Here is a 72,089-nt window from a genome sequence, read left to right as displayed (position 1 = left end):
CTTCTTCAGGTAGATACATAGCAGCCCGAAGGTCACTGTAGACCCAGTTGCTCTGAACTGAAGTCCATTAAAAGCTGTTTTCCTTGCCTTAGACTTGGAGAGTCTGGGTGTGACCCCTTCCTGAAAGGGTAATTAAGAGAAGCAAGCAGATTCAGCTCCCTCCCTGGAAGAGTTCAATGGTGGCATTATCTGTGGCTCAAGAACAGTTTCCAAGTTCAGGATTAAGTGGCCTCTCTTGCTTTAGCCGAGAGTAAATGGAATCACCGGGTGTCAAACATGCACGAATCCACATGCACACTCAGGCTTTGCTCAGCCTCATTACTACACAGAAAGCTTACAGCTCCTTCATCTATCCTGCCTGGCCTCATTTTCCCCTTGTGGCATTGTGACACAGCTTCAGAAGTCTTAATGAGGCAGTGTAGGCCTGAGACTTCCTCTCTGAGTCAGCACTCAATCAACAATAGCTGTTACCATGGCCTCTTTATTCCCCATAGGTAGAGGAAAGCAAGGTAGGTGCTTAACAACAGACTGTTTGAACATGTAGCTCTGTCTCTGCAGGAAAGACAGAGCATCTTTCAGGCTGAGTTGAGAGCTGGCTTCCTTTCATCTGGAGAATCTAACCGAAGTTTTACCTTTCTTGCAATGTACTTTCCCTGCATGGAGAGAGTCACTTATTTCAGTAGCTATAGTCCAGCAAGACATTCTTTCAGAAGTTCTAGATTCATGTGAGTCCTACAGATGCAGCCCAACTCCAGATGTAGTAATCTTGAGAACAGAGACCCCAAAACCCCCAGAAGCTGGACAGTTAGCCTCAGAAGATGAACTTAAAAGCATGTACTAGCCACTTTCCACCAAAAAATATAATCAATAACACAGACAGATGATTGATTGGCTAATTGATATGTAGTGGATGATAGATTAATACATAGAAATAGAGGTACATGGATGATACCTAGATAATAGAAGATAGATGATAGATGAAAGATGATAGATAGATAGATAGATAGATAGATAGATAGATAGATAGATAGATAGATAGATGATAGAAAGATAATACAAAGATTTGTAGGTAGATGATAGAAAATTATAGATAGAATACATAGAAAGATAGATGTTGACACAAAGATACATAGCTTACTAGACAACAGATGATAGATTCAGAGACATAAATATGTGGTTAGTAGATAATACATAGAGACAGCTGATCGATAGATATGGATGATACATAGATTACACAGAGAGGTGACACAGATACATAGATAACTAAATGATAAGTAACAAAATACATAGATAAATATATGATTAATAGATAATATAAATAGATGATTGATAGATGGATAAATGATAGATAGCTAATAGATGATGGTGCAAAAGAAATACAATAGATAGATAGATAGATAGATAGATAGATAGATAGATAGACAGATAGATCAAAAGTCTTCTCATAGGAGCTGACTTGTACAATGACAGAGAAGGTCAAGTTTCACAACATGCCACATGCAATCTATGGGACCAAAGAAGTTGGAGCTGTGAGTTCTTAAGAACCACCAGGAACTCAGATGTCCCAAGGCAGAAGGTGGCTATCTCAGCTCAGGAAGAGAGAAAGAGTCTTCCTCCCACTTTCTGTTCTATCTAGGCTTTCCATACATGGGCTGGGGGCCACCCATATCAGGAAAGATAATCCCCTTTACTTTACCAACTCATCTAAATCCTTATTTCTTTTGGACATATCATCAAGAACACAGCCAGACTGTATCTTGCCTGAGCATCCCTGCACCCAAATCTACAACCCAGAAACCATGAGAAGAGGGACTGTGCAAAGACAAGAGAGTGAGGTTTGTGGCTACGTTAGGTGATTCTGCATTGGCTGAGGCTCTGATGCCTGGGACCCAGGGCTTCTGGCTGCCGTGTCTAAATAGGGGTGAAATTCCACTTTGAATCTGTTTTCCTCACTTGGGCACATTTACTCCCATAACACTGTCCCATGTACTTCAAAACATTATTTGATAATCACACAAGACAAAAGACATCACAAAAATGTATTTTGGCAATATAAACATTCGTTGCTTCCTCCGAATATAATCTTGAAAAATATTCAAGACATGCACCTCTCAGCCTCCATGGGGATCTTGGGCTTAGATAGTTGATCTGGAAAATGTGAGTTAGAGCTCCTCTTCTCTAGATCACTGTGAGACATGAAGATGTAAACACAGACATCTTCTACAAGGTCCAACATCAACTTAGCTAAATGGTTCTCCCAAGAAAATGCCTCATGTCTGAGACACATTGAAAGAGCCAGGTTCTTCCTATGATGCACAAAGGCAGAGATGGCGTTGCTGTTACTAAGCCCTTACCAGGCCGCATTGGTGCTAACAGATATGACCAAAGAATGAATCAGTTAAGACGCTGGAGGGACATCAGATTTCAAATCTGTTTTTGTTTGTTTGTTTGTTTTGTCTTGTCTTGTTTAAGATTTATTTATTTAATGTATGTGAGTACATTGTCGCTCCCCTCAGACACACCAGAAGAGGGCGTTGCATCCCACTACAGATGGTTTTGAGCCACTTTGTGGTTGCTGGGAATAGAACTCAGAACCTCTGGAAGAGCAGTCTTAACCTCTGAGCCGTCTCTCCAGCCCCATACAAGTATGTTTTTTTTAATATCACATTTTAACTAAAAAATGTAAACATGCAAACAATCTACTACGATCATGTTCATCCTCTTAACGCCTCCACGATCCACCCACTCCTCCTCACAACTTCATGTCCTCTTTTTGGTTGTTTTATAATCCTGTGTCCAATCTGTGCTTTTCATAAGCCCCAAGTGTGGGGCTACCCACTCGGGCATGGTACACTTTTCAAGGACCACACTGACCCCATCCTTAGAAACCATCAACTGTCAATGGTTCTCAACTAGAGGTGGGCACCTGTGAGCCCTGCCCCCTGCCCCAACAGCACCAGAAGGTCCATTGGCTTGATCTTGTGTAGGCCACAACAGATGGTATAAGGTCATGAGCACAGATGGTCGTGTCCTGTTCATAAGACCTGGCTTCACTCCATTCTTTCAGACCTCTTTCTGCCTCCTCTTCCTTGATGGTTCCTGAGTCTTGTCGGGATGGTGTGTGATGTCAAAGTCCAATCTGTGCCTGAGCATTTCCCAGATACACTCTCTGCGCCTTGACCTAGTGTGGGTTGCTGCATTAACCACCGTCCACTACACAGAGACACTTCTCCGACGAGTCTAAGAGTTGCACTCACCTACAAGAAGAGAGATGGGAATTTAAACAGAAATTTGATGTTCCTCCCATTGAGAAAACAATAGCAGTAGGTTCACTGCTAGGGCTTATGAATTCTCCTACTGTTCTAGTTTGCTGTCTGTCGTTGTGACAAAGCACCCCTAGTCAAAAGCAACTTAGGGAGGAGAGGGCTTATACATATTATACTTCCAGGTCTCTATTCACCATTGAGGGAAGTCAGGGTAGCAAGGCAAGGCAGGAGCTTGGAGCAGAAACAAGGTGGAGCACTGTTTCTTTGCACTTGCTTTGTGCCTTATGCTCAGATAGCTTTCTTAGAGCATCCCAGGCTCACCCATTTAAGGAATGTGATTCAGGAAGCTTAGCCCTCCCTCACTGACAATCATCAGTCAAGACACGTCCACAGACCAATATGATCTGGTCAAACCTTCACCCGACACTCCTTCAGATGGCTCTAAGTTCTGTCAAGTTGACAGATGAAGCCAACTGAGACATGAACCATGGGTTCTCAGCCAGTTTCACCACATCCGGTATGCATGTCTGCTTATGGGTTGAACCTTAAATCGAATTGCAAATTGATTGGCCATCCCTATAGCATGGTAGTACATTGGCTACCCATGGGCGTATCACAGGCAGTCTTACTGTAGCTCAGCATTCACAGCTGGATAAGACTACTGATACCCTTTCTATCCCAGCATCTAGGTAGCACTTGGCCAGCAGGGAAAAAGGCCTCTAGTCTGTACCAATTTTATTTCTTCATGTCCTTTGGCCAAAGTATGTAGTATCCTCAGCAACAGTCTTACCACTGTTTCTTCTAAATGAATATTATTTTAATAGCTCATATCATTTTATAATGGTAATTTGGGTTATTTCATAGTGCTTGATTTTGTTAAAGAGATTACCACTTTCAAATTGTGTGGGTTTTTTGATGTATTTGTATACATTGCCAAGCCCAGGTGATTGGCTACTCATTCTATACATAAGAAACAGAAGCATGGGGATGGAGAGATGGCTCAGCAGTTAAGAGCACTTGCTGTTTTTCCAGAGGACCAGAAATCAGTACTCAGCACCCACATGGGGCATCAACTGCAGCCTCTATCCCACTGCTGAGCTGTAGAGGATCTGACACCCTCTCCTGGCCTCCCCAAGCATCATACTCATATGAGGATGTGCACAAACATATAAACAATCTCTCAATCTCTCTCTCTCTCTCTCTCTCTCTCTCTCTCTCTCTCTCTCTCTCTCTCTAAAAACTAAACTGGGGCATAATAGAGCACAGAGCAGTAAGACAGAGCAAAGCACCCCTAGCCACAATCCATTAGATAAGAAAAGGGTCCCAGGAACCATTGCCTGGTGACAAAGGTCCCAGAGACAGCGCAGAGACACTCCTTTTGTGATCTTGGAGCACATTCTCTGTGTGTGTCATCTCTGCTAATTACAGAAGGTCAATGCTCATGGGTTGACAAGGACACAGTGTAAATAAAATCGAGAGACTGGCATGATAATTGCAATTTGAAACTGCAAGGCATTAGGTAGCTCTATTCTTTTTTTTTTTTTTCTTTTCAGCCTCTCAAGTTGAATTTGCTATTGATGCAGGTGTCCAATGAGCACGTAAATTTGAAATGTATGTACATATCATATTCAAAGTCTTTGTTCCTCACCAATCGAAGTATCTCAAATTAGAACAACAGAAAAAGAAGGCGTGTATGTGACAGAGACAGAAATACGGAGGGGGGATAACTGAGAAAGTCTGACGAGCTCTTACACGTAAATCCCAATAGAGAACAGCTTGAGATGCTGTGATTTCCCTTCACTTAACAGCCAGGGAGCATCAGGCATGAGCAGAGTGAGGGTCTGCAACCCTACGTCTGACAGCGCTCTAAGCTGATAGGGGAAAACAGAATATTAGCCAATTTTTACTTTTATTATGCTTACTATTTGGGAAACCCAGTACATTGTAGCAGTTTGAGAACCAGTTAACATTTTGCTAACTATATTTTCCAGATAGCTTCCTATGAAAATAAATGATAATCCACTCTGAGGGCTCTGCTGGGCTCTCGGGACAAAATGAATACTTGACAGAATTGAACTGGCAAATTGAAATGACATCAGTGGATTTCAGGGTTCCAGATTTTTTCAGGTCCTCAAATTCACTCTTTCAAGTTTTTTTTTTCCTAATTTTTCAAGTGGATGTACATCTTCCTGCATGGACTTATGTGCACCACATGCACACAGGTACCCACAGGGGCTAAAGAGCATCAGATCCCCAGGAACTGAAGTTACAGGGTTATTATGATGCCTGATGTGGGTGCTGGGAACTGAACCAGGGTCTTGTGCAAGAATAGTAAACTTTCTAAACTGATAAACTGTAACTTCAAGTTTTCCAAACCTTATTTTTAATGATGGTTCTTAAATGTTTTAACCTCCCTTCTAGCCCACCACCCACCAGGGGTCGTAGAAAACAAAGGATACAGGGAAGTAGACCTGTTTAGAAATAGTTCTTTGGAGCAGATTCCATCTGTCAGGCATAGGTCAGCAGTGGCAGCTCGATCCAGTAGCAAACACTTCACAGATATACCAGCAGTCCAGTTAAGTAGAGTCAGAATAGCAGCAGGTGGCACAACCTAGCAGGAACAGCCAAGCAAGAGGGATTTGGACCAGCAGGGACATCAGGAGCAGTTCTTGGCTGTACCTCTCTTGATGGAGCAAAGATCAGTGAAGATGTGAGACCAACAAGCATTGTACAGCAAGCCAAGCTCAGCTCCCCTCTCTGCCCTCCATCAGTGTTTGTCAAATCCTTTATATGCTGCCTCCAAACATCACATGTCCTCTACTGGTCTTGCCTTAGCATGTGAGTCTGTCTCAGCAGACATCTCTCTACCAATCAGCCCAAATCGGTACAAGTGTCTAGAAACTGCAGCATATCAGCAGAAGTTTTCTGGCACATTTCTCTCCATGGAGTCCTGACAAATGAAGCTCAACTACATAATGTAAGTCAGACCAACACATGTGAGTCATTAGCAAAGAATCCTTCATCACATGTCCTTTCATGTGTTTGCTTTAGCAGAACATCCTCCCTCCTGTGTCTGCTTCAGCGAAATATTCCTTCATGAGTCTGCCTTAGCCTTTCCCTTGTGTCTGCTCCAATGAAACATTCCTTCACCTGTTTGCCCCAACAAAACACCATCCAACACAACTGACTTTTCCAAAGAACCCTAAAGTTTCCACTTCAGTAAACCATTTCACCAGTCCCACAAATGGTTAGCTCTTGAAATAAGCTCCACTGAGGCCTCCTATTCTTATAGAATTTTTAATGATGATAGGTTTGTAAAAATGGAAAATATTTTAACAATATATGTAAGTATGGATATATTCCATGATAAAAACAAAAATAATAAACATATCTAGCAGCAAATATTTGTGAATACAATTAACTCATTTTCTTGATTTTTATATGGTGTGATATCACACATCTAAATTATAATCTACAGATCTGCTTCCTGGTAGGGAGCAGTATGTCCTTAGCCCTGCCACCTATTATACCATGTACATATTATTCATTAGCACTAATGGACACCATGTGCACAAAAACCCTCTCATTAACCTGAAAATTATTCCCCCTGGGTATATATGTAAATTGTACCCCCAAGCTATAGAAATACTCATTTTTATCTTTGAATTTTCATTTTGGTGCTTGTTCAATACACACAACTGGGCTGTTCTAAAATATCTTTCAATGTAGAAAGAGTTGGCTGTGCTGAGAACAATTTGATGTTCAGAAGCCTGTCCTTCAGCTGATCACAAATACCTGAGGTTATATCCTATGGCTAGAAAGCAGCTGTGTTTTGTGGGACTATAAAAGGAAAGTGTCCCCTATTCATCAGGAAAACTCTAAGTCTCAGGGGATAGCTGTCTCAAACACAAAGCTCCATCCTAGACTGTCTGGTTTGCTCTATGTGGTAAGGAATGCCTCATAGGTTGGAACTCAGTTTGCCTCGGGTGTAAGATCTGATAACAAGGGGACCAATTCCATCCAGCTATGGAGATGATCACATAGGACAACTGACATGAATTTTGCTTGTCACAGGATCTTCCATGTCTGGAAAATTTGAGCAGATGAAAAGATCCACCTTGCACTGAACAGGTAAGCCATGATGGTGAGACCCTCCGGTGTTTCAGTGGCTTTCCCAAATGCCAGCTCACCTTAACTCAAACCCCCTTCTCAGTCTTCTAAGTCACCGAAGTTCCTAGTGTGTGAGCAGAACAACTGTCACAGTTTATAGGACTCTAGCTGAGAGATGGTAGTCAGTTCTGCAGTCACACGGAACATCCTTCAAGGATTCTGCATCCTTGATGTCTGGAATCTTACTCTGATTATAACTAAAACATAAAGACACGAGTGGAGAACTTCTTGTCATAGAGAAATATCCAAAGCCCATAAGTATATAGTATCTACTTCTGTAGCTCCGTAGAGAATTTTTAAAGGTAATAGTTTTCTAGAGATGGAGACTATTTTAAGAACACATACAGTATGGACAATTTTTTATGATAGGAATGAACATGCCAAAAGTCTTTTTTTAATCTTTTTATCTTTATTTATTTATTGTATGTATCTGTGCATTATGTAATGACTTGCTGGACTCAATTCTCTCCCTCCCACCATGTGGGTCCAGGGAATGGAACTCAGGTCATCAGACTTGGTAGCCAGTTCCTTTATCCACTGTGCCATCTTACCAGCTAAACATTTTAGCATCCAAAAGAGTAAATTTGAAAACTTGAAAGTTATCCCAACTTTCTGAAAGTTATCAGATTTACCCTTTTTTTCACAGGTGGAGGAAATTCTATTCATGTGTCAAAATTTCTAGTAAAACTGTGCCACGGGGTGTTCTTAATTTTCAAAAAAGAAGTAAAGAAAACAATGGCTTTATAGTAACTACAGAAGCACGGATATTTCCACTCACATTTCTACAGATTTTTATGATGTTTATCCCTAACATTGTTAGTGTTTGAAAAGACTTGTCTAGTATAAAAATGGTTTTCAAATTGTAAAAAAATGTTTTAAATAAATAAGAGGCTCCGAGAACCATCTAACATTTACAACATTGTTAAGTACTGATTGAAGTGTCATTTAGAATGCTTCTAAAATCTCCTGCATAAGCGAGTGCCCTTATATGTCGATATAAACAGCTCCTTGGCTGCAAATGGTATGTGTTCTCAGTTCTAAACAAAGGCGTAATTCTCCAACAAAGGACAGGCACTAATGCATCTCCAACCAATCGTAGAAATTTTCTAGAACTTTCTTGTTTTCTTATATCTTTGCATAATCTACATTTGGACCCGAGGAAATAATGTATCATTTTCCATGGCCAAAAGTACCAATTTCATTGCAAGTTTGAGAGATTTTTTTTCCCACACCCGCCCTGCCATTCTTCTTATCTCAACTTAAGGGTTTCTTAAATTAAAATATTCTAACTAAAATATACAGAAGCTATTAATGCTATTTTCTTTCCCTCGCAGATTCAATGCATATAGTCTTTGACCTGTAAGTTTGAGCATTTGTCACCATTTGGTAGACCTAAGATTCTAAACTGCTGGCATTCAAAAGCATCACCATTAAGATAGTTGTTACATATTTAATTTCATGCTCCACTCAGCATAAAGCAGTTGAGGGACCACAGACCAAAGCAAATTAAGTGACTTCTTAGATAATTTCCTGCTTAATTGAAAGCAGGTAGCTTAAAAAAAAAAAATTGGCTTTGTTTCAAATAATGGCAAGGTTATTCCCTTTTTTTCTTTCTTTCTTATCTTTCTTTAAAAAAAAATACATGATTATAGAATAACTTTCTACTTGGCCAAATGGTGGGTTGCAAATGTCCTACTGAGTCTAAGGGACATGAATCTGACTTAGTGCCATTGACAATGAACAGGACATTTCATGAAAGAGGAACGTAGGAACAGGGGGAAGTGAGTGTGAAAAGAGCCTGCTTATTGGAATTGGCATGTACATACAGACGTGAGAGTATGTACAGACAGATACACAGCCAGTGCTGATAATGACAGTAACTTAAGTAGGCAGGGTTTGTTTTGCTCACAATGGAGGTTCAGTCCACTGTGGTGGGAAGGTATGGAGGCAGGCACTTGGGGCCTCTACACACACTTCACCTACATTCAAGTAGCAGGGAACACTGACTACTGCCGCCATCTTAGCTCTCTATGATAGATTCAACCCTGGGCCAGCCCAATGAAGGTGTGTCTTCCCTCCTCAGTTATACACTCCCAGACACATGCATAAGTATGTCACTAAGGTGATTCAAAATCTAAATAAGTCAAAAATGAAGGTTAACTACCACATACACCTATATCTGTGGGTTCTCCCTCCATGGATTCCACAAAACAGGAATTGAAAGCATTTAGGAAAAAATATTGTATTCATACTTAATATATTCATACTTTTCCCCCTAGGCATTATTCCCATAAATGGTATAGTAAGCAACCAATTTCATATAATTGACATTATGTTTGATTTTATAGGTCACCTAGATGTAATTTACAATATGCCAGATGAAATGCATGCATTACCTACAAACCCCATGACAATTCATATAAAGTACTTAAGCATCCTTAGGTCATTTGGAGTTTGTTACCATCGAAGGAATCCTAGATCTAATCCCCTCGAGGGACAGGTCTCTGAATGCGTGTACATGTGTGTATATGTGTGTACATGGATGTGCCATTTATACGCACATTATTCTGTATTTTGTTTCTGTCACTATCTTAGCTACTCTTTAATTACTATGAGAGAACACCATGACCGGCACAATTAATAAGAAAGTGTTTCATTCTCAGCTCATAGTTTGAGAAGGGTAGAGCCCATTACCATTATGGTAAGGAGCAGGCAGACAGAAATGGTGCTGGAGCATTGGGTGAAAGCTCACATCTATATCCACAAGCATGAAGCGAAGAAAGGTAATTGGGAATGGCATGGGCTTTGGAACTTCAAAGACTAGCCCACAATGACACACCTTCTCCAACAAGGCCACACCTCCGAATCCTTCCCAAATAGTTCTACCAACTGGGGACCAAGCATCCAAATAGTTGCACCTATGGGAGCCATTCTCATTCATACTAGCAAATTTGCTTTGCATTACCACTTAGTATTAGTCGTATGCTAGAGGCTGCTAGCTCCAGTTCATAGCTAATAGACAGTTCTTCCATATTTAAAAATGTACAAATAGATTATTTGTTGGGATGCTCTGTCCCAAGACACATTCTTAGAAATATATGAAAAGAACACTCAGCACAAAAACAAAAATACCATTTAAAATAAATGCTGTATACTGTAAGACAGGTGGCCTAGGGATCTTGTTAAGAGTCAATAATCAGACATTTGAAAAGAAACCTTTTAAATTTCAGAATAGAGAGAATTCTTCATGTTGTCTAGATTTAACAGAGTTAACAGAGAGGCAGATATGGGGAATTTTTAAACTACAAGGGAACTATACATATTGAATTTTTGCATTCATCAATTGCCATGGTGATTCACCCGACTGCAAAACTTAGCCTAAACACCCCACAGCTACGGAATAAATACTCAGAGATGTGCTTTTAGCTTGTGGAAATTCTCACTTGCCTACTGTCTTTTAAGCTTCAGATTCTATTGCCTGTATGACTTAGGATCACTGCTGTCAATCACACTGCACTTAGAGCACTTGGTATGCCTTTAGAGAGCAGCGCCGTAGAGAGCAGATTGTCATTTTCAACACTTGTACCCATTCTGTGGTACTAAATGCTTGGCTCCCAAGTTCTGTGGCATCCCCTGGCATATCTTGCAGTCATTTTTAAAAGGAAAGGGGAGGAAAAAATATAAGGAAGAAAGGAAGAAAAACAGAGAGAAGAAATGGAGAAAGATAGGAAAGGTGTAAGATAGAGTGGGAGGGATGGGGGATGCAGGGAAGGAAGAAGGAAAGTAGGAAGGCAAAAACATCAGAAACTTGAATATCACCAAAACAACCACGATGGCCGAGGAGATGGCTCAGTGTTCAAATGCTTGCTGTACAAGCATGAAGCCCAGAGTTCCAGGCCTCAGGGTTCACATGAATACCAGGGATGCATGACAACCAATCTGGACAGAGATAGGGGATGGTAGAACATAATGGCTGCTGAGAGAAGCCTGTACCCACAAGCTTGGGCTCAGCTGAGAGACCCTGCCTTGGTGAGTAAGGTGGAGAATAGTCAAGGAAGATTCCCAATGTCAACCTCAGAACACATTGAAGATGTTCAGCATCCATTCCATTTTCCACCCTGATGGCAAAGAGTAAGATCTACTTGAGTCGGCCATGCTGATGCAATGTACTTGGGTCACTGAAAGTTCTACAGGAGGAACACAACATGTCCTTGAAAGGTTGTGAAGCCAAATATTCAAATACTGTCGTTAACTGATGGTTATGCTTTGAATCTGAAGTGCTCCCTTCCCCCACCCCCAGACTTGTTTTGGACACTCACTTCACAGCTGGAAGTCATACCATAAGAGGCTATTGGACCTTTAGAAAATGGCTGAAGTAGGTCCTGGGGAAGGCCTTTCAAGGTTATCAGTTCAACCACCTGTCTATCTTTTATCTGTTTGCTAGTACACTGACAATAAAAAAAAGAAAGAAAAATAACTGCCAACACCTGTTTCCATGGACATGCCTTCTCCACCATGATGCCAAGATGGACTGAAACTATAAGCCAAAGTAAACATTCCTTGGACATTTTGGTCTTAGTGACACAAAAATAATACAGAAAACAATATGATACCCAAACCTGAGGTGACTGCTGTGGTAAACTGGACTGTGTGGTTCTTAAGCCTTTGGATGTTGTCTGCAGGAAGAATAGGGAAGAGTTTGAATACTTGAGCTGAGAAACCCTAGACTATTGTAAGCCATGCTTAGTGGGTGCTTCTGGTGAGAGTTGGAAGACCAGAATTCTAATAGAAATGTGATGGACAGACCATGTTCCCAAGGTTTCAGATGGGAACAAGGAATTGAGTAGAGGCCAGTCACGTACAGCCTGGCAAAAAGGCTGTCTGTGTTTTGCTTATGTCCTGACAGTATAGCTGTGACCATATTCTTAAGTAATAATTTATTTGTCAGAGTAAATCTCAAGATGGCATAGCCTCAGGCTATAGCATGGTTATTGCTAGCTGTGTTTGGCCAGGTTTATAACAGGAACTGGCAGTAGAAAGATGGGAAAACAAACAATGCTGTTTTGGAGCACAGCTGTTGTAGATTTAATTTATAATCCCAAACCTGGGTTTCTACCTTTATCATTGAGTTCTCAGATAAAAGACATACTACTTTTATTATTTACAATAAGCCTTAAACAGCACAAGAGCTGGGCAGTTATCTATCCTCCATATTATTAGAATCTACGTTCCTATTGGTAAACCCTAGTAATTACTTATTATGTTACATCTGGGCTGCTCTTAACTCCAATTGGCCAGCCCTCAGGGCCCTGGGTTTTGGTTTTTGGTTTTTGGGGTTTTTTTTTTTGATTTTTGTTTTGGGGGTTTGGGGGATGCTGGGTTTTTTTGTTTGTTTGTTTGGTTTGGGGTTTTGGGGTTTTTTTGTTGTTGTTGTTTTTTGTTGTTTTTGTTTTTGTTTTTTGAGACAGGGTTTCTCTGTGTAGTCCTGGCTGTCCTGGAACTCACTCTGTAGACCAGGCTGGCCTCAAACTCAGAAATCCGCCTGCCTCTGCCTCCCAAGTGCTGGGATTAAAGGTGTGTGCCACCATTGCCTGGCCAGGGCCATGTTTTCTTGACTCACCTAACCCATAGTGGCTTCTCCTGCATTCATCTTCTTCCTCCTCTTATTCTCCTGTGACCCACTCCAAGCCCTGGAACTCTAAAACCCACCTATGTCTCTTCTGTCCAGCCATTGGCTGTCAGCATCTTTATTCACCAATCAGAAATAATTTGAGGACAAGGTCACATAGTGTCACTTGGCTTTATATGTAGACTCTCACATCTCTGCGGTAACCAGGTCTTGAGGAACCACTGTTAGCATTAGGAAGCAAGCAGCATCAGGCCAACCCAATGCACCCAGCTATTAAAGTTAGTGAAAAATTAAGTTTGGATGAAATAGCTATAGTTGTTAAATACTGAATCAAATACCTGCAGAGTACTTAGCTTCCATAATCAACCTTCATGTGATCTATGAAACTTAAGAAAAAAAAACCTAATATTTAAGCATATATTATTTCTTAGTTATTTGATATGATTTTTGTTTTACATTAACATTTTCCTTTGACAGTGCCATGAATTAATTTTTATAAACCTTTTCAAAAGTTAAAATGGTTGGTTGCTTCAAGAGCTTACTATAAGAAGGATATTTCGCTTCAGAAGTTCTTGTTCACCACACTTGGATTTTCCTGCTCCAAAATATTATCACTATTAGGTAAAAAGAAGCCCATCTATGCTAAAAAAGACCAATTGAAGTAGAAACTGGGAGTCATCTCGTAAAGAGGGGGAGAGACTATGTTCTTCCCGTGTCAGACAGAGAGCACAGGTGAGATAGAGACTCTTGTCTGACTTTAGAAGCCTGCTGGCCCCATGCGTTGTTTATGTGTATGGTGAGGTATGGCCTCATGAAAGGAGTGCGGGGTAGAGTAGCTGCTCACTTCATGGTTGCCAGAGAGCTGTGTCAGACAGACAGACAGCACAGGTGCCAGAAACTGTAAATATGTAGAAAGAATAAACACAAGCCTGAAGGCAATAGACAGAGAGAAATCAGCCAGGGGACTGAGTCTCATGATGATCTCTTCAAGTGGGAATGGTTTGGTTTTGTTCTGCTTTGTTTTGTTTTGTTTTGTTGAGACAGGATCTCACTATGCATCCCTGGCGAGCCTGGAACTCACTCTGTAGAGCAGGCTGGCCTGGAACTCACAGAGCTCCACCTGATTCTGCTTCCCAAGTGCTGGGATTACTGGTGTGCACTACTCCCACTCCAAGGCTTGGGTCCCATGGTGCCTTAAATATTCCAGAGTAGGTGCTATAGACTCCTGCAGTGCAGAGATCCTAGGAAATAGTGATGGTCAGAATAGGGAGATACCTTGACAGTCATCAAAAGCCTACTCCTCTAAATAGAGGAAAGGAAATAGCAGCCTAGCCAGGCAGAAAAATACAGAGACAATAGCAGATAGATACATATGTCTTCAGTCAAACTCTATGGGTAAAATCTGTTGCCTTATCCCAACCCTACCCTAGGCAAAACCAGACAAACAAACTAACAAACAAAACCAAGTAGAATGTTTGTCAGGTAACTTACACATCCACCTATGTGGTGTCAGAAAGGGAAAGTAGACAGCCAGGATTTCATATCAATCTAGGATGCCTCACTCACTCTGGAGCCATATGGAGAGCTCAGACAAACACACACACACACACACACACACACACACACACACACACACACAAAGAGTATAAAAGGCATTTCTCCTTCCTCACTGGAGTGGTGGCAGAGCTAGCTTTGTGGAAAGTCAAGAATGTCACTACTGTACAGAAATGACAATGCTGTTCCAAATTGCACAATATCAGGAGCAACCTCACCAGGAACAGCAATGACCCTTGCAGTTGTGTCCAGTGAAGGTCAGCCCTCTCACCCTGTCCAGCAGGTGTGGTCCCTTCCCCTTGCTCCATTCTTACTGAAGAATGCATTCCCACCCATGTCTGTCAGCAACAAGGCAGTAGCATTGTGAAAGCATCTTAGAAAGCAGTTATAGCCACATCTGAAGTCAATGGAAATTAGAAGACCTAACAAAGAAAGCTACAATATAATAATAATGATGATGATAATAATACCTAAGGGAACTGTTAAACTGGAAAATACAATAACCTAAATTTAAGATCTCTATACATGAACCCAGCAGAACAATAGAGGAGACAAAAGGAAGTCACCAAACTTCAAGGCAACAGTAGACATTACTCTGTCTGCAAGCTAGAAAGAAAACAGAATATTTAAGAACAAGCAGAGCCTCAAGGATCATCAAGACTAAAACTGTGATTCAGAAGATGCCTGGAAAGGTTTGTGTGTTGGAGGCTTGGTCTCTGTCTATGGCACTACTGAGGGGGCAGAACTGTTAGCAAGGAAGGCTTAGTGGAAGAGATCTCAGTGGGGGATGCTTCTGACATAGAGCCCCAGCCCATTCCTGTTTCTTTCAGTTTTCTGCCAACCATGTAGTGAGCAGCTTCTCTACCCTGCACTCCTGCCATGATACCATGCCCCCGTACACACTCAAGCCATGGATGGGACCAGCAGGCTTCTAAACCCAGAACAAAACCCACCCCTATCTCCACACAGGTGGATTTTGTCTCCAGCATCTTGCTTTAGGGATACAAACAGAATAACACAGACCACAGTGGACATCCAGTACCATGTCTTCTTCCTGTGCCAGAGGGAGAAGGATGGAGAAGTAAAAAAGAAAAGCGCTAGAAACTATGATGGCTGAAAATTCTCCAACTACAGCAAAAGTCCTAAACGAACAAAGTCACAGAACTGTGAGCAAAGGCCAAGCAAGACAAACAGGAACACTTCCACGGTAGGTCAGCTCACAGCACAGGAATTTATTTCCTCACTCTTATTTCTTATTATAACTGAAGCCACAGTTTATAAATGCCAGAAAAGGAAATCTTTAGGCCAGCCTAGTTTTGAAATTCATTAGAATTCTATCGAGCGTTTATGAAAAAATTAATACTGACTCTGTATAAAAAATCTCCCCCCCCACCACCCAAATAAAAGGGATGGGGACATTTTAAATTAATTTTAACAAATCAAAATTATTTCATATCATCAATACCAGACAAAGCATAAAAGTGAGAGAGAAACTAGACCAATGTCCCTCATGAATATAAACATAACAATCCTTAACAAATATTAGCAAATAGATTTCAGCACTGGATCGGCTCAGAATTATATACCATGACCTAGTGGTGTTTATTCCTAGGATAAAAAGCTGGTTCCACATTCAAAAATCAATCAATATAATCCACCATATTAACTGGCTAAATTTTAAAAATCGCGTAATCCTATTAGCTGATGCGGAAAAGTCACTTGACAGAATGGAAAATATATTCGTAATAAAAAAAAAGTTAGAAAATCAAGAATAAGGTGAACTTCCTCAAATGAATAGAGTAAAAGCATATATATAATATATTTTACATTATATATGATGCTTGGTTGTAGAGTAGCTCAATGCCTTTCTCCTAAGACCAGGAGCAAAGCAGAAACACCCTCTCCGACCACTCCACTGAGCAATGCCCTGGTAGCCAGGCAGTATGCTGCACCCTAAACTTCCCATTGCTCAGGGGATGGAAACAGGAAGAAAACTTGAAATCAGATGTTCAAGAGCAACCTGAGTAAGGTAGAGAGACCCCAACAGAAACAAACAAGCAAGCAAACAAATTTCAAAATGCCATACTCTAAAACATACTCTAGAAGGTTATAGCCATTACAAGGCAGTTGAAATAAGAGCGAGGAAATAAATTCCTTTCTTCCAGATAACATGAATCTCTATGTAATAATCCTCACTCACCAACACTACAAAAGCCAAAATGAAAAAAAAAATAAGAACAACAAACTCTCAAAATCCTAAGAGAAGATCCAGCAAAGTCCAGGATAAAAGATCAACCAAGAAAATTCACTCGTGAATTACATATTCCAAGACACACTGGAGGATGACTCCATGATTCCGGGCTGCTCAGACCTTGACAGAGCATGTACCACAACGATGCAGATGCAGAATTAGTCCCACCCCACAGGGAGCTCCCTCATCTCATCATCGGGTCCTTACCCTGGTGACCCATCCAGTTCTTCCTTGTTTCTCTAATTTTGTCATTTGGATAATATTATATTTTATTGTATTTTATTGGGCTCTCGGCTATTCTAGTGTATTCTATTCTACCTGAGACAACTTTCACCTAGGTAGTCCTGGCTGCCCTAGAACTATACAGTCCAGGCTAGACTCATACCTGCAACAGATGATCCTCCTGCCTCTGTATCCCAAATGCTGAAATTAAATAGCTGTGTGCCTCTATATCTGACTCTGAGAAATGCTTTATAGATCAATTATTACAGTTTATGACCCTCTGAGGGCCTCTCCTTCCACTTAGCATAAAGCTCTTGAAAGCTATTCAAGTTATGCCTTTGTTAATGGTAGTCTGTGCTCTGAATATTCAGAATTTTCATCTCCTCCCACCTATTGTACAGCAATAGAAAATGATGGAGGCCTCTCTAAATAATGTTCACAATTTTCTATAACTCTGTAATTCACAGCACAACATTTTATAAGATTGATGCCCAAGCCACTATCTCCCTGACCACATAAATGAAAATCTTCAGGGGAATATATATATATATATATATATATATATATATATATATACATATATATATTTTAGTAACATAATATGTCATAAAAAATTTTTAACTGCATAGTTTAAGGCCAGCAAGATGGCTGTGTGGCTGAGGACCCTTGTTATCAAAACCCAGGTCCTCACGGTCAGTAGGAGGAGAGAACTGACTCCCACAAGTTCTTTTCTGGCCTCAAATATGCATGTGCATCCATCACCACACACAAAATAAATAAATGCAAAAAAGAGTTCACAGGATAATCCTATTGTGACTAGGGTTGAGACCAGCTAGGAGTGAGTGTTAGTACTCAAAACACAGGCAAGTAGAACACAAGTAAATGTAGCTGAAGATAACACAGCAGGAAAGAAAGAAAAAAAGAAAGAAAGAGAGAGAGAGAGAGAAAGAAGAAGAGAAATCCATTTTAAGTATCTTCAGGGGTCAACTCTCAATGTGAAGGCTGACATTTAATTAAATCTAAATAGTATAGATGAGGTAATCAGTCATCTATTGTAATATATATATATATATATATATACACACACACACACACACACACATATATATATATATATGTAGAGAGAGGATATATATATATATATATATATATATATATATAATCAGCCTCAATCGATTTCTTTGAGTTTTTAAGCATTTGGGAACAATGTTATAATTTAAAGGCTTTACAGAAGGGTTAAAAATCACATCAAATATAAAGCAATGTGACTGGACTTGGTGGCTCAGGTCTGTAACCATAGCATTCTGGAGGATGAGGCAAGAGGATTGCCATAAGCTCAAGGCCAAAATGTGCTTTATGGTGAGCTCAAGACTAACCTGGGCTCATGAATCAAGAATGAGACCTTGTCTTAAAAATCAGCTAAGAATTCAAGAAAATTAATGACTTACTGAGTCCTCATCTTAGCTAGAGAGTAAGGTTAGGTGGTGGTGTTGTTCAACAAAACATTGTCACCAGCAGTAATCCTGGAAAACTTACATGAGACAAGTGTTCCTCTCCTGACCACACATTCTACCCAGCCAATGTTTATTACCTAGTTCTGTTAGGATTGAGCTGTTTGCAACACATAGGCTGACGAGAACCATCATTTTCATCAGGGAACCCTTCATCAACCCAGAGCATGGACTCAGCCAGGACAAAAAAGGCTTTGCAGGCTCATCCCCTGTCTTCAAAGGGTTTTTTAAAAATCTAAGAATAAGCCTGAGACTGGACACATAAAAATATTCACAACAAAGCAAAGAGCCAGTGTGCAGAAATGTAGACGGAAGCAGAAGCAGGCCAGCAGGCTTGTTTTCTCTAGAGTGAGATGCTGAGAAGGGAGTTTTCAACTTCTGGGCTCCTAGGACATCCAGATGAACAGCTTCAGAAATGTAGATTGATGTTCACTTAGTTCCCAGGGCCATGCACGCACACTTGACTTGATGCACACCCACACCTATGCTCCTTTTTCAGACCTGCTACAAAATCAAAGGACCCGTGTGGGGATGGAGTGAGGACAGGAGAGAAAAGCTTGCCTTGTCCCAACATCAGCTTTCTCCCTCCAAGGACAACTCTCTAACTATTAATTCCCATGCCAGAAATGTCTCAGATTTGTTTTCTGTTCTGGGAAGACTTGTCCATTTTGGAGAACTTTTTACATTCCTAACTTCAACTCCTAACTGTCTTGATGTTCAACTTAACAACAACAACAACAAAGCAAACCAGAACAAAACAAAAAAACCATGTCTTTTCTAAAGAAGGGCTAATTTAAAGATCTTTGTTCTGCGGTTGGGCAAATGACCAACACTCCGCATTCTTCCCTAAGAGTGCTGAAGGTTATCATTCCCACTGTAATGACCATGTATTTTTCCCTCTTCTGTATCTTGGCTGGAGCTTCCACTCTGCAGGTGTCATCGCTGCAAGTGCTGAATCCAACCACTAGCAAGTCTGCGGAGCCTAGTGTGGGATGGCGCCCAAATGGTATCTGAGGAACCAAGTCTGCAAGCTCCTGAAGAGCCCCAGGGAAACGGAGAAAGCACATTTCCTTGCAAGAGGCTGGGGGCGGCGGAGATGGGAGTGCACAAGTAGTAATGGAGACACTTCCTACAGTGATATGTGGATGCACAAAGCAACACATATTGCAAGAGAAGGGAGAAGGGAACCTCTTGTTGTTAGAGGCCCCAAAGGACTGAAGAGATCAGTCATCAAGCCCGCTAGTCTAACACTGAATTGTTTCAAGCCCAACTTATAATTGATGCCAGCTAAATGTACTATGGATCCATCAAAATGTGGCGTTTTGGGAGGGGTGTACTTTGGGATGGAGGGGGACAAGAGGAGAAAAAGATGGAGATGAGGAGGAGGAGGAGGAGGAGGAGGAGGAGGAGGAGGAGGAGGAGGAGGAGGAGACAAAAGGAAAGCAGGAAAGCTAAAGAGAAAGAAACCCAGCCGGAGTTCCCAAGCCTTGTGCTTGTGAGCGCGCGCGCGCGCGCGCGCGGGCTGCTCCAGCTGGAAGTCATTGTGAAGGCTAGCGTCTGCGTTGTCAGAGCGACCGCCCGGCCGGCGCCAGCGGAGGGGGGGGAGGCGGGCCGGGTGAATGGGTGACGTCACGGGGACGGCGCCAGGCAGTCTAGGCCGCCGAGCCAATGAATCAGCTGTCGGGGGAGGGAGGCTTCGAGCGAGGAGGATGCAGGAATGCAGCCCTAGCCGGCCTCCCGGGCCAGAACTCCGCTGGCTCCTCCAGCCGGTGCCGCCCGCCTGGCTCCTTGGTCCGCTGCAGCTGAGCACTGCCGCCGCCCTGGCTTCCTGCAGGGCCACGAGCTGGGGGGTCAGTCTCCGAGGTTCTGTGCCACACAGCTACTAGTTTAAATGAGGAAAATTAAGTAAACCTTGCCCTGAGTAGATTAAGATGAGCCTTCAAAGTGTGTGAGCTCTCTTGTGGCCTTGCTGGGGGCTCTGGCAATGGCCTAAGTGCTGGGCAGCATGGAAAATAAGAAAAATCAGAGTGCCCAGAAGAACTCACAGCAGAGCTGGAAAGAAAGGAGTAGAGCAGGCCAGGGGCATTCTCTTCCATTGCTGCTGGGTGTTGCTGGACAATGCCTGAAGGAATCTGGCTCAGAAGACCACTGGCACAAAGGACTAGTTTTTCAATGTCCACGAGTTTTGTTAGTCCTATATCTTTGGGGTCCATTACACAGTGTCCTCCATGAAGTGTTATCGTCATTTCAGAATCCCAAGCCTTTAATCACGTGGTAAGGACTGGAGAAAGTCTGTGGAAAGTTCACATGGCACCAGAGCAAATAGACTTTAACAGAGGTATGCATGAAAACAGAATGTCCTTGAGTTCTTGGACATCTTGTTGGGTGCTTGTTGCTTTGGGTGGTGCTCAGGGTAGTGATGCAGTGTCTCTGGGGGGTGTGGCTTACCTATTACAGACGATGACCTAAAATCTGTCTTCCAGCCACCCAGGGGACCTTTCTTTCTGTGATCATGTCCTTAAATCTGCCCTCCAGCCACCCTGAGGACCGTTCTATGATTATGAAATGAGACTTGGGAAGACGCTTCTTCAAGACTCCTCCTGAGGGTTTATGAGCCTATCTATAATTGGATAGGTTTATCATCATTTAAAACTGAGATTTGTGTTTGCTATATATGATATTCGCTCACTGCACAAACATTTTAGAGCCCCGGGCTATGTTAATAGTATACATTGGAGCTTTGAACTTGAAATTCCTCAAAAAAAAAAAAAACCTAAAATATCAAATCACCATATGCATTAGTCACTTCTCTGTTGCTGTGATAAAACACTGTGACCAAAGGAAGCTTACAAAAGGAAAAGTTTATTTGGGCATATGGTAGTAAGAGCCCATGGGGGGGGGGTCGGTTAGGGAGGGCAGCACAGCACCAAGAGCAATCATGGTGACTGGAATGATGTGTTTATAAAAAAGATAAAGAGATATAATATATGTTCTATGGGGGTGTGGTATGGGGGAAGGGGGTGTCTCAGCAGGCTCATGCCAAGGCATCTCTTCCCCCTGAGGGACCAGCCACAAGATGGTATAGTACAGAATAGAGTTTATTCAGGTCATGGGGAGGGGAGTTAAGAAGGTAGTAGAGGCAGAGAAAGGAAGAGAGAGGGAGAGAGTAGAGAAGTAGAGGCCTACCATGACCACATTAGGAGAGGTGGTAAGGGAATGGGGAGAGACGGGGAGCAAGAGGGAGAGGCAAGAAAGCAAGAGGATAGAGAGAGGTAAGAGAGGGAGGAGGGGGGAAAACAGCCCCTTTTATAGTGGGTCAGGCCTACCTGGCTATTGCCAGGTAACTGTGGGGTGGAGCTTAGACAGAATGCTAACATGAAGCAAAAAGCTGAGAGCTCGTATCTTGAACTACAAGTGTAAAGCAGAGAGAACAAACTGGAAATGGTTCAAGTCTTTAAATCCCAAAGCCCACCTCTAGTGACATAGTTCCTTCAATAATGCCACACTTCCTAAGCCTCCCCCAAACAGTGCCACCAGCTGGGGACCACATGCCCAACTACATGAGCCCTCGGAGGACATTCTTATTCTAAAGATCATACCTTATGGCCCAGCTATACACTTCCTAGATGTATATCCAAAAGAGTCAGTAAAGGGACTCTAGCCAGCCTGAGAAGGGCGACGAACACAGCTCAGGTGGGTCTTGCCCTTCTCCCCCCATTCTCTCTTGCCTGGTCAAAAACCTTAAAGTTAGCCACCAAGGTCTAGTTCCTTATTTGGCCACGTCCTCCTCCTGAGGCTGACTACCAAGATCCAGTTATCAAAATATTGAAGTCCAGCAATCAAAACCCCCCTTTGGCTCATGTAGTTAATGTCCAATTAAAATTAAACACCTCATTCTAACACAGGGTTTCCCCTTTTGCCTTTATAAACCACCATTTGCCTATGGGGCATATATGTCTCCTCTCTATCCAGAGGCAGTGCTGTGTCCCCACTGGGACAATGTCACTGCCCCTCTCCTTTGTTCCCCTCCACTTCTCTCTTGGCTTCTATCTCCTGTCTTTGTCTCTTACTTCCTGTCCTTTGTTCCTTTGGGGCAAATAACTCTTCTCTGTGCGGAGAATTGGGTCTTGAGGGTCCTGAGCCTATAGGGGGTCCTTTCAGTCAACATGCCACAGAGAGTCTTACATCATATTTACTGTTGTACTGTTAATGCTAGCTAACAAATGGAGCCAGCCTAGATGTCCACCAACAGATGAATGCCTAAGGAAACATGGTGACTATGTTCCACAGAATTTTAGTCAGCAGTAAAGAATGAATTTAGGGCATTGAATCTAGGCCTGAAGGAAAATGGGCTGGAGATTAGCATGTCAAATGAATTAACCGAGACCCAGAAGAACAAATGGTACATGTTATTTTTTAGTTTGAAGGGTCTGCACTTACGTTTGTGTTATGTATGCGTGTGTGTGCTGTGTATGCATGTGTGTGCATATGTGTGTGCATGCGTATGTAGGATATAAAAGTAGTAAGAAGACCCTAAAAGGGGAAGAATATCATAAAAGGAAGAAGAAGGAGAAAAGTGGAGATAGTAAGGAAATATATGTGACAAGAAAGCCGAGTGGGGACATTAGACAGGGGTGGGGTGGGGGGAATCCAGCAAGGGTAAGGGTAAGAGGGGGGCAGCGGAGGGCAGTGGGGGAGGGAAACAAATAAAACAAAGTTAGATGACATATATGTTGGAAAAGCCATAATAAATCCCATTGTTTTGCATACTTAATTTTAAAAAGGAGTTATGTAATATTTCTGAACATAATTTAAAGATATGCATATAAGAAATAAACTGTAAAAACGAAAACAAGTGGGGGAAAATCCTGTTCCAGTCCTGATTCCCTCAGAATTTGGAATGTGTTCAAGTTAGCGACTCACCAAGCATCTGGTTGAAATACGAAAAAAGAGCAAGTCTTGAGATTCTGCATCTCTAATGCACACTCAAGTGCCTTGGACCACTCTGCTTAAAGAGGATCCTGACATCAAAATACCAAAGAACAGGATAGACCGGAAGTGAATCCCTGTGTGGAAAGAAAGCTAGAGCGAGGTGATAGAGGCCCCAGTGGGCTGAGCCTGTGAGGGATCCAGCGGGATGAAAAAGCCCGTGGAGAAGTGGCACGTAGAACTACTCTATTTATTTTACTTTAATTATGGAATATCTGGGGGAATTACAAGAGAAGGCATTAGACATTTGCTGGTGGTAACAAGACAGTGAGCCAGAAAACTGAAGAGTTTCAGAACAGAAACGTGAAGGCTGCCTGTGCCAACAAAACTAGTGTGAATGAGAAAAATAAGCCAGCCAGCTCTTGATTTCTTTAGATAATGGCCAAGTTCAGAGTAAAAACCAAATCTGAAAGGTTTTGATTGATCCAGAAAAAACCTTCCTGCAGTTTGAAAGAGAAATACCCACAGCAGGCTCACTGTGGGAGCCCATGGACTCCAGCTGAGTGTTATTTGAAAGGCTGTGGGACCTTTAAGGGAGGAGCCTCTCCAGAGGAAGTGGATCACTAGAAGTGGGCTTTGAGTTTGTAATAGCCCCGCCTCACTTCCTGTAGCGTCTCGGCTCCTTGTCAATACCAGCAGCTCGACCAGCTGCCTCATGCTCCTGTCACTATGCCCCCCCCACCTTGATGGACTGTTTCCCCCAGAACTGTAAGCCAAAGTTAAACCCTCTTTCCCTTAAATTGCTTTTGTCAGATTATATACAATCAGAGTGATGAGAAAAATAACCACTACGCCCCTTACAGATGTTAGCCTTATGGTGTTATAATACATACCTCTGATATATTCAACTTACAAAGAGTACACATTTATTTGCCTTGCCGTTTGGAGATTTTAGCCCAATGCTACAGTCACTTCTTTGCCTTGGGGCCTGTGTTGAGGCAGCAGGCAGAGCACAGTGAAGTCCAAACTGTGGAGCCAAGATACTCATACCATGGTGGGGATAAGAAGAAAATGAAAGACCAGGGTCTCCCAATCTCCCAATTCGGGTCATGCCCCAGTGACCCAAACCTACCAGGATGCCCCACCCTTTAAAGATCAGCTGCCTTCCCAGTAATGCCACTCTGGGGATAATGCCTTTGCCATAGGCAAACATGGCAGATCCAAACGATAGCAGAACAAAAACAGAGTCCTTGATAGAAGACGGTTAGATGACCCTCATGGAGCCCCTAGTGACATCATGATGCTTTGCCATTGATTGACTTGATTTTATCTTTGTTTTAATAATCTAATTCAAACAGTCAATATTTTAGGTGTGGTGCCAGTGAAAGTATTAGGGAAAAATGAAGCAAGAGAAAGAAAGGATGAGAAGCAAACAGAAAGAAAGAATCAGGGGGGCTATAGCAAACATATAGCTATGAAGAGACCAAGCATGGAATTGGGGTATGGTCTGAGGTAGTAAAAGGATTTAGCCTGAAAAGAAAACAAATGTTATATTTGCATAAATTATAATAGCTAGCACCAGCTGACTAAAATATCATTTCTAGTAAAATAACATTAACAGCTTCTCTTCATCCCTCTTATAGCCTAGTATACTTTTTTTTTCCTTACCTGGGCTTCTGGTAGCAGCATCCCTACGTTTTTATAAACAAGAATACTGGTACTCAACCCTGCAAGCATTTCTTCAGCATCCCTGAGAGTGGAGCCCCAGCATCAGTATCTTTAGGGCTCCCTAGGTGGATATAATGTGCAGCCAATGTTGAAAGCCACTGATCTCATTCACCATCTCCAGCTCATTTCATGGCTTCATTTCTGGCCCCTGAACACACCCTCCCCTTGTTAGCTGTTATAGGAGCACTGGGCCATTAAATTCTTAGTGTGTTTTGTGTTGGATTTTGTTGGAGCCTAGCAGATTTTGTGAGATCCATATCTTCCATCCCTTATTAACTGCCATGGCTTAGTTCTGGCCACATTCAGGATACTGTTCTCTCAATCTCTCTCTCTCTCTCTCTCTCTCTCTCTCTCTCTCTCTCTCTCTCTCTCTCTGGAAGAAGAGAAACAGCAATTTGGTACATTAGTAAGTAGAAATGATAAACCCAGTTTTATGAACTTCAAGGAGCTCTCATGAGACTTCATGGTAACTTGCCATTGTTTGATTTGGTTTTTATCTCTGCTTTAATTATCTAATTCAAAGCCTCGAATGGTGGCTTACCCAGGTAGTCTCAACACTAGGAAGGCAGCAAGAGGAGAGTGGCTGAGAGTTCAAGGCCAGTCTGGGCTACAGTGAGTTCCAGCCCAGGTAACAGGAGAAGACTCTATTGCAAACATTCAAGGCAATATAGTAACAGTAACCGTGACCTATTTTGACAGCTTTCTTGGGACTGCATCTGAAGGCAGAGGCACATCCTCAAAGCAGCCGTTGGCCATCGGCATTTTTTTTCTCCTGAATCATCTTTCAGAGGTCATTAGTCGCTCGTTCCAGGAAGAATTCTGAGAGTGGATTGTACTTCTTGATCTTTTTTTAACAATTAACTTTGAAACCGTCGCTGATTTCCTTCATCCCTCCAAAAACCGATTGGATACCTACAGCATGTCAGAAACATTTTTAGATCTGGGGATGCCAATAGGGTTGAGGTAGGTTTGGGTGGGGGCAGCTCTCTTTCTGGGAGGAGGAGGAGGAGGAGACAAGTGCAGTAGAATCCAGCCATTCTGGGTTTGGAGATGTGAAAGGCACTTGGCTTTGCCCATGCTCAGCACAGATGCATTATCAGTATTGTTTTAAGATGCATTTAGAGAATGCATTTTTTAAATAACTAATGGCTTCATGTGCTACAAGATATCAAACCAATTGTCTTCTCCTTCTTCCCTTCCCTCTGCCTACTCTGGTTTCTTCCTGGATTATCTTTGTGACTTCTCAAATTCAAGTACAAATACATCCTCATTTCTTGCCTGTTTTCTTAGGCACTATTCTGTTTTCCACTTAGAAATATTGGGGGAGTGTCCTTCCTTGTTATGCGCTCTGCTTTGCTCTGTAATTAAGATTTATGGCTGCAAGCCACATCAGCTACCCATCTTATTGCCACTGAGTAACTCACTACCACGTCCACGTTTTTTTGAAAAGAGATTTTATTTATCTTATGAGAATTTTGCCTGCCTGTATTCATTTGTACCATACACGTTCATGGTGCTCACAGAGGCCAGAATAGAGTGTCAGATCCCATAGAATTGATATTAAAGGTGGTCATGAGTTACCTTGGGGGTGCTGAGAACCCAACCAGGGTCCTCTGGAAGAGCAGGCAGTGTCGTCTGAGCCATCTCTGCAGACTCTTCAAATCTTAACTTGCAAAATGACAACTTCAGTTAACTTCAGATGTGTGACTTGGCATGCACACATTAAGTTTATCCAAAGGGTAAGCATCTGTGAGTGTACTGTAGTAGTCACTGTGCCTTTTTCAGGTCTTATGATAACATTTCCAATGGTTTCCCTCAGATAGGGAATTCCTAAGTTGAACCATAGAAATAATTTAAGGTCCTTTTTGGTATTTACTGACTCATTGCTGACTAGAAAGGACCAATTTATCTTCTCACTTGCATGGTATACATAATCCATTTCACAGAAAATTATCAGTGTTGGGAAACATACCACCCTACCTTCAAATAACTGTGTTCACATTATAAGTGGGCAATAACATACCTAGTGTTATAGGTGTATTTTATAGGTGTCAGTTTGAACTTTACTGTGTATTTGTTAGAAATTATACAATTATTTCTTGTGCAATTTTGGAGAGTTTTCTTTTTTTTTTGTTTGAGCTATAATAAATTTATATACTTACAATAAGAGTGATGTGTTTGTCCTGGAACGCACTTTGTAGACCAGGCTGGCCTCAAACTCAGAAATCTGCCTGCCTCTGCCTCCTGAGTGCTGGTATTAAAGGTGTGCGCCACCACACCCAGTGAGTGAGTTCCAGGACAGCCAGGGCTATACAGAGAAACCCTGTCTCAAAAAACCAAAAACCAAAAAAAAAAAAGAAAAAAAAGAAAAAATAGTGATGTGTTTATTAAACCCTTACTTATTCCAGGTTGCTGGGCAATGCATTCTTATTAGATCCTGTGGATCACAAAACCTTTGCTTGAGTTTGGTGTATGTCTTTAATTCTAAGATCATTTCCTTAAACAAACTATAAAAAAAAACTTAAAAATTACAAAATAAAATAATACAGTCTTATTTGCTTCCAGGTACAAAAATATCTAGGTCACTCTAAAATCAGATTAGCATTCTTTTTTCTTCTCCTAGTTCCTGTAGGCATTTCTAATGTTTTTTTAAACCCCAATTAATCACTTATTATTTCTTAACAGCTACCTACAGGATGACAGTTACAAAACCATTTGGAGCTAGAGACGTAGCTCAGTCATGGAATTCTTGGTGAGTATGTATGAAGCCCTGGGTTCTGTCTCTAACATCGCAAAGAAAAAGGACGGGGGGGGGGGGGGAGACAGAGGAAGGGAAAAAGAAGGAAAATCAACTGTACTCATATGTTAAGGTGCATAGCTCAGGTTAATCTGAAACTCACGATGTAGCCCAGGCTAACCTCTAAGTTACAGCAGCCTCCCTAGTGCTAGAATTACAGGGATGAGCCACCATGTTGATTCATATCTTCATTTTTAAAACTACCTTTACTAATACAGATAACTAAGAAGAAGTGAGTGGGGGAGAATTAAGATTATACCCAAGCCCCTCGACCTGAGGTCATTCTTGCTGTTTAGAGCAAACCTGTGAGTTTGCTTTATGTAATTACATCAATCACACACAATGTTGTGAGGTTTTGTTCATTTTTGTCAAAATATCATTATTATACCATGTACATATTTTTTAACCTGCGTTTTGTTCCTTGATAGCTACATAAGGTGACTAGATATCCCTCTGGCCAGTAAACCTATCTCTTCTTCCTCATTGGTCATCCGTTAAAGGAGGAGGACTCTAGTGATGTCACTTCCGCTTCTAGTGCTGAACAGAAGTATTCCAGTAAACTGCCCCCCACCCCACACACACACACCTTCATCAGCCCAGAGTTTCCTGAGACATTGTAAGCCCAAGGTTCCTCAAAGAATCCACTTCTTGCAAGGCATCCCTGCCCATGAAGACAGGCTTGTGAGCATATCAATGCTTGCTTTACCTGCCTTAAGGAAGACTGTGCAAAAGGAACCAGAGACCACTTTCTCAGCCAGGCGTGGTTTGAAATATTCTTATGGGCCAGTTTCTTTCCAGCTTGTTTTCCAAGCTCCTGCCCTCCCTTCTATCCCATTCCCACATGCTCTGCCCTTGGCACCATTTTTTAACGTATGCCCCTTTTCATTTCTTAACAAAAATGAGAGCATGATTTGCATTCCCACAGACCTAACCTTAGATTTATTTTAGCTGCTACACAGGAAGAAACGAGTCTATCAATTATGAATGTCTTCATGCGCAAGGCGGTGGCAGAGCAGTGGTAAGCTTACCTTTTTCTGGAGTCTTATCCTGATAAATAAATAATGAGATGTTCTGTGAAATGCCTTCAGCAAAGGCAGGAGAGCATTCCTTCTAGATGTTAAGCGTAAAATCTAAACGAACTGCTCAGAACCTGTCGTAGTTTCTGAGAAACATGGGGAAACGGGCAGTACATTTCCATACTGTGTATTTGAAATAGAACACTACACTTCAACATATTAACGATGTCTTAGGATATGATGTTACAGCCCACCATCATCTATCAAATGTTATACCAAAAAGTTGTGCCAAATTTAGTGACTTCAATAAAAGCGATAAAACTGGTGGTATACTGGATCATTAAAATGTGTCATTTTCCTCTTGCTCCAGTTAACTGATATTAAATCTGCATATATTAAGCCTAGATGCTAAACCAGACAGCTCCCTGCAATCGTGGCCAGTAGCCTCCTGAGCTGTCCATTTTCTGGACCAGAGATAAGGAATCCTGTCTCCTGCCAGGGTAAAAAATGCTTTGTGGTTACCACTAGAGGGCAAATAGCCTTGTGGACTTCACTTTGGCCAAAGGGTATCTCTGCCCAGCCAGCCACTTTCCAGGTCTCAAGTGACACGCTTTTAAATCTTGCATTACCAACTCTTGATCAACCCACAAGCTTAGCAAGCAAGAGCTTTGTTTGTGTTAAGGGAAAATCCAACCATCCCCCTCTCCCCATCCCTTTTAGAAGATAGATCTCACTCCTCAGTGTAGCCACTGCAGATATTCTCAGCCTAATCCTTTCTCTTCTAGCTAGCGAGCTGCAGCAGGGCAGCCTATCCTGGCAGCTCTCAGCACTTCTAGACCTCATAGGCATCCAGGCGCCTTTCTCCCTGCTTCATTTCTGTGAACTCTGCAGGGCTTTCTGCCACTCCAAGCTCAGGCTGTGGCTTCTCTCTCAAATTGAAAACTCAGTTCAGATATGTTACCTATGGGAAGTCTAGTCTCTGCTGGTCCCTGTGGCCCACACCTTCTTCCTTTTCCAAACCAGTACACTTGATTCTTACAGCATCCCCCTCCTCTGCTTACTCTGCTCTTGCCATGCGTCCAGCCTCCTGTGGGCAGTGGCTCTAGTTAGAAATACAGGCTCAACTTCTCTGTCATTTCTTTGCCCCAGAATCACGGTGAATCCATCATCAGTTCTAGAAGTAGAATGGAATACAGATGACTCCCTCCTCCCCAGGAAGCAGTCAACTGAACTGTGTGGGTTTTAAAGACCATGTCTTTTGGCCTTTCAGAAAGGAGGCAGGGGATTTCTTTGATTAAAATATAGATTTCCTTGCAAGATAAAACAAGTGGTGTTTGTTTGTTTGTTTGTTTGTTTGTTTTATTAAAAGTGGGTATTGGAAAGATGTGCTTTTGAGGGGGAAAGTGAGGCCCAAAGATGAGCAAATAAATGGTCCTGAGTGGCATCAGGAGAACCTTGGAGAAAGGCCACCATCTAGGCACTGTTGGAGGTGGCCTCCCTGGAGGTCTCTCTGCCTCGGTTGATGTTATCAGTTCAGCTCACGTTTTGAATTCTTCAAACCAGCTAGTAGTGCTGTTTTGGTAGGTTCTGGAAGCCTTACAAGGTGGGAACCGCAAACTCCAGGAAGTAAGTCTCCAGGAACAGATCTCTGAGGGCTTCTTCCTCCCCTTACCCACTCCTCTCCCTCGTCTGCTTCCTGCTAAGGTAAAGTAAGTAGCTTCCTCCACTATGCTACTCTTCATGCTGACACTGGGGACCAAAAGCCGTGGACAAAGCCCTCGGAAACTATGAGCCAAAATGAATCCTTTCTCCTTCGTGTTCTTCCAGGCATCGCGGTTACAGCAGCGAGTTGCCCAATGAAGTGGGAATTCTGCCTCCACTTGAAAAATATCCACCAAATAAGGTTCATGGCCCATAATCAAGTTCTTTATTTCTGTTTATTTTTCAGGGAGAACCAAACTCTTTCATACTGCCAAGGGAAATGTGGAGAAGCGCATAAGGTAAGAGGAATATTAAGGAGAGATGAAGACTAAATGTAATGTGGGCTTCTGGATGGGACTCTGGGACAGAGCAAGGACATTAGGGGGAAGCTAAGGGAGTCTCACTGAGGCAGAGACTTCAGTTCCTAATAATGTTAACCCATTGATGCTAATTACATATACCACTAAAGAATGATGTTGGCAATCAGGGCCAAGTAGGTATAGAGTGTATGGAATCTCTTACCTTTCTTTTTTTTTTTTTTTTTTTTTTTTTTGGTTTTTCGAGACAGGGTTTCTCTGTGTAGCCCTGGCTATCCTGGAACTCACTTTGTAGACCAGGCTGGCCTCGAACTCAGAAATCCGCCTGCCTCTGCCTCCCAACTGCTGGGATTAAAGGCGTGCGCCACCACCGCCCGGCATCTCTTACCTTTCTAACGTCTCTGTAAATTGAAAAAGTTTCTCTTAAAAAAGAGGAGTGTAAGGGGGGAGCAAAGGAAGGAGGGAAGAAAAACGAAAAAAAAAAAAAAGAAAGAAAGAAAAAGAAAATCATGGCCTAGACAGGAAAACATCTCCTTCAAAGTCTTAAGGGTGCTGAAAGGGCTCAGGACACCTGAACCCCAAAACTTCTTCATTCAGGAATTGAGGCATTCTCACAAGCTCAGAAGCCAGAACACAAACCCTAGTTTTAAACAGTGCTCCATACATAATCATTGAATTAACAAGGGAAAAGTCAAGAGGGAGAAAAAGAATGCTTTCTTGGACTAATGATAAAAGCTGCAAAGTATTGTTTACTTAATCTGTTTAGGCAGCAAGTTTTTGGTAGGGATCTCTAATTCCATGGGGTTTGTCTTAGCATTTAAAACAAATAAACAACTAATATTCTGGGCTTGGAGCTAGATGACTTGATAACATGTCCATCTTACAAGCATGATGAGCTAAATTCAATCCCCAGCACCCATGTAAAAATGCCAGGCATGTTGGTGTGTGCTTGGAATTCCAGTACTGGGAGGAAGAGACCGGGATCCATGGGACTTGCTGGCCAGCCAGCTTATCCTAATTGGGAGGCTTCAAGGCAATGAGAGAGCCCGTCTCCAAAGAAGTGCATTGTGGTTTGAAAAATTACAAGGGAGATAGTCTTCTGGCCTTCATGTGCAAACACACACATACACATGTATGCACACACATGCACACACATGTTCTCAAACATAGACACACACACACATTTAAACTTTAGTGTTAATGCAGAAAATATCACTCAATGCCACTACAAGCTTCCCCCCCCCCCTGAAATTAACCTGGAGGCCAATCATGCTTATAAGAAATAATTGTTAAAGACAAGGCAGAAAAATACACAGAGATCAAGAATATATGATATCAGTAGTTGTAAGTAAAAAGACTCAGTTTCCTTTTCAGATGGAAAAGGGAACATATTAGACTCCTGTGGCTGCTACTGTTTGAAGAGCATAGACTAAAATCTGGAAGAGCTCGTGTATTTTGGCTGTGAAGCACTGTTCCTGAATGTTCATCTTGTGAAAGTCGCTTGGCCACGGACAGTAAACTCTCACAGGTGAGGGATATTTGGGATCCATTGGTAATATACACACTGCAACATTCAGATTTCATATCAAATCTCTTTGACATTTGTCTTCAACATGGTAAAGTCTTACAAAGGTGTAGACTTTTAAAAAGAAACCATAGAAAGAAAGGAAAAACAAAATATAAAGATAATCGGTCCAGAAGCTATCCTCTGCCAGAGCTTTCCCCTCCGAGGAGCTGGGGGAGACGTCATCTTCCTAAGGACTGGTTTTACCGAGCTGTTTTGCACACCATAAGGAAGATTATCAACCTCGTGAATATAAAGCCAGAACCCTCTCTCCTGGGAGGAGGGGAAGCAAAACCCGAACAGGTATGTTTCCTTGAACAGACAATCGGGGCTGATGCTTTACTCTTGACACCTTGTGAGGGAAGTTTTAGCCGGGTTTCCGGCACACATAGGAGATGTTCAGTCAGAAATGCTTTAAAATCCCCACAGTCCCATCTCAGGGCGGCTAATTGTATGAGATAGATTCTATTTCTCACTTAAAATTAAAAAAAAAATGTGAAACAAAGAAAAGGAGGGAGAAGAAAGAAACGTGGGTAGAGGTGACTGCGTGTCGAGTTCTTGGTGGTCAGGAGGTACTGTGGTAAGGGCACTGCCTGCTCTAGGAACTGTGTGAACTATCCTATCTGCTCTGAGGCTGCCCACTCTGGGGGTTTTGTATGTGTTCCCTAATCTTAGCAGCTTCAACAAAGCAAAATGACCCCCACTTTAGAAAAGGGGCCTGTGAAAGTCTTAAGTAACCAAACATCTATCTACACACTAACGAGCAGTTTTGGCCCCAGCCTAAACCCTCTGATGGTGTAAACCGTGGGTCAGGTGTGTAGATCCTCAGGCTCCCTGGGAAAACTGTGACCCCAGACTCCAGCTTCCTCAAAGCCAAGGTTTGTGTCCTCTGAAACTCAAGTTGAGATTTAATTCCTAATGTAATAGCGTTGAGAGGCTGGGGACAGGATGGGGGGAGGACTGCTTTTAGAGGAATTGAAGTTCTTTTTTATGGGATTGGGTTTGTTATTGTAAGATTGGGGTGCTGTAGAGCAGGGGGTGACTCTTATAGTATGCCTCCCTCAAGGGTGGCCATGAGGTTTGTGTGTGATCATGAGCTCAAAGTCCGTTGTCTTAACAAAGTCAGAAGCTTAACAGTTTTGCTAGCACAGACTGGGGTGAGGTTTGGTGCTGGCCTTGAAAACATGAAGACATGAGTTTGACATCCCAGAACCCACTTTCACAAAGCCAAGTGTGGTGCTGTGTGCTTCACACACACTCGAACGCGCGCACACACACACACACACACACACACACACACACACACACCAGCTGAGTTGGTGAAGACATGAGCTAGACAGCCAGCTGACCTTGTCGGTTTGGAAGGTGCACGTCCATAAGACCCTGTCACAAAAAATTATGTGAACGGTGCCTGAGAAACACCCTCGGACTTTTGCACTCTCACACACATACACACACACACACATACACTCACACACACATACATAAACACACACACTCATAAACCTACATATACACAGTCATAAGCACACACACACATACACACACTCCCCCATTCTCTTTCTCTTACACATGCACACACACAAACACACATACGCATGTGTCCACAGACATGTACATAAACACAAACAAACATGCACACAGAGACAGAAGCACACCTATATACAAAGTTATATAAATGTCTGAACTAAAGAAATTTCTGCTTAAATATTATAATTGGAGCAAATTACATAATTCAGCTTTTATAATACACCATGAAATACATTTGCACTCAAAAACACTTCTCTTTGGTTTTGTTTTCAGACAAGGTTTCTCTGTGTAGACCTGGCTGTCCTGGAACTTGCTCTGTAGAGTAGGCTGGCCTTGAACTCACAGAGCTCTGCCTGCCTCTACCTCCCAAGTGCTAGGAGTAAAGGTATGTGCTACCACAGCCCACTAACACTTCTCTTTGAAACTCACACATTTTCTCTGCAGTGCAGTCAAACAACTGCAATTTGTATCTGTCACATAAAGACTTAAATTTTCTACTTTAATCAAACTTCTTTTCCTTATTCACTTAATCAAATAACACACAGACTTTTGAAAAAAAATGCGTGGCAATTACAATTGGTCACTTTGGGGGGAAAGGTCAACATTGTCATGCTATCTGTGACCAGCCTGTCACTCTGATTCCCACTAGTGGACTATTGGAGCAGGTGCCCATAACTGGATGGAGATGCCAAGGTAAGTGACACACAGCCCTTAACTGAGGGGTGGGGAAAAAAAGACAGGAAGAAGCAACCTCATGCCTTCAAGCAGTTGGTATGGGCTACAACTGCTCAGTCTTATTGTCAGTAATCAAAAATTTTGGAAGGCAGCTATGCTCATCACTCTTCGACCAATCAAAACTTCTGATTTAGTAAAAAGGAGATGTGTCACTGACGGGTGGCTCAGTCGTCGTGAGCGCACACCGGAGTTCAGTTCCCATGGCATCCGAATCACAGCCTCCTTTACCGCTAGCTCTGAACGTCAGATGCCGCTCCCCTCCTGGGGCACCTGCATATATTCACACAGACATACACGGATACAGATAACTAAACATAAAATAAAATCTTCTTTAAAATGAGAGATGTTTATGTATGTAAACTATATTCTATAAAAGCAGGGTTAGGCAATAGTATCTCACTGTGACTGGGAGACAGACATGAAAACAGTCTTACAACACCCCCATGATATTGTAATTGAGTTGTGAACACAGAGCTATGGGGATAAGTGGCTGGTTGGGTGTGTCTAAGCAGGAGTTGGGAGAAGCCTGCTGAGAGGAAGACACATTTCAGCCTACTTTTAAAGGCATTCTTTGAATATTGGTAATGCAAAACATGAGAGTATATCTCTACAGGTTTTATCCTGAACCAGTGATACCCAAACGCTTGCCCCTCTTATTTCCCGAGTCACAGCTGTTCTCACGTGATCTCCTGTCCACACTCATCTTTTCTGAATGCATACGTTGTCACTCATTTTCCATCTTCTTGGTGAATCCAGATCCCTTGATCAGCATCCAAGCCATGCTCCCTCTCAGGCCGTGCTCCCTCTCAGGCCGTGCTCCCTCTCAGGCCGCCCACGCGTCTATTCCTCATCCCTGGGATGCCTCCCAGGCAGGGCATTTGCTACAGCCAGACAGGAACCCCCGTTTTATCATCACTTATCAAAGTGACATCTGCCGCCATGACTCTTGCTTCAGTGTTCCCAACCATGTGTAAGAGTTCTGTGGGTCTTTTCTTGGCAGAGAGCCTGAATTAGCAACTGCCAATTAAACCTGGTGATGGGTCAGACTGCTGCAGGCCCACAGAGCTCTTAGGCCCAGCTCATAACTGGTTCTCAGTGTTTTTGGATGAATTCATGAATAAAAGAAATACGTCAATAATTAACATGACCACAGCTCAAGGGTAACAGAATGACCTGGAGAGAGAAAAAGACCTATGAAAGAAGGTTATCTGCCTCACGCTGCTGCCAAATCTCTCGAAGATACTGCCCATGATTTGAGACTAGGAACATATCACAGTTAAAAGTTTTATCGATATAGTTTGATTAAAAAAAAAAACTTTGTCAATCTTGATAATAAAGGAAACAGTAGGATGCACTGGAAGCGGAGATGTAATTATGCAACGTGAAATGTAATTGGGGCTCTAGGTTTGGAGTTTGGGCTCCCAAGACTCTCATTTGGGATGTTTTTCATTTACTCTTCCTAGCTGTAAATCTCAGTTGATACATGGTGGCCTTTACAGACTTAACCTCTTCTTTTGTTTTTTAATCAAGAACTAAAAATCTAGAGATCATTTCCAATCCTTATTTAGAAAAATGTACCAGTCCAAAAAAATGTCTGGCCATGAGGGTGTGTGCCTATGATCTTAGCAGCTTTTGAAGCTGAGACAGGGGGATTGCTAGGAACTTCTAAGGGCAATTAACCACAACACATCTTAGTTGTGAATAACATTGGCACCTGAGCAAACAGGACAGAGGGGGAGAAAGTTGTCTCTTTGTCATTTCTCTGTACAACTAAAAATCATCTAAATAAGCCTTATCTTTTAAAGAACATTGAACAATGATTAAAAAAAAAAACTATGTTTAAAGCAAATAGATTTGCAGAAAAGTCAAATTCCCAGGTGGCCTAGCCACTGTACCCTACATGTTAACATGTTCCTTAGGCGGGAAAATGGGTGGTCCCCGTCACTCCGGCTCGGAGCTCCTCTTGGCTTTCGAGCTTACTAGGTTTTGCACTTGTGTGTATCTTACAGGAGCCGTTCAGATGAAGCTGTGGTTTACGTGCAATGTCTTTACCTAGAGCTGAGATTCTCCAGACCCCCTCATTAAGCTGGAAAGCCACCGGGAAGTCATCCATAGTCCTCCCATAACCGCACTCAACAGAGAACAGCAACATAAAAGTGGCCTCTGATATAAATTAGCATTAATATTATAATAGAATAAGCTCACAGGCTAGCAGGGCAGGCAGCATCTTTCATGGGTTTACTACAGATGAGCTAAAACATCTGACTATCCCGTGATGTGAAATATCAGATTAGCCAACGTGCCTGCATATCTATGCTGTAGTGAATCTAAACTTTATGATAAAATCCTAAAGTGCTTCGTTCTTCTCCAAGACCACCACCACCTGATAAATGAGCCACCAAGGAGAATATTGTCTCTAAGAGCATGCAAAAATATTCTTGCAAAGGAATCCAAGAGAGGAAGGACTGATGGTAGCAGCCTAAGTGGGAAGTGCTTTGCTTCGTGTGACCCTTGGAAGGAGTGACTAGACAGAGGGACAACTAGGACCCACACCCAGCTTCCAGGTGGCTGTCAGAACTATTTCCTGCTTATCAGTAGGGACTGGGTGTGTGGGGGGAGAATTCCAGGTGACCTCAGAGACCACCTGGCAAGCAGCTGAATGTTGCCTGGGTAGAGCCAAGGAGATGAAAGAGGGCAGCTGACTGGAGTTTTAAATTACAGATCTCAGGTCTCAGTGTGCAAGCTAAGGAGTGTTCCGAGCACCTAGGGCCACAAAGAGCTCTGTCAACCAAACTGGCTCACCCCGTGTGCATCTTAACCTGAGTTCTGCTAGCTTGTCCACCCATTGTCTTTACAAGGCAATCCAGGAATATTCACAAGCAAGACGAAGTGGGAGGAAGGGAGGGCTTTGTGCTTACAGACTTTGGTTTGGTGTGTGTGTGTGTAGGGGTGTTTTTGTTTTCTTTTCTGTTTCAGCTGTTGTTGATTTGGAGACAAAGTCTCACTCAGATCGTAACTCAGACAGGACTGTTACTACGTAGCCTAAACTGACCTTGAAGATCCTCCCACACGCTATGTCTGCCATCGAGCACCACCATGCTAGGCTGTACTCAAAGGCTTTTGAGATGATCTTTCCATGTGTGGCAAGCAGACACTTTGGGTCATCTGCTTTAACTCCCAGGTCACTGAAGCCAGAAAGAGTTGAAGAAATGACTGGATGTTGTTTCTGCCAGGATTGCCAGGTATCTCATCTTTATTTTGAATACATCAAATTTAAAATCTTTCTTCCCTGTACTTGCTGCTCAGAGGTATGAGCTGAGGTAGGTAATTATATGTAATTTCTGATGAGGTCTTTCCCAGAGAATGAAGCTTCTTTTGGCCTGTATCATCATCATCATCATCATCATCACCACCACCACCACCACCACAACAACAACAACAGCATCAGCTGACATGGCTGATCCACATACAACCTCTTCCCTGGACTTTCCTCCTCAGTGGCTACTCATTGACACTCCTTGGGTGTTGCTTCTTTTTCTTCCAAACCTATGGGAAGTGAAGTAATGTAGAATTCACTCCTTGGACCGGGGACCCCTTCTCTAGCTAAGGTTACGTTCAGGAACATGCTACCCAATATTTCAGTATTATACAGTGTGCCGGAATGTTTCTTGTTGCTGTAACAAAATCCTTGACAAAGTAATAAGGAAAGATTTATTTCGGCTCACAGTTGGAGGGTACAGTGTATAGTGGCAGGGACTGCACAGCAGCCAGCATGTGAGGCAGCTGGTCACATTGTGTCCACCTTCTAGAAGCAGAGAGAGAGACAGAGACAGAGACAGAGACAGAGACAGAGACAGAGACTAGCTGAGATTCCACTTGCTCACTTTCTACTTTGTATCCAGTTAAATGCGTGAGGTGCTGCCCCGCCTCCCCCTCCCTTCAAGGTGGATCTTCCTGCCTGAATAAAGTCTCTTTGAAAATGCTCTCCCCGGGCTTGTGCAGAAGTTGGTCTCCTAGGTGATCCTGAAACTTGTCATTGACAATCAAGAAGAACCACATATATATAATTCACTTGGAGATGATTGTCCCGAGCGTGTGCTTCCAGTCTAAACAGTGACGTGAACTCTGCCTGCAGGTTCCTCCCTAGTGTGACGCTTACATGCTCAGTGAGCATAAGTGTAGAACTGTTCTAGTCTGCATCCAGTGCTGTTCCTCACATGGACGTCCTCATCAGTAAATACCAATACCAATTCCAGTTGTTAAAACATTTCTACAGAATTGTCTGTGTCTCTGGTTTCTTATACCCCATATCTGTTCCATGTTCAGCCAATGGCCATATTTTGAAGTGAACCCAATGACTTTTTCTTAAATTGCTGTTATCACACACAGAGAGAGAGAGAGAGAGACAGAGACAGAGACACAGAGACAGAGACAGATAGAATGGGCATAACACATGTGTGCACACACACATAATTTTTAAAAATTATTACATTTAATTATATAGTACCTGGCCATTGAACTCAAGTTGTCAGGCTTGGTGGTAAACATCTCTCCAGCCTCCAATAACTTTCTAGGATCTCTTGACAAATCACTGCCATAGAAGTTCAATGATTGTAGTTCCTTCCTCCTTCTGTCCTTGTTTTCTATGGAATGGCCATGACAGGAGTCAAAGGGTCTGCTGTGTTCTCTCTATCTCCTCCTGGCTGCCAATCATTGGTTTGAACACTGAAAAGTGATATAAGCGATTTAAAATGGCTGTGACCTAATCTGTTCAAAATAAGACCCATTAGTCAACACATTGATTAATTCATCAGGGTTACTGACTATCAGACACAGGTAGAACCTTACAAATCAGTTAGTCCTAAGGTTCTCTTTGCCATCCTCTAGCTGACAAGAAGCCAGAAATAGAGATGCAGGAGTCTCTTCCAAGTTAGAACTGCCCCTGTAGGCAGACAAGATCTCCGTTCCTGTCACTTACCCAGAACTGGGATCTGCAAGTTTTCTTTTTCTCCCAGAAAATCTTGGAGATTTTAAGTCACACTCTCTCTCCCAAGTCAGTTTGTTTTATCCTCAGAAAGCTTATTAGTTACAGAAACTCTGTGTTAGTCTCAGACAAGGATGTATTATTTAGAACCTAGTTTGAAAATGAAGTGTCAGAGGTAACGTGGCGTTCCTGACTTATCTGTCTGTTGACTTCTAAGGTCTCTTTAGGGGGTGAGTTCATGTCGTTCTCACCATGAAACCATGGTCCAATGGAAGTCCATGCAGAGTTTCCATTGTCCAAACCAGGATTCCACTGTCACCATGGCTGGCTAGGATCAGCCACCACACCATGGCTGCTATCGTAGTTACACTGTCCCAGGAGTTCCCCAAAGAGAAGCTTAGCTGGGAAATCCCCTTTCCCTTCTAAGAGACTATATTTGGAGGGCCAATTTACCCTGCTGTCATAAGCATTTCAATATTTATTTTTAAATAATGTCTAATTTTAGGGCTGGAGAGACCGGTCACCAGTTAAGCGCACTCTTACAGAGGACATGAGTTTAGTTCCCAGCCACCACATGATGGCTCACAATCTGACTCCAGTTCTAGGGCATCTGACAACCTCTTATAGCAGCTGTGGACCCTGTGTGCACAAGGTGCCCACTCATGCATGCAGGCAAAACACCCTATACATTAAAAAAAAAATCTTAAAAAAAAAAACTGCCCAACTTGATGTTGTTGGAAAATATAGCATGTGCTTGAACATTCCCATTTAAATGAAAAGCAAGTTACACTTAGAAGAGGGTGAACACACACACACACAATTGTAGATTACATAGGTCATCTCTTTGTCTTCTCATACTTTCCAACACTTCCTTTACCAATGGTAAAATGGTAACTGATTTTCCTCTTGGGCTTTGTTCTGAGATAATCTCCCAGGATTGTCATTTATATTATATCTATATATAAGGCCACTTTCTACTGTTAATGATATAGTCAATCATAGTCTAAATTCATTGAGCCTAGTGCCATTCAATAGCCAGAAGGTAGCATGAACTGTTATCATCATCATCGTATCACCATCACCACTATCACCACTATCACCATCATTTTCTGCTCCATCACCTGACTCCACTTTGTTCCCTCTGGTCCATTCCCACACACAATATTTTTGACTTGTGAACTTCTTGCCTAAATAACTCAACAAAAAATTCTGTTGTGAATTATCCATGTTTACCTACGGTCTTAATAAAATCCCCCTGTGTACAATATTTTAAAATATTTGCTGCTAAACTTAACCATTGATTTTCTTAAATGTCATCCCGATTCACTACATCTCAATCACACGAAATGGAACAACTGGAAATGGTACCCAGATGTTTGCATTTAAAACAATTACTCGGGAGATTGTACGCAACATTTGGGGACCATTTACCCAACCCTCAACTCAGATCCTGCCATTTGTCAAGGCCATGACTTTGCCAGGGACTATTTAAGATGGTGTGAAATAATTCTATTTATTACACCATTAAAGTAACTCATGCATAGTATAATTTCTGGGATAAACGTATTTTTATTTTTTAAATTTTTTTCTCCATGCATGTAAACACACGTGAGGGGGGAGGCATGTGTGGAGGTCAGAAGACAACTTGTTGGGTGTTGTTCTTTCTTTCCATTATGTGGATCCCAGGGACCACACTGAGGCTACCAAGCTCTGAAGAGATCACCTTGCTGGCTGAGCCCTCCATCTCACCAGGCCCTTTGGACCTACTGACAAAATAAAATGTATATTTGCTATTGTTTGGATGAATCCCAGAAGCTGATGTGTTGGATACTTGAGCCTCAGCACTGTGGCAGTAGCAAGGGGCTAAACCTTTAAGGACTGTTGGAGTCAGGGGCTGTCACTCTCACACAGACTAAGTACCTAGGGAATTGATTGGCCAGTTCAGTAGTGGCTTCTTTAAGAAAGGACTAATCTTGTTCACCCCTGGGTGCTCACTTATTTTAAGCCTCTCCCTTTGCCTTTCCACCATGGGACACGACACAGATACAGCAGCAGAACCTTTGCCTGATGCTGGCACCATGATGTTGAACATTCAGAAGTGTGAGCCAGTGTCTTTTCCCTCTCAATTATTTAGCCTGTGGTATTATATTATAGTCACACAAAGCAGACCAAAGCAGCAGCAGCAACCTCCCTATTATAAAAGTTTCTGTTTCCGAGGGAAATAGAAGGATTAGGATCATGAATAATTATTCTAAGGATCCAAACCTTCTTAAGAATTAAGTACCTTAGTTGTCTGAGAAGGTACAAAATTGGCCACTGCAGTCTCTGCATTGGGGACATAATGTTCGAGGGAAGCTGCCTATTTTCCCTGATTTAATTAGAAGACTGAGTTTTGCAACACAACACCCTTGTCTATGAAGAGAGATGCAGCAGTTCCTATTTGGAACTTGGCTTCTTAGTGTCTAGTAGCTATAAAAATTAGTCAAAAATCCAGAATTCTTCTGTACAACAGGATCCTGGGGTGGGGTACAGGGGGCGGGGGGGGGACCGATTTTCTTATGGAAATCAGAATTTCTCCTTTAGAGCCATAACTCCACATTTCAAGAATGTAGTTCGCCTGGGCTTCACTGGGGTTGGTTTTAATGATGTGACTCTGGAATTTTCCCTTCTCAGACAACTGTGGAATTTATAAAAAAACATGCCGGGGCGCCACGGCAGCGATAGAATTTTGTTTTGTTTTTGCTTTTTATTTTCTCTCCTCTTTTCTTTTTCGGTTTTTTGTTTGTTTGCTTAATAGGGCATGCTGGCCATCTCTTTAATTTTATTCAAATGACTCCAGAGCCCAGAAAGAATGCTGCTCTGACTGATAAGTAACATGCAAATCTCAAAATAATATATTCATATGTGTATAACTCACATTTTTAAAACTTTGGCTGATTGTCAATTTCTGGAAAAAAAATATCTCTAGTTTATTGTGTAGTGTTGGCATCGTGTAAAAATTCACAGCCATGGTGGTCTAAGGAGTTACATTTTTTTCCCATTTGCTCATGTGTAAGTACTATATTAAATATGTCAGGTCTTAGCTGCATGAGTTTGACTACAGAAACCAACACTCCCTCAAGAAAACAAGTTGCTGCAACCACTATCTAGCGTGGTATCGATGATTCTGGCAGTAGACAGCAATGCACACAGCACAGGCATTGAGCTGGGTGCTTTAAAATAGATGCTGAATGTGTTGTAAGATGAAATATTAGTATTGCTGACAATAAACAACAAACTTTACCACCGAGGTGCCCGTGTACCTCTTGCTGCTGGTACGACAGTGATCTTAGCTACCTACGAGGACAGACAAGGGCTGGTGAGATGATCCAGTGGTTAAGAGCACCTGCTGTCTTGTAGAGGACCAGGTTTTGACTCCCAGCACCCACACGAAGACTCAGAACTGTCTGTAACCCCAATCCCAGGATCAGACAACTTCTTCTGGTTTCTGTGTGCCCTGGGATATGCATATCATATACAGACATACATGCAGGCCAAACACCCATACACAACAATACAAATCAATCTTTCAAAATTCAAACTAGAGAATCATTTTACTCCATCTAAAATTGCAAAGCCACTAAAGTCTTCAGATGAAGAAGAAGAAGAAGAAGAAGAAGAAGAAGAAGAAGAAGAAGAAGAAGAAGAAGAAGAAGAAATGTCATGCACAGTGATGTAAAAAGACGGTTAGGTCATAGCTTCCTGCATTTGAAAACGACCTAGATAATTTTCAGTCCAAACCCCCAAGCATGAATCTCTGAAGGCAGAGAGAATTCTATGTGTTCACCTAGGAAATGTTGCATGTCCTAGCAGCTGTTGTCACACTGGCTCCTTGGCTCAGATACAAATGCATTTGGCCCCTTGGGCTTGCTTTCCCAGGTATCAGCCCTGGATCCTTGCTCCAGCCACTGGCATTCCCCTCCAGTGTTATCTTTGAAAAGCTCCGGCATTTATCAGTTAGTACAGTGCACAGACACTTGAAAAACGCTAATCCAAAATTTCCTTCCTGAGCTGGAAAGTAGATCTTATTCAGAGTACATTATGGTCATTGGTAGAATGATTTTTTTACAACAAAAGTAGGAAGAAGAGAAGCTATAGCATTCTGAATCTGAGATTTCTATGCAGGATGTGGGGACAAGGACAGTTAGGAGACTGACCCTAGCCACAGCCCCTCCTCAGCCAGGTGCTGTCCCATCGGTGAGTTAGAGGGCTCTGGAGAGGGTCATTTAGCTGGACGTCACCTTTTGCCTTGCTTGCTTCTTCATCCCTCAAATCCGGAATTGCCTGCAAATGCAGGTAGTACAGTGACTTTACGAAGAACTGAGCTCATGCAGGGACAGTTTTCTGGGTCAGGTGGATGGTGTAGTGTTTAAAGGCAAGGGATGCCATGCTTGGTGAAATGAGTTTGATCCCTGGAAACCACACAGCGAAGGAGAGAACTGACCAGATATGCACCATATGTACCATGATGCATGCATGCAGGCACCAGAGAGAGAGAGAAAGAGAGATTGTTTCCAGTTGTTGTACTAAAATTATCTGAGAAGAGATAATGTATCAAGAATAGACATTTGTCTCCTATAGATCTAGAACCTTGTAAGTCCAAGGTCTAGGGACTATCAAGTCAAGACATGGTCCCTGGAAAGGACTCTCTTAGAGTTCCAAGGCCTTCATATGGTAAGACACTGATGAAAACTGGCCAGTCTAGCTTTTCTTACAGCCCCTCTTTCAGGATGGCTAATTCCCTCCCTCATTGTCCCAAGACTCTCTCAGGGCATGAATGTATTGTTCCATTCAGAAAGGCTGGGCTCTCATGATTCAGACACCTCCCAAAGAACTCGCTCCCATCATTAACATATGACAGAGGGCTAAGTTTTCCGACCTGTGAATTCCAGAGGCACACCCAAACCCAGAAGAGCGACTTAGCTCGAAAATAATTGCACAGTAGCATATCAAAAAATGCAAACCATTATGTAATACAGCACTGGGAGGAAATGTTCACATTAGGCTTGATAAGAACACACAGCAATAATGGACACACTATAAATATTTGCAACATCATATTTTGTCAAATAAGTTATGATTATCCATGTAAGAGAATATGATGCAATTATAAAAATTAGGACACAGATAAGTATCAGTTTGGAAATATTTCCACATCATATGAAGTGAAAAATTACAAGCACTGTACACGACAACTTTTGGTCCAGAAATAATAGTCACTTGCATGGCATTCATACGCATGGTGGGGAACTGCATGTCTATATAATAAAACAATAACAAATGTTATTTCCAGACGTAGTTCGTGGTTGAGGTTTAATTTGAACTGTATATGGATCTGGATTTACTCTCTGTTTTGATAGTGCCATATTGCACAATAGGAAACCAGTGACATTGTTTTAAAATATTCATATTGGAAGAGTGAATGATCGGTAGGTGGCTCCCTGGATGGAGACGTCATGTATGGTCACTAAGTTCTATGGTGTGCTTGAGACAGTTGATGACTGGACTGGAAGAAGAACAAATGGAAAAGCCCTTGGAAGGGGAGCGCTGTCGTGTGGTAAAGAAGAGAAATGCTAGAGAATATAAAGAAGCCAATGCTGAAGTTCAAACTGAAGGAGCAAGGGAGAGCTTGAACGTTCATTCTCAGTATCTGCACATGCCATGCTTGGAACATCGTCCACTGATGAAGTTACCCTTCAACAGTCACCTGTATTGTCTGATTTTTGCCCCAACCGTTTCATATTCGGGCCTGTGTTACTGCACAGAATACATTTCATCACAGTAACTGAAATTTTAAATTTAAATATTAAAAAAAAAAACCAGCAAGACTCACAAGGATAAGTGGCTTGTTTTCTTTTTGAGTTCAATTCTGATGAACAGGGCAAGTTTGTGTCGGATTAGCTAGAACTAAATAATTCAGTTGAAACAGTTCTGGGAAGTAGTTAGCAATCTCAATGGAGCCAGGGAGAGGCTGGGTCAGTAGAGTGCTTGTGGCACAAACATGGGGACTTGGGTTTGGATCTCTAGCACAAACCTAAAAAGGCAGATGCAATAGCTTTAAGGAGGCAGAGACAGAAGCCTTAGGGGCTCTGACCAGCCAGCCTTGCTGAATCTGGGAATTCCAGGTTCAGTGAGAGATCCTGCCTCAAAAAACACAGGGAAGAGTGTCAGGAGACATTTCCCTCTGGCCTCCACATACCACGCACACACATGCACACACATGCGTATACACATGAAGTAGGACTGAAGAGTTAGGTTTGGTAGGATTCATAACTGGAAATTCTAAGCACAAATATCATTGGTTTGCATAACTAAACAGAACAGGTTATTCTTGCACAGGACCTTGTGGCTGACCTTTGTTTTCATGTCTGGCTGTATGTTTTTTCTAGAAGCTGGAAAAAGAAGGTGTTACCATATTTTCAACTCTGTTCCCTGAGAAAAGTTGACAGTCCAGGAGAAATGTTAGTGAACAATACTGGCCACAAGTACCATCCGCTTAACCATCCACCAAGAAGCAAACGCCTCTTGTGTGTTGCAGGTTGTAGATTACTGATAAAAATGCAGGAGAGCATGACTGAGATTAGCGGGAGAAACATTTCAGTAAATGTCTTCAATATCAAATTACTCTTACTGTCCACGGTACTTGAGACATACGAGGTATCTTTGCCACTCTGGCATAGTAATTGTCATTTTTGTTTCCTAATAACACTCATCTTACTTACTTTTAAAACAATATAAACAGAGAATTACACATTAGTAGTTCGAATGGGAAATGTCCCCCACAGTCACGTGTAGTTCAACACTTGGTTGCCTGTTGGTGGTGCTGTGTTGGGGGAGGTTACAAAGCTTTTAGGAGATAGAACTTTGCTGGAGGAAGTGTGGGGGTGGGCTTGGAGGGCTTATAGCCTCTCCCTACTTCCTGTTCTCTCCCTCGCCCTCTCCTCCTTCCCCTCGCCAAGCTTCCTGTTTGTGGTTGAGGTGTGATCTCTCAGTTTCCTGCCCCAGCTGCCAGGCCATGCCGTGGTCCCAGCTCTGGTGGGTTCTCTTTCTTTATGGAACCATGAGACATAACCACCTTGCTTCCGTGAATTGCCTCTGGTCATGGCATTTACTCTAAACAGGAGAGTTTGTTTTGGCTTACAGCTCCAGAGGGTCAGAGGCTTAATGACAGGGACAGCCTGCCAGGCAGGGGTGGCAGGATGCAGGCACAAAACAGAGAGAGCCCTGGCCTGCGCCCTAGTCACATCATTCCTCCACAAGGCTGCTTCTCCCCAAACAGCGCCACCAACTGGGCAGCAAGTGTTCAAACGCCTGAGCCTATGGTGACAGGGGTGGGGTGGGGTGGGGAACATTTTCCTTGAAAACACCACAGAAAGCTATACATACATCTGATCTATTTCTGTTGAAGGGAAAATTACGGCACTGCACTGAAGACATAGTTTTCTCATCCTGGATTGTTTAATAGAGAGCCACTAATGTTGATAAAGTTCAGAGGCAAGCCAGTCCCTTGCCCACCCCACCCCACCCTCCAATTTGTTACCTGTAAGTTCTTTAGGGATTCATTGCATGTGAGTTTTGCTAGTAGGGAAAAATAATTGCTTTGCTGGTTTCACATATGAGTGAGTTTTCATACCTTCTATTGACTGTACACAGTTATTTTCCTCTGTGAGTACCAAGTCTACCTATCATCCAGAGATAACCAACTGGGGGGTCTACAAAAATGTTCTCCGAGTCCCTCTCCAGGGGAGAAAAGATGTGACCTTCTTCCACGTTCCATGTATTCTCAGCAACCTTGACAACAAAATGGAAAAGTGTTTTCTCTCTGTCAAGGTAAACGTGGGCAGAAGAGCCTCACACCTACTGGGAAACACTGTTTATTTTCTTCCCTCCTGGTAGTTAAAATGCTTTTCAATATGAGTTTCTCCAGCATGGAATTATTCTATATTCTCTTTTGAAAAAAGAGGAAAATAGAATTAAAGGCCTTTCATTCTTGGTGATGGCTTCCCAAGCACTAATCACTGGGTCAAGAGAGAAAGCAGCAGACATACACAGGTCTGGATCCACTGGGATGAGTTAAACTGTAATAATAATAATTCTTGTGTCGAATTTCTCTGCAAAAGGACGATGAAGAGCTAAAGCAAGTATGTGATCTCTTTGGCATCTTCATAACCATTTCCCTAGTACGAGCCCCTTCCAATGGCAGCTTAGACATTAGTGGGTGCTGAGTATCCCATGTGTACAAGCATCCATTATCCCAATTGTTTACTAACTGGCCTTTCCCTAGATTTCCCAGAGAAGTAAATCTTAAGTCTGCTCCTGTGATTCTTTTTGTTGTTAGATAGAGAAGCTGATCTTACACATATTATATCATGAATTTTTAGTGAAAAAAAAAAGGTACCCATTAGAAAATTTTGCTTTGGGCGGCATAAAGGGGACACTCCATCCTGCCAAGGGATAAGCCTTCTTACCAGGGAGAATTTGTAGGAGGAAAAATAATGGCAAAACACCCTCAATATGAAATGACAGTACCTTGTGTGTGTGTGTGTGTGTGTGTGTGTGTGTACATAGAGTTAGAGGACAACTTTTGGAAGTCAAGTTTCTTCTTCATGTAGGTTCCAGGGATCAATCTCAGGCCACCAAGCTGGACAAACCCTTTTATCTCCCTGTCCCTCTCAAAGACCCAGGAGGAAGCTTATCTTCCTTGCCCACTGGGCGTTTCCCCAAAGCAGCTGCAACTTTGAGGTAATCTAGACAACAGAGGCTACCGCTAGGCAGAGCACAGAGGCAGATCTAGCAATTGCCCAAAGGAAGGGCCTTTCAAATGACCATGTCTCTTCAGAAACAGTCTGAGACCTTAGGAGATGTGGGTGTCTTACATTAATGAAGGTACAGCAAGTGTTGGAATGTGCTAATGGATAGCCATGATAGCTGTTAGAGTAGTTGGTACCTGCCTTATGCCTGCTTGGGAGAGCAACTTGCAAGCATTTGGTTAGTGCTGCGATACCTGACTCACAGCAATACGGTCCAGCGTTCGGGAGATGATGGCCATACCCACCCTTTTCCCTCCTCTTCATTTCTTCATGGTCTTTCACATTCCTGCTGACACTTGCAGTTTCTCTGCATAATCACCAATCACAGATTCCTATTATTGTGTTTTCAGGAGCACTTTACATTTCTCTGGTGTGTGTGTGTGTGTGTGTGTGTGTGTGTGTGCGCGCGCGCATGCCATTCATGAGAGGCAAATGTTCTACATACCTCTGAGTTACTTTCAGTCCTTGTATGTTTTTCATATAACGCTTTCAGAAAGAACTTCACAACTGGATTCTAAAAGTCACAAGGAAGTGCAGTGTACCCAGCCAGGACTGCCCAAACCCCAAATGCATGAGAAGATCATATGATCCAATGCTAGCTGCTTTCTGGATTTATCAAGCTACCCTGATCGCGACAATGCAGCTGTGGTATAAAAACAAATAGGTCAGTGGGACAGAGTTTCAAGGCTAGGTGTCACCTTTGGCTGACTTGAAGATGGTGTCAAGGCCAGGAACAAAGGATGACCTCTTCAGCTAGAACAACAGAACCAATGTACATAAAATGTTGACCTCAGTCATTAGCATGTACTGCATGTGAAGCAGAATGGTCATAAAACAATGACCAACCACTTAATTCGTGGACTCCAAGGCAAAGGGAAAATTCACTTACTTTCCCTTAAAACAGCCCAGCATAGTGGTGCATAGCTGTAATCCCAGCGGGAGACTCAGGAGCTCAGATCTAGCCCCTGCCACACAGTGAGTTTGAGGCCAGCCTCGGCTACATGAGGCATTGTCTCAAAAACAAAAATAAATAAATAAATAAATAAATAAATAAATAAATAAATAAAATATAACATGGCTAAGAATTTCAAGATGGCAGTAGAAGAGCGCTGTAGCTCTTGGGGGGGCCTCTCAATCCTACCACCCTCAGTGTGCTCAAAATCTCCGTGCCATGAGAGCAGACCTACCTGAAAATATGAAACACTTAGAGAAAAAAAAAACATAAGAGAAAAATCTTTCTTATCTTACCTTAGGAAAAATGCCTTAGATCCCTGATAAAATAAATTGATGAACTTGACCTTGTTGTTGAACGACTGATCCCCCAAAAGAGACCTCTATGTGAACAAAATACAACCCAGAGCTTAGGAGATGACATTTGCCAAAACTAATAATGAATTTGAACCTTGCCCACTTGCTAGATTCCAGACAAAGTCCTCAGGTCTTAACACAGTTTTGGAGAGAGACCACAGGACATATGTTTACCAAAGTGTATGTATTATAAACATGAGATATGAAAGTTCTACAGGTATTCATTAATCTGAAAGTATTAAGCTGAGAAGCCCAAATCGAGTGTGGGCTGTCAGGTTTCACTAAATCTTATCTCCCTCGCTCCCCACCCTTTTTTTCTGGCTTTAATATGAGAAATGCTTTTGAAAATTCACTTACTCCTAATCCTTTAAAAAATGTCCCAAATAAGGCTTTTTTGATGACCACATCTGCCCAGCTATGTTCAATAAACAAGGTCCTCCTTTCTAAGACTGGGCACACCAAGAGGTTGTCAGTGTTTCTTAGTGTTTCCTAGGTGTGCATCAGCAAGCCTGGCTCAGGGAAGCTGAGGAGCCTGGTAAAAGCAGCCTTGAACTTGAACTGAAACTCCTCAGCTCACTCTTTCGGAGCAAGGGATGTATCAGCCAGAGAGATCATATAGTGTCCCATAACAGTTCCCAGTGCCCTGAAGGTACGTATGTATCTCCTTCTGTGACCACTTCTAACTAACAACGAGAGGAAACCAGGGCATGGGGACACGTGTGTCTGTGTGTCTGAGCCAACCTGCTGGTCCCTTGCAAGCCTTGGAGAAGGAAGGATGGTGTCTCCCAGGGTTTACAGGCCACAGAGAACAATAGACTTGGGTGTCCTTCTAAACACAGGAAATCCAGATGTTCAGCAAGGGTCTGATGCACATTTAGAATGTTCCACAAGACAGCGGGGCAGACCCCTGCATCTGGAAGGCAGGTGTATACACATCCATGATCACCCAACACTCCCTGATCGTCAATGAATTGCTTCGTCCTACATTTCCACTGAGTCTCTAGCACTTTCAGGGCAATGAGTTTGGGCTACCCGACCTCATTTTTAAAAGTATGAGTAAAACACTTTTCTATAAAAGGAAAAGACGCAGGCAAGCTATGGTCCTTCCTTGTAGCAGTGGCAACATCATGGCTTCCAAGGTTAATTCAAATTCTGGCAATTGCTGAACACAGAGAGGTCTGGTTTTATTTTATTTTAATTCAGTTTTGCTGTCATCTAAGTATCTATGTCGAAGAATTAAAAAAAAAAAACATTGCATGAACTCTAGTGTGCTCTGGTTTCATAGGCCCCAAAGCACAAGATCACATTCCTTAATCCCATTGTTTCCTGTTTTATGTAGCACTTTAATTTTTTATTGTCTTCATGCCTTCTGACCCTCCAAAGGAGGCATACAATAGCTGCCTCTGCCTTCTCTATAGACAGGGTTGGGGGGGGGGTCACATTTTCCCTGGGTGTTCTTCATCATCTAGTGAAGATTATTTCTCTGAACTCCTATTCCATCGTGGTAACCCAATACTACTACCTTTAAGCTCTGTCATGCCACAAGCCCTGAAGCTTTTGACATTTGGCACAGGCAAGGTGTGGATCTCTAAGATAAAGAAGCAAAGAAGGTCTGTCACACATTTATAACTTTAATTGTATTGTGGACAAGCTTAGCCTAGATGAGCTTTTGATATATTGTGTGTGCTCTGCACATAGTGAGGGTTTTCCCAAAACATGATAAGACATTGTATGTATGTATGTATGTTTGTATGTTCAGTATCAAATGTAATAACAATGGAAAACAAATATACTAACTTTTGCTCACCAGGACTGCTTCTCCTAACTTTCTATCTAAAATCATGGTATTTACACACACACACACACACACACACACACACACCCGGTCTGGGTTTATACTAAGAATGTGTAAGACTTTGGAAGAGAACACTAGTTAACATTTTGTCATTTTTCTCAGTAAGTGTGGATGGAGACTGTGCGTGCACAAAAGCAACGGAGAATGTCATTTGTTTCCAATAATTAGGGACAGTGTGGCCTCTAAGGATTTAGAGGGAGGAAGATGGTTACATCCGTCTATGAGACTGGTAGTTACCAGTCTGCTCCTCATCTCGTCAGGAAGAAGGAATGCACTCGGGAAAACGTGGTGGCCAAAGAGTCACAATGTACACGCATGGCGAAACAAAGCGGCTGCCTTGTATGGGTATCAGAGTTTTGAAAAGCAGAAAGGAGGAGCATGAAGCCCATCCGGGGTGGCCAGAAGACGAGAAGAGCACATCTCTTTCAATTATCAGTGAAAATGAAGGCAGCAGTCCGTGTCATGTATGGGGAAGGAAGAAAATTCTCGGGTTAATTCATCTTCAAGCATGTCTAAAGGTGGGAGGGCTTGCAGGGGGAAAGCACTCGAAATTCATTTCCCATGAGCTGTGAGTTTTATGCTCATTTGCCATCTGAAGAGCTTGGTTGTTTTTTCTTGAAGAGGACACACAAGCAACACTTATTTTGAACCCTTGAAGGACTGTTTTTCTGCTAAAAAGTCACACACACACACACACACACACACACACACACACACCCTTAAAGGAACAGGCCTTGTAGCAGGGTGGGGCCTAAGCAGGACCCTGGAGATGTGAATGCTAGTATTTCATAGCTCTACAGGGAAGTCTCTGGACTATTCTTATTTCCTTATTCAAATTGAAGTGCGCTGAAATATATGAAGCTGTGCATTAATGGCTTAAATTAAGTTACAGGTATGAATTTTACATAAATCAGATTAATATTATATGTCATGGTGGAATTTTAAACACTTCGTGTCCGTGCATTTTTTATTTCTGCATGCTCTAATTTAACACCCGCAAAGGATTGCATGTCTTAAGCCCACTTCTGCATCTGGATAGGTCCAAGAAAAACCCACCACGATCTTGGATCTTGTTTTATGCGTATTTCCCTTCATCAGAAATCCTGCACTGGATCCGGCTTCCGACATTCTTTTCCTATATTTTTCTTTTACTAAGCTTTAGCCTGCATGTATATGCATACACACATACGGGAAGGCTACCCGTTTTCATTCCATCATAAGGGCTTCGCAATTGTGCAAAGATGAATGGTGATGCCGAAGGAGGATAACATGAACAAATGAACCAACGCGCTTCTTGAAAGCGAGTCCTTCTGAAAGCACTGGAATCTTAGGGACTGAAGGCCTGGGGACTGAAGTCCCCGCCTTGAAGAGTGTGACAGGGGACCCACAAACAAGGCGCAGAGTCCCTCAGCAGCTTAGGCCCATGGAGAACGCATTCCAGCCAGTACATTCCCCTAGTTCTTCGTAGGAACTTCTCTCTCTCTCTCTCTTCCCCTCCCTCGGGCACTCTCCATCCTGGCCCGACTCCCACCCGGCTCTCATTTTCTCAGATTCACCCCTCCCACAGCGTTGACGGAATGGAGTGCCCTTCCCATTGGCCCGAGCGTCATTCCCCGAGGTGGCACTGTTCTCCTGATTGGCTGGTCACTTCCGACCCCCCGCCCATCCCCGCACTCGGGTTGCCCAGCGCCCCGCCCTCGCCACCTCCCTCCGCGCCGCCGCCCGCGCGCCCAGCTCGCCCGCGTCCGGTTCTCGTGGCGACCCGGCCCGCGCGCTGGCCCCGCCCCCAAGGCGCGCGGCTCTACAAATACTGCTGCGCCGGGAGCCGAGCGACGCTGTTGAGCTGGGAGGCGCGGTTGGAAGTCGTTACTTTGACGGGGGGCAGTCACCGGGCCATCCACCTTAGTCGGAGCTCGGAAGGGAACGGCTCAGGGACCAGGGTGGGCTACTTTTTTATTTTCCGGGGCTTTTGATTTTTCTTGTCTTTTGCTTCGGGCCGATTGTCGCTCACAAAAAAGAAAGAAAGAAAAAAAAAAAAAAAACCCTGAGATACCCTTTCCAAAACCCCGAGCAGCTCTCCGGTCGATTTCTGGAGCTCGGAGCCGCCGGGTGCTGCGAGCGCCGGACGCGCAGGAGAGGGGAGCAAAGCATATTGCGGGCGGGGACCCGGAGCTCGCTCTACCGCTTGTCGCGGTCCTCTCGCGCAGGAAGCGCGCGATGAAGGCGGTGAGCCCGGTGCGCCCCTCGGGCCGCAAGGCGCCGTCGGGCTGCGGCGGCGGGGAGCTGGCGCTACGCTGCCTGGCGGAGCACGGCCACAGCCTGGGTGGCTCGGCAGCCGCCGCCGCCGCTGCGGCGGCAGCGCGCTGCAAGGCGGCCGAGGTGGCGGCCGACGAGCCGGCGCTGTGCCTGCAGTGCGATATGAACGACTGCTACAGTCGCCTGCGGAGGCTCGTGCCTACCATCCCGCCCAACAAGAAAGTCAGCAAAGTGGAGATCCTGCAGCACGTTATCGACTACATCCTGGACCTGCAGCTGGCGCTGGAGACTCACCCTGCTCTGCTGAGACAGCCGCCACCGCCCGCGCCACCGCTCCACCCGGCCGGGGCTTGTCCTGTCGCGCCGCCACGGACCCCACTCACCGCGCTCAACACTGACCCGGTGAGAAGCCTTGGCGGGGCACCCTGGGCATCGCGGGAAAGGTGGCGGGGCGGCGAGATACGGGTGGTCTTTCTCCTCTCAGGGAATGACAGCCGCTTCTCCCGTCTCCACCGAGAGCCGCCTGCTGGGCTTGGTGATCCACTGGTCCCTGAGCCGAGGGCGGTTGGGACTTGGAGCCCTGCGTCTCCGGAGTGTCCCTTGCATCACAGGGGGCTTCCCCAGCTTCGGGCTCGGGTGGGGACTCTGCTCGCCTGCCTAGTTTTCCAGGACGGCTCCTGGGTGGTGGCGACACTGTGATCTGCGCACTCTAACCTTTTTTCCCCTTGGTGTTGGGTTGCTGTTCCAGGCCGGCGCCGTGAACAAGCAGGGTGACAGCATTCTATGCCGCTGAGCTGCGATGGATGGCCAGGTGAGCGCGCTCAGGTCCCCGAATGGTTAGTGGGCTACCATGCTCGCACCTCCCCAGGGGCTGCCGGTGCCAGGCACTGCTGCGATCTTTGTCCCCTAGCATTTCGAAGAGTAAAAGCCCCGGGGACACCCATACCTCTCTGCCACCCAGTTAGCGAGGCAGTCCACTTAGCTTTCCAACTCAGGGGATCATTCTCTGCGGAGCCTCATCAGCTGTGGTCCCCGCCGCCCTTGTTCCTCTGCCTGTGACCGACAGGCTCTGCTGGTCTCCTCTACCTCTGAGAGGACACCCTCGTGACCGTAGAAACTATCCCAGTGTCCCGAGTTCTCCCAATCCTCCTCTCTACCCTTCATGCCCAGCTGAGCGGCCTGACATCCACAAAGAGGGATGCGGGCAGAGCGCCCCGAACGTTGTCCATTGGCCTTCACCAACCCGCATTTGCCTCCTGGGCACTTGGCTGAGCTGCGGGCTGCGGGTGTTGCCTGACCCGGCGGTTTGTTTTGGGTTGTTGATCATGCATGTCTTGAGTTTGGTCGGTGGCGCCAGTTAGTCTGCAGCTAGAAGGTTCACACACCCCCTCTATTCATTCCTCTTCCACAGGTGTGCGGCCGCCTGAGCACCAGCGAGCCAGGAGCCCTAGGAAGGGAGGGCCAGAGCAGAAATTAAGAGAAACAAGCCACCGGAGGAAAGGGGGAAAAAATCTTCAGCAAATCTAGAAACGTTGTCTCGTCTTGTCATTCCAAGAGAGAGAGAGAGAGAGAAGGGGAAAAATAATAAAACTTAAATTCACTTTTACTTTTTTTGCACGTTCACGAGCATTCACCGTACGTATTCTCTTTCGTTTCTTTTTGTATGACCGCTGTGAATTGTACGTTTCTGTGGTTATTTTTATCACCCTTTTGAAGGTGCAGTTAAACTTCGAAGCTTAAGTGTTGTCGACCAGACTGCTAAGTAGAAGACCAATAGTGAATCCAACTTTAGAGGGTACATTGTGACAAGGGAACTGTTTTTGTTTTTGAAGCTTTACTAATATACCAGAGCATTGTAGATATGTTGTTTTACATCTATTGTTTAAAATAGATGATTATAACAGGGCGGGGAACTTTTTCTCTGCAAGAATGTTACATATTGTATAGATAAGTGAGTGACATTTCATACCCTGTATATATAGAGATGTTCTATAAGTGTGAGAAAGTATATGCGCTTTAATAGACTACTGTAATTATAAGATATTTTTAATTAAATATTTTTTGTAAATATCATGTGTCTGTTTTTTTAAAATCGATGGGAATATTTCTTTTGGAAAATTATTTTTCAGCTCCCTTGCAGAGCTTTTACTATCTGGATGTTTCCTGTTTGGCCAGGCTGTTGATTTGGTTTTTTGTTTTGTTTTGCCCAGTATCCAGTTTCTGAGGCTCAGAGGTAACAGCTCTCTGGTACTGGTCTTGCATGATTGCATGAGATGTTCAATCACAAAATAAACCAGTTATGAGTCCTTTCAAATGTGCTTTCTTTAACCTAGATGGAAACCTTTGTATTTGAAGTGTACATGGTGAAAACCTACCTTCTCGGGTTTTAAGTACAGGGTTTTATAGTGTAATATAAAAAGAATTAAGTGTGTGGGATTTTTTTTATTATTATTTTTGAACTGAGGTCAAAAATAGATTCTGAGTGAATTCGCATATAGGATGGAGAAATGCTTGGACCTTTAAGAAGTCTACAGAACTGCTGTCTTTTTAAAGTGAAAATGCTCGCCCTTCATTTTACACTAACGCATAATGTCATGAAGTTTCATATCTGTACAGATTATTTAAATCATAGAAATGAAAAATGTTCTCTGCTTGCTACCAAAGGACAAACTCTTGGAAACGGACATTTTCTGCCCTCTTCCCTCCAAAGAATATTAATAGGCATCAGTAGGAGAAAAAAAAAAACATACTGGAAAATCCTTCAAGCAGGGATAAAAGTCGATCTTCAAATATTAACTTAAGTAGACCAAAAATTCTGATGACCACATCTAGATTATTTTTCTATAAAAAATGATTTTCACTATAGCGATGTCAGTCACCACTAAGCTACTGTCCAATTCCATGTGATGTGTAACTTTTACATGTGAAAATTAAAAGTAGATTTATCTGTCTTGTACTGTGACTTCTGATGTGATTTCTTAATGTTATAGAATTGACTAAGGACCCTTCTTCCCTTCCGGGAAAAATCATATATTCTGGGTGAGCTGAGAACTCCAGGGTTTATGAACATCACACATTTAATGTAATGGGTATTTTACATACCAGTTAGATGGAATTTTTAAGAGTGGGAGAATTAAGTGGGATTTAATTGGGTGCTTTGTAAATAGTGAACTGTGTGTAAACGTGCTCTGTTTGATTTTTAAAAGGAAAAGGATTTGTTTCAGATTATACAAGAATAAAAGTATTATAGACCCAAGGGACTTTTTATGAAGTCAAAGTCAAATATTTATGGGGATCTGAAATGTCACAGTTCCTAGCTGTCAGCTAGGGGGGATAACTCAACGGAAAGGGTCAAAATGAGTGCGAGGTTAAAAATTCATGGAGGGTTTCTGTAAAACCTGTGCCATTCTGTCCACCTTCCACCCAGGGCTTGCCCCTCATCTCCTTCCCTGGTCTCCAGTATATTTAGAATTTTGTGTTGAACCTTATAAAGTCAAAGGGCCGCTTTTGGATGAGGTTTGTGCTTGGTTGTTTTATATTGCTCATACTACTCGAGCATCAGGAAGAAAGCACTAGATCACTGATGGAATTCCGGATCTCAAGGATTCTAAGGACTGCATTCTTTGTTATTAAAAAGGGCACCTTTTGCCTTTTGGCAGTTTAATTTCAGAGGGATTGTGTCACGTGTGTGCCCTTCCCTGGGACTATGCGCTTGGCGTGCCTGACTGCTGAACCCTACCTAAGCTGTTAGGCAGAGTTTAAAACGACATTGTTAGACTCTGAATCTTTAAAAATAAAAGTTTGGATGTTTCTGCTGTTAAGAGATATTGGCATGTAAATTTATATCTGAGCATAGAAAAACCACTGAAAGAAATGTGGGGATTGTGTTGTTGAGAGTTGGTACTTTTTCCTTGGCCCACTGAAGCAGCAGTTGACATCTCTAAAGAAATACAACCAACTGCTGTTAAGTGACAGACAACAAGTATCCTATGTAGTTGTAGAAGATACTACTTTCTATGAGGATATTGCTTGTGTCCTAACCAGGCAACCAGATAATAAAAACATGTTAAGTCTTTTATCCAGATTGTTACACTTATGCAAATATTTAGCTTAACAAAAGAAAATATCCTGACCTGGTTTTGGTAATTTGTAATTTCATTGTATAGGCAAAACCAAAGAATAAGGTTCATTTAAAACCTTGGAAGGAAAAGAAATATACCCCCCCCCAACACACACACACACACACAATGGATGTTATTTCTAAAGTTGTTACAAAATCCTGGCATCTCGGACATCTTAGGATAAAACAGTATATACCTTTTTGTTTGAAAGAACTGACTTTGGCATTGTACAATTCCTACTCAAGTTCGTTGTCAACTTTAACAGCATTTTTAAAACTTTAAAAAAATTTTAATTCATCCTTCCCTAACCCCTAGCCTGTTGTATTAGATGCCTCCTGTACTAATAAATCAATCTTCACTGAGATCTGAAGTTTGTGGTTTTTAATTGACTTGCACCGAGTTATGCAATTTTTTCATGATCAGGAACAGGCCTCTTGATGGATCACCTCAATTATTTACCATGTTCCTTACCAAGGAGTGAAAAGTGTGGCTTTAAAGGGGTGATGCGAATGGGAAGAAAATCTAGTCTGAATCGGGTAGCTTCCCTACTAGATCTCTGATTCTGTTATGACAGGAATCAAGAGATCCTAATCCCAAAGATGGTGGTACCCAAAGACTAGATTCGGAAGGAAGGAAGGAAGGAAGGAAGGAAGGAAGGAAGGAAGGAAGGAAGGAAGGAAAAAGAAAGAAAGAAAGAAAAAAAAGGAAAAATGAAAGAAAGAGAGGTATATAATGGTCACAGGAGGAAATTATTTCACAGTAGTGCAGAGTGGAATCAACTGCCTTTTCCTATCTAGTTGGCACATATTAATTATATACATGTTAATCAGCCCACATAGCCTTTGGGTCTCCACGGGGCCAAGCCCCTACCCTCCAGGCTTATGAGGAAGCAAAGCCTTCCCACTGCTACTGTGTTAAGTCCAGGAAATTAATTTTCAGCTTCTGAGTGAATCTTAATAGGGCTGTCCTCAGTAGGCTTCAGACCCACATGGCTTCTATCATTACAAGCCATGATATTCCGCTAAAGTATCTGTTTTATTAATTAGAACCACTGCCCCCTAGACTGTAAAACTGATTTTACATCCAGCTGTACCTGAAACAAGATTCAGTGCATATATGTTAAGTGACAAAGATGCTATTTACAAATGAGAACCAATTAATTGAGGGGTGACAACCTCGGGTCTCACAGGCTTCACTCGGGACCACTCAAAAATCCTGAGAGTGAATTTTTCCTAGTGTGTTTGTGATCACATTTGCATCTTATCCCTGTTCTTTCAAAATAAATAACTCTGTTAAGTACTAAAGCTTGGGTCTGGACTAAGCACCTTCCCAGTGGCCTTCTGTACACACCAACTTGGAGTAAATCAGATCCGGAGCTCTGTCTCTCAGGCTGCTCTACCCAAGCATTTCATACTTAAGCACAAGGCAGGGTTAAAAACAACCCCCCACCCCCACCCCAAACCAGGTAAATGAATTATGTTTAGGAAATCCTGGGATGCTGTTTGAAACTTGCAAGTAATCTTGAGAAAGATAAAGGGTAAGAAGATACTCTGGTTTGTATGTCAGAGCAAGTCCGGGAAACAGCAAACTCAAGGGACTTTAAAGTAAGAATGTGACTTCAGCAGCCAGATCGGCGGCTGCAGACTCAGGCTCAACGTCAAGGCTGGCTGCATTTAAAACAGAGGAGACTCCCTAAGGTTGAAGAATACCTGTGTTTTTTCTCCTTATAGCCCAAGGTAGCTTGGAAAGTTCGGTGGGATGAACAATGTCTTGTTCTGACAGCTTCTCCCCCAGAGTCCCACTCAGTTAATCCTTTTTCCTTCCACCTGTCCCTCAAGCCACTGTATCAGCTGTCCTCTGGTCTGTCCTGCCCCTGAGAAGCAATAGATTTGAAATGGTCTTCCCCACACTTGTTCTTCTTCTGGATTCCTTGAAGGGTGGAACTTCTCTACGGGTCAGAAATCTGAGAAAAGCCACTCGATTATGCCACTTGACTCCATCATAAAAATGTCCCCTAAAGCGGATGTTCCCCAGGGCCACCTCTGCAACCTCCATTCACATCTGGATTCAGCATCACTCCTGAGCTCGCTCACCATTTTAAATTTCTGTGTATGGGTGTTTTGCCTTCATGAGTATCTGTGGACCGCTTGCGAGCCTGTGTCCTGGAAGCCCCCCACCCCCCACAAAAAAAATGGTGTCAGGTCTCCTGGAACTGGAGTTACAAATGGCTATGAACTCCTCGTGGGTGCTGGGAATAGAAGCTGGGGCCTCTGGAAGATCAGCCAGTGATCTCATCTCCTGAGCCATGTCTGCCAGCATCATCTCCTGAACTCTGTCTCATCTTTTTTCCTCTTGGCTCCACCACATAGGACCTAACCATTCATGTGTAGGATGTGGATGGGTTGGAAGCTGCAGACAGGGGGAAATCTCACCCCCCCACACCTTCTCTCTCCCTCTCTCTTCTTCTGCACTCTCTTCCTATGGTGGAATCTCCAGTTCCCTGGGTTAGCTTAGCTTATTATCATCATTTCCATGCTGGGAATATAGTTTGATTGGTAGAGTGCCCATCCAGCACAACGGAAGCCCTGAGTTGAATTTACCCCATAAACTTCCACACCACGTAAACTGGGTATAATCCAAGCCCTTGGGGGTAGAAGCAGGAGGATCTATAGTCCAAGTTACATAGTGAGTTCAAAGCCAACCTGGGATATCCTGTTTCAACTAATAACTATTGAGGGTGGTGGTAATGGTGATTCTCACCAGTCCTTTCTGTCCTCCAGTCTTTACTGTCATTGTGCATACATTTTATGGACCTATGATCTCATCCTGTGTGTGTTAATTCGCCTTACTCTTTCAAGCCTTGACAGAGTACGACAGATCTCTGAGGGTTACAGCAAGATCAGACCAGGGAAAGATACACCTGGAGTGTATCGTCTGTACTGTAAGGGTGGGGGACAGAAGACACCTACCCTACCAGCCAAACCAGCTAAGTCGACCTGATCTGCCTATGGATACTCTTTCATGCGTCCTTTCTTCCCACAAAGTGTTACCCCTGCCCGGACCCCCAGACCCCAACTCCCAGTCCTGGATATTAAACTCCCAACTATCAAGATTCAGCAGCTACCTCTTTTGGAAAAAATTTTGCTCACCCCCACCAGTTAGCGGCTACTCCGGCTACTCCTCAGTCCATATGATCATTATTTTCCTGTAACCATGTACATGGTAAGACTCCTGACCTTCTGAAGATTGCAGAACACAAGTGCCAGCTCTGTGCCAGCAAGTCTAGCAAATTCTTTGCAGCTCAAATACAGAGGAGAGATTTTCATTATCGAAAAGCCTTTGGCTGCCTCCAACACAGAAGACAGATAAGCTGTGTGTTCTTGAGAAGGAAGGAGTGCTGTCAGCCGCAGGCAGAGGGTCGGAAGGAGACATTGAGAAGGGAAAGTGCAGATCCCTGTATCCTCAGTAGAAAAAGAGGCTCCACTCATTCAAGTTAGGGTAAATAGTCAGAGCCTGGGCTGAAACTTCAGGGCAAGGAGGGGAAAGGACAAGTGACTGGATGTGGGTGGATTGGAAGCTGCAGGTAGGAGGAAATCTCCCCCCATCTCTCTCCCTCCCTCTTCTCCTGCAGCAGAGAGCAGTAGTGTGCAACTTTGATCCTGGCATTAAGGAGAAAGAGGTAGGCAGAGCTCCAGAAGGTGGACGCCAGCCTGGTTTATATAGGGAGTTCTAGAACAGCCAGGGCTTGCAGAGAAGACCTGTTTCAGAAAAAAGTGAGCTGTGTGTGTGTGTGTGTGTATGTGTGTGTGTGTGTGTGTGTGTGTGTGTGTGTGTGTGTGTGTGTGTAGCTCTCCACAAGGATCAAGAACCACCAAGGGGGCCTCGATGTGTGTGAGGTGTGTGTATGCATGTGGAGGCCAGAGGTCGGCAGGAGGTATGGTCAAGGGTCTCTCCATGAACCTGGAAGCTCACTTGTTGAGTGGATGAGCTTGTCTGGAAACTCCAGGGATCCATCTGCCTGTCTCTACTTTGTGAGAGCAAGCTGCCTTGCCTGGTGTTTTGTTTTTTGTTTTGTTTTGTTTTGTTTTGTTTTGTTTTGTTTTGTTTTGTTTTGTTTTGTTTTACAAGCCTTTTGGGGATCTGACCTCAGGTCTCTGAGCTGGTGCACAAAGTCCTTTAACAACTGAGCTGTCTCCCTCCCAAGGGAGGCTCTGTATGGGACCCAGGGACACCCTCCCAAGGGAGTCTCTGTATGGGACCCAGGGACAGGTCAGGTATCAAGTGCTGGCTCCTTTGTAGCCTTGGTTTTTGTCCCTGTCCTTCTCTGAGTGGAAATGATAACATAATAACCTCCTATATGTTCACACTAAAGCATACTAGCTGCCAAGGAAAACACAAAAGGATGGGCAAACGTGCCACCCTCTCCTACGTCTTCCCAAGTTATTGCCGCCTCTCATTGCATCTATGTGGTAGCCATTCAGGCAGCATAAACAACCAGGTTTTAATAGTGATGCTACTCTTCTGAAGAAACACATTCAGAAAAAAAAAAGATCTTATCACCTTTCCTATATTAAATCACCCTAAGACATTGCCTATAGCCCAGCATGGAAACACCAGCTAAAACTATTATGGTAGCCTTACTACTATCTATCATGGGACTACTGAGTACTAACCGTGTATAGAGTTGGGATGTGCTATTACTGTCGTCAAATTACGCTCATATGTTTGATAGGGACGGGAATGGCCAGAGTGTGCCTGCCCTGGCCCAGTGGGAAGAAATGTATAAGCAAAAATAAAAGGCATAGCCGGGTGTGGTGGTACACGCCTTTAATTCCAGCACTTGGGAGGCAGAGGCAGGCAGATTTCTGAGTTCGAGGCCAGCCTGGTCTACAGAGTTAGTGCCAGGACAGCCAGGGCTACACAGAGAAACCCTGTTTCAAAAAACCAAAAATAAAATAAAAATAAAAATAAAAGGCATGATGTGTATGATGCCATCACTAGATACCCACAGCAGTGATTTCAAAAGAGCACATACACACTTGAGGGAGATCAGCCTTCTTGAACAGTCTCCAGAATAGCCATGATGCTCAGTGCATAGACCCCAACATCTTAAACACTACAGTACAAGACACATTTGAAGAAAGTCAAGACAAAGGGTTCAGGCAAGACAGAACTGCAGTCCTGGAAAAACTAAGAAGCCCTGCTTTCTTTGAGCTTCCTTATAGGAAGCCGGGGGTGGAGGAGGGGCTGTGTCTGTTGATTTTGCTCTGGAAGGTCAGGTTCAGTGCTTACCTATGTTTTGATCTGTTTCCTGATGTGTGGCTAAATGCTCATAACTTGCACAGTGACTAGTCTATTTACATTTCTTCTGGTGGAGAAGCAACTTTGAAGGACCAAGACAAAACTAGAGTGGCGTGCCGCATAACAGCTGAGAAACCAGATAAGAATTAGGAGTGAAGACGCATACCTGTAATACTAGTACTTGGGGGAAACAGACGGAAGATATTCAGGAGTTCGAGACCAGCCTCAGCAAGTTCATGACCATCTTGGAACTTTGTGAGACATCCCCCCCCCCCCCATCTCAAAATCAAAGACAGAATTAACAGGCTAAAGTTGAAAATAGCATCCAAAACTCTGTATTCTTCAGAGCTGAGAAAAACCTGTCTCTTATAACTGATGTTGAAAATTACTTGGGGCATTTATGTGTCTTTATGTGGTAAACTCAACAGAGAGATGAGGGTGTGCCAATGTTTAGGAGCCCACTGCGTCCTTTGCAGCATCCCAGGAGTCATAAAGTAGAGGCATTATGAAAAAAATATCAAAGTCCAATATTGTACTGATAACGCAACTAAAGGTGTGAAGCTCTGGGGTGTGCTGTTGGTGCTGGCTTAACTCAAGCCTCCCTAGAACAGGAGGTCCATTGCCTTCTTCCTGACCTCCAAGGAACCAGGCAGGGTCTGCACAGACATGCATTCAGGCAGAACGTCCATACTCATAAAATAAAATAAAATAAAATAAAATAAAATAAAATAAAATAAAACTAAAGGTATTTGTTTAAGTGTGAGCCTCCCATCCTCAGAGGTTAAGAGCACATTGTTGTTCTTGCAGAGAACAGCTTTCGGTCTCCAGCACCCACACCGTGACCTACAACTGTCACAACAACAAGGCATGTTCTGCACAAACATACATCTGGACAGAGCACCCAGACACAGAAAATAAAAGCATTTCTTTTAAGGCTCAGGCCTCCCATCCTCAGAAGAAAAATCTTTAACTTCTAAATAAATAAATAAATAACATTTATACTATCAGAATTCATCCTTTTTTTTCCCTAATTTCTTCTTTTTCTTTTCCCTCCCTCTTTCCCTCCCTCCTCTCTCCTTTTTAAGAACCCCTATTTGCACTGTTATATTCCCCTTTCATGCAAACTCTGCAAACACAGCCATTCCCAGGCCTTTACACTCAGTAAAGGGCTCTGCCCCAAGAGAACCACGCTGTTTTGAACAATAGCAACTCCAGAGACTGAAGGCTGCTCCTGATAAGACGGTCACAGCACTTTTGTTGTTGCCTGTTTGTTTGTTTGTTTGTTTGTTTTGCTTTGTTTTGTTCTGGGGGAAAGTTGCATAACCACTGCACAAGTCAATCCTGAGGTCCTCAGTACTCCTCAGATCTCACCAATTTGCTGATCAGCTTGGATTTCCAAATGCCTGCCAAGTGAGACACCCATACAGTGTTATCCCCCTGCCTCAGCACTACAGAGACTAAGCATGTGTTTGTGCATCTGTGTTCTTGCCAAGTCTAGATTTCATTATCACACGTACAAAGAGAACTCTTAGTTCTCCACTGCCTATAAAGTGGCACATTAATTCTGCTCCAGAGTGACCGTTTAATATTAAATCAGCAGAGAACTTTAAGGCATGTGTCCCAAAATCTTTCATGCAGCGTCAGGTGTGTATCTAAACAGTATAGCATCTAACTTTGCTATAGAGTTTGCTATAACAGTTGCTTTGAGGTTACAAAAAGGAGAGAGAGAGAGAATGAATATTTTCCCAGTTTGTGATCAGAACTCTCTCCACAGTTCTAATAATTTACTTTGTTGAATAAATTTTTAACACATTTCAATTATTTATCAAGAAATGAAAAATCCGTTAAAAAGACATAAAGGGTTCAACTTTCGGAGGCAGCATCTAAACTACTTGTTAAATAGCCTGGCGTTTTCTGGGTAGGTTGCGGTGAGTCTCTCATGCTCTGTGAAGAGAAAGTAGTAGCTCAGCATTAGACAGAATTTTAAAAAACAAAACAAGTAAAACAAAACAGCAACAACAACAAGAACCCATCATCACCACCAAGTTCGGAAGATCTCAGGAGCGTTTCACAGCCGGCTTGAGATTTGTCTGAACTGTCCAGTTCCATTTCCATCAGTCTTCCTCCCCTGCGTAAGGAGGGGCTGCATTTGAGGTCCACTCCCAAAGTCACTTCCCTCGGGAACTGCGTTATAAAGAGGACCTAGTGACGCAGAGATGACTCCACAGGTCTGATTGTGTGTTCAGGCAGGGAATGGCGGCACATGCTCTTGATCCTAGCATTAGAGAGGCAGAGGCAGAGGCAGGCGGATCTCTGAGTTCGAGCCTAGCCTGATCTATAGAGAGAGTTCTAGGACAGCCAGGGCTACACAGAGAAACACTTTTTTTGAAAAACAAAAAACAAAAAAACTCCAACAATAATAGTAATAAAAGATTGTGTTTTCAACTTGAGGTCTCAGAGACCTCTTCCCAGTCTTTCCTGTGCCATCTCAGTTTCTTTAAAAGTCAAGCCTCTAGGACATGGGATGTGTCCTTCCTGTCCCAAACTCTCTCCTAGAAGTGCTGACACTCCTGGATATCTCTCTCTCTCTCTCTCTCTCTCTCTCTCTCTCTCTCTCTCTCTCTCTCTCTCTCTCTCTCGGTTTGATCTTACTGGGTAGAAAGCCTCTGCCAAGAACAGACTCTGTAGGGGGCTCTGTTCACTGAAGAGACCCTGCAGAAGCAACCACAGGACAGCAGAGGCAGCCAGCAGCCTTCGCCCCTCACAGTGCCACTTAGCACCACTGCCTTTGGGGACAGCACCTACCCTCCACAGGTTGGGGGCGGGGGGGGGGATGGGCAGGAGTCTGCTAGGACAAAGTCTTCACTCGCTCCGTTCTATCCTATGAATTACGTACCTGCTTTTCAAGCACATGGGACTGGAAACGAATTTCTGGCATGGTGAACGCCAGGGTTCCACGAGTTTTGAAAAAGACCATGACTCCCTGCGCTGGCATTCCTCAGGTGACACACTTGCTGGGACCTCTAAGCAGTGAGTGTAGGTTATCTGCTGCCCTCTTTTGAAATTTAGGGCACACTGCACGCAGAAATAGGGCCTGATGCCTGTGATCTTTCCCCCTGTGTGAGACTGCTTCCCCTTATCCAGTTCAAGCTGGAATGTGCTGGAATGCTCCCTTTGAGTGGGGCCACCTTTGTCGGTGTCCTGAAGTGAATGGCAAACCTATTTCCTAAAGCAGTAAAGGACTCAGAAGACACATGGCATCCTTGTCTTTTTTTCCTGCCTTATAGACATATAATTGACAATATAGTCAAGGAATACAACTGTTTCTTTACATATTATCTATCATGAAGTGGTCACCACTAAGCTGGTGTGTGTGTGTGTGGGGGGGGATATGGTGTCAGGGTGTAGTTGTTGTGTGTATGTATGATGTGTGGGTTGTCTATGTGGGGGTGGGGTGTGAATACGGCTGTGGGTATGTGGGGTGTATACATAGATGTGTACATGTATGTTGGGGGTTGTCATTGGGGAGTGTGGTGTGGGAATGTGGTTGGTGTGTGTATGGTGTGTGTATGTGTGTGTATGTAGTATCTGTGTATGTGTGTGTATGTGTGTGTGTGTGATCTATGTATATATGCAGTCTGTGTGAGATGTGGGGAGGGAAGTGTACATAGGTATGTAAATGTGTCTATGGTGTGTGCGCATGTGTTTGTCTGTGTGTGTGTATAGTGTGTGTGTGGTATTTCTGTGACTATGCAGTGTGTATGAGATGGGGGAGTGTGCATAGGTATAAATGTGTCTGTAGTGTGTGTGTGAAACCCAGGTCATATGAAGACTACCAATAAGCCTTGACATCAATTCCAGGTTTGTTTTCTAACAAGCCTTCATTTTGCTCACTCTTTTGTTCCTACCAAAAGACACAGAACTCTGAAGAGCTGCAGTTGCGATTCACAGCCTAGATTGTTTAGGGAACTGAATCGTGTAGAAGTCGGAGCAGCAATCCCAAACAGAATAGCCTATTTCCAGTCCCATAAACATAGCCACCATGGGCACATTAGGCACCCAGAACCTACCTGTCTTACAAAAGAAAAACTTCAGGCTCTTTGACCAATGAATGCCGGCCATTTTTCTGGCTATGGAAAATACAGTATAAGTCTATACAATGGAGTTTATTCAACCATAAAGAGGAACAAAATTAAGCTGTTTGCAAGAAAATATGTGGTACTAGAGATCATCATTTTAAGCAAAATAACAGTTGCAAGCTCCATTTTTATAAATTTTAGCTTTTTAAATTCCATGTGTAAATGGGACCATGCCGTATTTGCTCTGCTACTCACGGTTCATTCCGCTAAACTCAGTGTCTGCCTGGTCATACTCTCACAAAGGGAGAACTTCCTTCCATTTTATATTTTTAAGACAGTATCATTCTAATCTATACATTCAGATACAGACATAGACACAGCCACAGACACAGACACAGACACAGACACAGACAGATACAGACAGAGACTGAGACAGAGACAGACACAGACACAGACACAGACAGACACAGACAGAGACAGAGACAGAGACACAGACACAGACACAGACACAGACACAGAGACACAGACACAGACAGACACAGACAGACACAGACAGACACAGACAGACACAGACAGACACAGACACAGACACAGACACAAGACACAATGTAGCTCTCTATCCATCTACCAAAGACCATCTGGGTTGTCTCTCTACCACGGCTATGGGGATGAATTATTTTCTTGCCTAACTACTTCTTTACCCAGAAAACCACCTCCTCTGGCCTGATCTACTTTTTTCCCCCTAAATATTCACATACAGTTCTGGTGACCAGGATCCTAAAAGAATAGGCACACCAGAATACACTTTGTACACCTCTCCAGATGGTACTGTTTGTCCTTCCACGACAGAAGTGGACTGAGACCCTCGTAGGGTTAAGATGGTCTCAGAGACATGGAGGGGCCTTACAGAAAGCCCAGCAGCTCAGCTCTGACCAGTCCTCTCTCCTCTCCACCACCTGCTCTCTGCAGTCTCAGAGCTCCTTCCCCAGGCCCTTTCTGATTACAGCGGTCTCCTCTCCCATCAGGTCTCCACACACACACACACACCATCTCGACAACTTCCTTATACCAAAGGAATTCATGGAACAGGAAAAAAGAATGCTCCTGGGAGACAAAATACGACAGCTGATTGTCACCTTCACCCCTCAATTTCCTAGGATTTAGAGAGCAAAGAACTGGCAACCATGTATTGCTAGGAAAATCACAAGAGGACCATGTCTTTTTTTAAAAAGTGCTTTATTTATTTATTTATTTATTTACTTATTTATTCCAAATATTGCCCCCCTTAGCCTGGTATCCCCTTCGAGAGTTCTTCACCCCATCCCCCCCCCTTTGCCTCAAGAGAGGGTGCTCATCTCAAGAATAAACCCTTGGAATTTGATTTTCAATTTCCCTGAGCTATGCGTCCTTCAGCCTGTACCTAACAGCCACTCCCTTCCTTTGGAGATGAAGATGTGATGACGGTTGGTCTCAGTGCACACTGCTTGGTTGGCAAAAGAGCAGCGGGTGACACTGTTATCGTGACGAAGGAAACACTAGAATTTTCTTAGAGCCCAATCGGACCACTGAAAGATTAAAAGGAACTAAAACTACAGACATCCTTCCATCATCTTGGGCAGCACCGTGGCTGGCTTCCAGCCTGGGCAACCTCTGCAGCTCAGATGCACACTGAGTTCTCTGCTTTGCTATGGCCGTCTTGAAATTCTGGGCAGTTTGTGAGCAATGAGCCCACCATTACTTTTTGCATGGCCCCTGCAGAATATATCCTATTATATATCCTGCAGAATACTGGGTCCTACCCAGCATTCGAAAACAGCCCAGTCCCGAGGCATGCTATCCCTCATTGTGGTGACCACGGGTTAACTGTTTATCTTAGCATGTACTGTTGCGCGGTTTGCCTAGTACCTGTCAGGATTCTCCCATCTAGCATGCCTGCCTGTTTGCAAGAGCAGTTCTGCATGGCAGCCTGGCAGCTTCCATCTCAGGGCTGCAGGCTCGGTCAATTACAGAAAGAGGTTTCCATGGAGAAGTGTGTGATGTGCCTGGAAGGAATCATTGTGGCAGGTGGAAAGATGCTGAGAAATTCTGCACAGGGGAGATCATTCAGTCATAAGAGTGGCTTCCCCAGCAGCCCCCAAGAGTACTCTTGTTGAATCTAGAAGAGACAGGAAAAACACTTTTTTCCAGAGTCTTCATTTTTAGCTGAAGCCACAAGGCCCTGGTGCATATTCAACTGACTTTTTTTTTTTTTTGATGTTTCTAACTGTTTATTTTGAATTCTTCCAGAGGTTGTTCTCTCTCTCTCTCTCTCTCTCTCTCTCTCTCTCTCTCTCTCTCTCTCTCTCTCTCTCTCTCTCTCTCTGAGAAGCACTATATCAACACAATTTGTTTTATTACAACGCCATGTCATATTGTATCTCCCCAGCTCGCCTTTGGTTGACAAGGCACTGCCTTTTCGGTTGATCATAGACAGATACACATCATCAAAGTGATGTGGTGAACCATTTATTGAATGTCCACTACCACAGTCGATGCCAGGAGCAGACACATGAAAACATGCATGACAATTTAATAATGGAAGGAAAATAACACACTTTCTATTTAATTTAACTTGCCAACCAAACAAAACAGAAAAGCATACTGTTTGCTCCTTGTGCCTGCTGGGTGGTGGCAAGAAAGACCTCTAAAATGTATAAAGCTCTTATCTTCATTCATTCCCCCGAAGAATAATAGATCAGTCAGAGCCCTGATGCTGTTTTAATAATGTACAATTTACAATTCATTGGTTACCAAGTACTCAGAGTATAATTAATTTTACAGACCTGTTCGGCAAATCTGTGTGGCTTTGTACAATGTGGGCGGGGGCAGTGTCAGAGGAGGGCTGCTGGAGAGAGAAGGACAAAGAAAGAAAGACATCTTCTTTCTCCTCTCAAAGTAACTGGGTCCTGCACCAACCAAGCAGATTGGCAAACAGAGAGCCTGAGAGCATTACTCTGTCTGCTAGGAGACCAAGGTGGAGGGAGCTGCACCATCCAACCAGAGCCGTGCTGAGCAGGGGTCCGCTTTAGAAAGGTGATCACCGTTAACTGTGTTCTTCTACAGATCAGACTGAAGTAGCCTGTGCTCACCCCTCACTCCCTAGTGTACAGCAGATACAGCACTACCAAGTGGGGTGCATGTGTCGGGGGGGGGCAGATTCTCTCCCTACCCCTACCCCTCAGCAGTACCACTTACTCCATCAAACCTCTGGAAAGCCATGGGAAAGGCTCTGAGCCAGATGGGTTTTGCTCCATATGATGCTCTCCATTTCCTCCCATTTACCTGCAAACAACATAATTTCTTCTTTATGGTAGAGTAAAACTCAATTGTGTGTGTGTTGCATACCAAATATATACATATATATATATATATATATATATATTTGGTTTTTTCTTGTTTTTGTTTTTTGTTTTTGTTTTTTTGTTTTTGTTTTTGTTTTTGTTTTTTGTCGAGACAGGGATTCTCTGTATAGACCTGGCTGTCCTGGAACTCACTTTGTAGACCAGGCTGGCCTCGAACTCAGAAATCCGCCTGCCTCTGCCTCCCAAGTGCTGGGATTAAAGGCATGTGCCACCACTGCCCGGCTTACCATATTTTCTGTATCCATTCATCTGCTGGTGAACACCATGGTATAGTCCATGACTGAAACACACACACACACCTACACACACACACCATAAAAGTTAAAGTGAGTCTTTGGGGAAAGAAAAGAGACTAGTGGATGGGGCCGGGGACCCAGAGAAAGGTAGAAAGGGGATTAATATAAACAAAGTGAGGCTCAGGAGATGACTCTGTGACTCAAGCCCTTGCTACCTAAGCCCTAGAACCCGTGCAAAAGCCAAGCACAGCAGCACACATCTGTAACCCATTGTTCCTATGGCAAAATGGCAGATGGAGATGGACAAACTAACAGAGGCCCTGTGTCATACCAGGGAGGAGGCCAGGACCAACTCTGAAGCTGTCCTCGGACCTCCATGCCCACACTGGGACATGCATGTACCTCTACCCACAAGTGCACAGATACCACACACACACACACACACAAATGATTTTTAACCATTTATAAATGTAGGCAAAGTACATGATATGCTTGAATGAAAACATCTTTATGAAGTCATCATTAAGCATAATAAATATATGCCAATCAAAAATAAAATTGCTAAATTTATTACCTGTTCTGATCAATGACTTACTCTGTTTTCAAATATCTGTTCTAACACATATACACACATTTGTGTAATATATAATATATATGCATATACAGATAATACATTCTATACATATATATGTACCTTGGAATCAGTTTATCCCCAAAAGAAAATCTGCTCAATTGTTCACGATTGTCCTTAAAATATATATGTGTATATATATATATAT

General features: G+C 43.2%; 1 protein-coding gene across 1 annotated transcript; it reads left to right on the top strand.

Annotated features, from left to right (window-relative positions):
* The first annotated feature begins 53,731 nt into the window (after positions 1 to 53,731).
* Positions 53,732 to 56,745, top strand: Id4 (inhibitor of DNA binding 4). The gene is made up of 3 exons (XM_021180381.3): positions 53,732 to 54,574; positions 54,921 to 54,983; positions 55,584 to 56,745. Exons 1-2 carry the CDS (start codon positions 54,134 to 54,136, stop codon positions 54,963 to 54,965), a joined length of 486 nt encoding a protein of 161 aa, XP_021036040.1. The 5' UTR covers positions 53,732 to 54,133; the 3' UTR covers positions 54,966 to 54,983; positions 55,584 to 56,745.
* Positions 56,746 to 72,089: the final 15,344 nt, after the last annotated feature.

Source organism: Mus caroli, unplaced genomic scaffold (genome assembly GCF_978045245.1).
Source record: "Mus caroli unplaced genomic scaffold, Mus_caroli_1 scaffold_15, whole genome shotgun sequence".
In the NCBI taxonomy this organism is placed as follows: domain Eukaryota; kingdom Metazoa; phylum Chordata; class Mammalia; order Rodentia; family Muridae; genus Mus; species Mus caroli.
This window is presented reverse-complemented; position numbering and strand designations above follow the sequence as displayed.

What these genes read in the sequence shown, in the direction of transcription:
- Id4 (XM_021180381.3), top strand. Translation starts at nt 54,134, where the DNA reads ATGAAGGCGGTGAGCCCGGTGCGCCCCTCGGGCCGCAAGGCGCCGTCG. An exon ending in CCGCGCTCAACACTGACCCG is followed by an intron (nt 54,575 to 54,920) that starts GTGAGAAGCCTT and finishes TTGCTGTTCCAG; the next exon opens with GCCGGCGCCGTGAACAAGCA.